Source organism: Aegilops tauschii, chromosome 7 (assembly GCF_002575655.3).
Source record: "Aegilops tauschii subsp. strangulata cultivar AL8/78 chromosome 7, Aet v6.0, whole genome shotgun sequence".
NCBI classification, from domain to species: Eukaryota; Viridiplantae; Streptophyta; class Magnoliopsida; order Poales; family Poaceae; genus Aegilops; species Aegilops tauschii.
Genome location: NC_053041.3, coordinates 544,496,488 through 544,568,576, shown reverse-complemented (window position 1 = coordinate 544,568,576; position 72,089 = coordinate 544,496,488). Strand labels below are relative to the sequence as shown.

General features: G+C 46.1%; 2 protein-coding genes across 2 annotated transcripts; one reads left to right on the top strand and one right to left on the bottom strand.

Moving 5' to 3' along the window:
- Window positions 1-31,641: 31,641 nt before the first annotated feature.
- LOC141027365 (uncharacterized) lies at window positions 31,642-41,604 on the bottom strand. Its single transcript, XM_073504371.1, has 5 exons — window positions 40,600-41,604; window positions 40,448-40,518; window positions 35,735-35,950; window positions 35,266-35,626; window positions 31,642-31,677 (listed from the first exon to the last, which is right to left on the bottom strand). Exons 1-5 carry the CDS (start codon window positions 41,425-41,427, stop codon window positions 31,642-31,644), a joined length of 1,512 nt encoding a protein of 503 aa, XP_073360472.1. The 5' UTR covers window positions 41,428-41,604.
- Window positions 41,605-64,455: 22,851 nt separating this feature from the next.
- On the top strand, window positions 64,456-67,603 carry LOC141027753 (uncharacterized). Its single transcript, XM_073505114.1, has 2 exons — window positions 64,456-65,983; window positions 67,241-67,603. Exon 1 carries the CDS (start codon window positions 64,542-64,544, stop codon window positions 65,199-65,201), a length of 660 nt encoding a protein of 219 aa, XP_073361215.1. The 5' UTR covers window positions 64,456-64,541; the 3' UTR covers window positions 65,202-65,983; window positions 67,241-67,603.
- Window positions 67,604-72,089: the final 4,486 nt, after the last annotated feature.

The window sequence follows — 72,089 nt, the reverse complement described above, 5'->3', positions numbered from 1 at the left end:
CAGACGAGTTTTGGATTTACTAGAATTTAAAAACCAGGTATCTCAATGTTTGCGGCCGAGTGACGGTGGCATGGTGTTTGAAATTCATTACCATTTCTTGCATGGGACCTAAGCATGCAACCAAGGACACATATTTGATTTTTCAATAAGTTTATATGCACTGGAGCATGTGCATGTAGTTCAAATTTGAATTATGCGCATAAAATGCCTGGAAAACCCAGTTAATGTATAAAAATGTACAAACGAACCTTGAATAATTCCAATGTTTTGGCGACACCTATAGTTGCATGTTCACTGCAGATAAAAGTTCTAACAATTCAAACACCATCCTTTGTAGTTGTGACCCCATTACGTAATTCAAATGATCAAGACGATAAATCAAGTAGATCGCACATAGTTTATTATCACCAACTATGTGAGATGCAGCACAAAATATCTTGGAGCACCGTCGGTGTATAGTACGCCCATGGCTTACGAGAGAAGGTGTGTCGGCTATAGTCCACAGCCGGCGTGTCAAGCACACTAGCTCACTCCCCAAATATCATTTCACTGTTCATTCGTCGCCGATGAAAGATGGGGACGTGGACCCACGTCGTGAGGGCAACTTCGGCGGCCCACTCCGGCGAGAGCGCGGCCGCAGCCACCAGGCGCGTGCTAACAAGCTTCGTGAGGGCGACCACAGTCTACGTCCGGGCGGCCAAGGCAGCCCAAACGATCGTTATTGCTTCTCAGGCGACGGCAACAGCATCTTTCTCGGGGATAGCAACTGGCGAGAGCGGCACAACAGCTGTTCGTTCCGCGGCGGCGGCTTTAGCCCTGCTGGAGGCCGCGCACTACCTTGTCGAGGCCGTCCACACCCAGCTCGTGGCAGTCACCGCACAAATCGAACGAAGCTTCTCCGACTACGGTCACCAACCCACAGCCGAAGAGCTGGCAATCGCCGAGAGAGTTCGAGCAGCCGTCCGTTCCTGCGCGACACACCTTGCCACCACAGAGCCCGCCAGAGCCTAGATCGCAACCGCCCATGCCCAGCTCATGGCGGCCTATTCCAAAGATATGGCGGACGCAGATGGCGAGATGCTTGCCGAGTATGGTGAAATTGATGCCATGGAGCCCCTTCCCCAGGAGACCGTCGGGCGCGAGCTAGACATGGAGGCGGCGGCGGAGATCGACGAGCACCGGCCATAGTAGTACTCTTTGTTTTGTTTAATTAAGAGCGTCGGTCTTTAATTTGTTAGAGTAATGTTTAGGTCAGCTAGCTCTGTTTAATTGCTGAACTTGCTCGATTAAGAAGTTAGTCTCCTTTGTGTACCCAAATTATGCAATGACGTGGATGACCACTGTAACCAGGGAAATTCGAACCAAAATTTTTGACGTTCAAACTCAACACACACGGGTTAAGCTATCTGAATCGTTTGTGATGTTCACATATCGTACACAGTTCTGAATAAGGGACCGTGTCTGATGACACTTTGCGCGCCAGTTTTTTGCCTGAAGCGATTCCAAATTTTTGGCTTCCGCGGAAATATCTACCTCCCCGCCCCCTTACCAAAAGCCACATTTCCCCTCTTTCCGCCTTCCTTTCCAAGTTGAAACCTTCACTCCTTGCTTGCAGCGTTGCCGCCTCCTCGTCGATGACCCTCCTTCACGCTCCTCGGCCTTGCCTATCCAGGCAGGTAATCCACACCCGACCCCCATCCTCCTCCTCCTTCCACATCCCACATGCCCCTACCACAGGCGCGAGCGCGACACCTTCCACCCAAATCACCGACCCCTCCACCAAATAAGCGCCGGCCTAAGCCATGGTGCATGCAGTATAGCCAGGACCTCAAGGAGCATTTGGCAGCGGACAAGCAAATCGCGGCCGCACGCTGATGTCTACTACACAACCTTCTTCTTGTAGACGTTGTTGGGCCTCCAAGTGCAGAGGTTTGTAGGACAGTAGCAAATTTCCTTCAAGTGGATGACCTAAGGTTTATCAATCCGTGGGAGGTGTAGGTTGAAGATGGTCTCTCTCAAGCAACCCTGCAACCAAATAACAACGAGTCTCTTGTGTCCCCAACACACCCAATACAATGGTAAATTGTATAGGTGCACTAGTTCGGCGAAGAGATGGTGATACAAGTGCAATATGGATGGTAGATATAGGTTTTTGTAATCTGAAAATATAAAAACAGCAAGGTAACTAACGATAAAAGTGAGCGCAAACGGTATTGCAATGCTAGGAAACAAGGCCTAGGGTTCATACTTTCACTAGTGCAAGTTCTCTCAACAATAATAATATAATTGGATCATATAACTATCCCTCAACATGCAACAAAGAGTCACTCCAAAGTCACTAATAGCGGAGAACAAACGAAGAGATTATGGTAGGGTATGAAACCACCTCAAAGTTATTCTTTCCAATCAATCCATTGGGCTATTCCTAAAAGTTCCACAAACAGCCCTAGAGTTCGTACTAGAATAACACCTTAAGACACAAATCAACCAAAACCCTAATGTCACCTAGATACTCCAATGTCACCTCAAGTATCCATGGGTATGATTATATGATATGCATCACAAAATCTCAAATTCATCTATTCAACCAACACATAGAACCTCAAAGAGTGCCCCAAAGTTTCTACCGGAGAATCAAGACGAAAACGTGTGCCAACCCCTATGCATAGGTTCATGGGCGGACCCCGCAAGTTGATCACCAAAACATACATCAAGTGAGTCACGTGATATCCCATTGTCACCACAGATACGCACGGCAAGACATACATCAAGCGTTCTCAAATCATTAAAGACTCAATCCTATAAGAGTACTTCAAAGGGAAAACTCAATCCATTACAAGAGAGTAGAGGGGGAGAAGCAACATAAGATACAACTATAATAGCAAAGCTCGCAATACATCAAGATCGTGCCAAATCAAGAACACGAGAGAGAGAGAGAGAGAGAGAGAGATCAAACACATAGCTACTGGTACATACCCTCAGCCCCGAGGGTGAACTACTCCCTCCTCGTCATGGAGAGCGCCGGGATGATGAAGATGGCCACCGGTGAGGGATCCCCCCTCCGGCAGGGTGCCGGAACAGGGTCCCGATTGACTTTTGGTGGCTACAGAGGCTTGCGGCGATGAAACTCACAATCTATTCTGTTCCCTGAAGTTTTTAGGGTATATGGATATATATAGGCGGAAGAAGTACGTCGGTGGACCTCCGGGCTGTCCACGAGGTAGGGGGGCGCACCCTAGGGGGGTGGGCGCGCCCCCCACCCTCGTGGGCAGCCCGAGACTCCCCTGGTGTAACTCCGGTACTCCGTGGGCTTCTTCTGGTCCAAAAATAAGTTCCGTGGAGTTTCAGGTCAATTGGACTCCGTTTGATATTCCTTATCTTCGAAACATTGAAATAGGCAAAAAATAGCAATTCTGGGTTGGGCCTCCGGTTAATAGGTTAGTCCCAAAAATAATATAAAAGTGGGTAATAAAGCCCAAAATTGTCCAAAACAGTAGATAATATAGCATGGAGCAATCAAAAATTATAGATACGTTGGAGACGTATCAAGCATCCCCAAGCTTAATTCCTGCTCGTCCTCGAGTAGGTAAATGATAAAAGAAAGAATTTTTGATGCGGAGTGCTACTTGGCATAATTTCAATGTAATTCTTCTTAATTGTGGCATGAATATTCAGATCTGAAAGATTCAAGATAAAAGTTCATATTGACATAAAAGTGATAATACTTCAAGCATACTAACAAAGCAATCATGTCTTCTCAAAATAACATGGCCAAAGAAAGTTATCCCTACAAAATCATATAGTCTGGCTATGCTCTATCTTCACCACACAAAGTATTTAAATCATGCACAGCCCCGATGACAAGCCAAGCAATTGTTTTATACTTTTGACATTCTCAAACTTTTTCAATCTTCACGCAATACATGAGCGTGAACCATGGACATAGCACTATATATGGAATAGAATGGTGGTTGTGGAGAAGGCAAAAGGAGAAGATAGTCTCACATCAACTAGGTGTATCAACGGGCTATGGAGATGCCCATCAATAGATATCAATGTGAGTGAGTAGGGATTGCCATGCAACGGATGCACTAGAGCTATAAGTATATGAAAGCTCAACAAAAGAAACTAAGTGGGCGTGCATCCAACTCGCTTGCTCACGAAGACCTAGGGCATTTTGAGGAAGCCCATCATTGGAATATACAAGCCAAGTTCTATAATGAAAAATTCCCACTAGTATATGAAAGTGATATCATAGGAGACTCTCTATCATGAAGATCATGGTGCTACTTTGAAGCACAAGTGTGGTAAAAGGATAGTAACATTGTCCCTTCTCTCTTTTTCTCTCATTTTTTTTATTTGGGCCTTTTTTTCTCTTTTTTTATGGCCTCTTTTTTTCGTCCGGAGTCTCATCCCGACTTGTGGGGGAAGCATAGTCTCCCTCATCCTTTCCTCACTGGGACAATTCTCTAATAATGATGATCATCACACTTTTATTTACTTACAACTCAAGAATTACAACTCAATACTTAGAACAAGATATGACTCTATATGAATGCCTCCGGCGGTGTACCGGGATGTGCAATGACTCATGAGCGACATGTATGAAAGAATTATGAATGGTGGCTTTGCCACAAATACAATGTCAACTACATGATCATGCAAAGCAATATGACAATGATGGACCGTGTCATAGGAAATGGAACGGTGGAAAGTTGCATGGCAATATATCTCGGAATGGCTACGAAAATGCCATAATAGGTAGGTATGGTGGCTGTTTTGAGGAAGGTATATGGGGGTGTATGATACCGGCGAAAAGTGCGCGGTATTAGAGAGGCTAGCAATGGTGGAAAGGTGAGAGTGCGTATAATCCATGGACTCAACATTAGTCATAAAGAACTCATATACTTATTGCAAAAATCTACAAGTTATCAAAGCAAAGTATTATGTGCATGCTCCTAGGGGGATAGATTGGTAGGAAAATACCATCGCTCGTCCCCGACCGCCACTCATAAGGAAGACAATCAATAAATAAATCATGCTCTGACTTCATCACATAACGGTTCACCATACGTGCATGCTACGGGAATCACAAACTTTAACACAAGTATTTATCAAATTCAAAACTACTCAACTAGCATGATTCTAATATCACCATCTTCATATCTCAACACAATTATCAAGCATCATACTTCTCATAGTATTCAACACACTCATAAGAATTTTTCCTTCCTTTTTTTTCTTTACTAATCTCGAATGCCTATTATTGTTAAAGCAAACTACAATGCTGTTTTGTAGGACTCTCAAAATAATCTAAGTGAAGCATGAGAGTTCATATATTTCTTCAAAATAAATCCACCGCCGTGCTCTAAAAGATATAAGTGAAGCACTAGAGCAAACAACAAACTACTCCGAAAAATATAAGTGAAGATCAATGAGTAGTTAAATAATTATTTAGCTATGTGAAGACTCTCCCATTTAATAATTTCAGATCTTGGTATTTTATTCAAACAGCAAGCAAAACAAAACGACATTTCAAGGATAGCAAACATCACGTGAAGAAGCAAAAACTTAGGATCAACCGAAACTAACCGATAGTTGTTGAAGAAGAAAGGTGGGATGCCAACCGGGGCATCCCCAAGCTTAGACGCTTGAGACTTCTTGAAATATTATCTTGGGATGCCTTGGGCATCCCCAAGCTTGAGCTTTTTTTGTCTCCTTAATTCCTCTCATATCACGGTCTCCCTAAATCTCAAAAGCTTCATCGACACAAAACTCAACAAGGACTCGTGAGATAAGTTAGTATAAACCAATGCAAAAACCTTAACATACTCTACTGTAGCAAATCACTAAAATTATTATTAAACATTGCATACTAAATGCCTCTGCATATTTAATACTCCTGTCCTCAAATAGAATCATTAAACAAGCAAACATATGCAAACAATGCAAACATGACAGCAATCTGCCAAAACAGTACAGTCTGTAAAGAATGCAAGATTTATCATAATTCCCTAACTCCAAAAATTATGAAACAAAATTCCCACTGTAGTAAATTTATCAGATCTTATTATGCAAGAGGTTTCAACATTTTATCACATTCTGACTTTTCTAGGGAATTTTTGCAACAGCGGTAAACTTTCTGTTTTGAAACAGCAACATGTATACTTGCAAAATAAGCATGGTAAAAGCTATCCTTGACATTTTTATTGAAAATAAATATGCAAAACATTATTATAAATAACAGAAAGCAAATACTAACAAAATAAAATGACGCTCCAAGCAAAACACATATCATGTGGTGAATAAAAATATAGCTCCAAGTAAAGTTACCGATGAACGAAGACGAAAGAGGGGATGCCATCCGGGGCATCCCCAAGCTTAGGCTCTTGGTTGTCCTTGAATATTACCTTGGGGTGCCTTGGTCATCCCCAAGATTAGGCTCTTGCCACTTCTTATTCCATAGTCCATCGAATCTTTACCCAAAACTTCAAAACTTCACAACACAAAACTTAATAGAAAACTCATCAGCTCCGTTAGCCAAAGGAAACAAAACACCACTCTAAGGTACTGTAATGAACTCATTATTTATTTATATTTGTGTTAAACCTACTTTATTACAACTTCTCTATGGTTTATAAACTATTTTACTAGCCATAGATTCATCAAAATAAGCGAGCAACACAATGAAAAAAGAATCTGTCAAAAACAGAACAGTCTTTAGTAATCTGTATCAAACGTATACTTCTGTAACTAAAAAAATTCTAAAATAAATTGGTGGACCTGAGGAATTTGGCTAGTAATCATCTGCAAAAAGAATCAATTAAATAGCACTTTCCAGTAAAAAGTTGAAGCGAATATCGTGAGCGCTAAAGTTTCTGTTTTTTACAGCATGATCATAAAGACTTCACCCAAGTCTTCCCAAAGGTTCTACTTGCCACAAACACTAATTAAAACACAAAACCACATCTAACAAGAGGCTAGATGGATTATTTATTACTAAACAGAACCAAAAAGCAATAAACTAAAATAAAATTGGGTTGCCTCCCAACAAGCGCTAACGTTTAACGCCCCTAGCTAGGCATGATGATTTCAATGATGCTCACATAAAAGATAAGAATTGAAACATAAAGAGAGCATCATGAAGAATATGAATAGCACAGTTAAGTATAACCCACTTCCTATGCATAGGGATTTTGTGAGCAAATAACTTATGGGAACATGAAACAACTAGCATAGGAAAGCAAAACAAGCATAGCTTCAAGATTTTCAACACATACAGAGGAAACTTGATATTATTGCAATATGTAGAAGAAAATGATCCTCTCTCATAATAATTTTCAGTAGCATCATGAATGATTCAACAATATACCCAGCACATAAAGCATTCTTTTCATGATGCACAAGCATAGAAATTTTATTACTCTCCACATAAGCAAAATTCTTCTCATGAATAGTAGTGGGAGCAAACTCAACAAAATAACTACCATGTGAAGCATAATCCAATTGAAAATTAAAATCATGATGACAAGTTTCATGGTTATCTTTATTCTTTATAGCATATGTGTCATCACAATAATCATCATAAATAGGAGTCATGCTTTCATCATAATAAATTTGCTCATCAAAACTTGGGGTACTAAACATATCATCTTCATCAAACATAGCATCCCCAAGCTTGTGGCTTTGCATATCATTAGCATCATGGGTATTCAAAGAATTCATACTAACAACATTGCAATCATGCTCATCATTCAAATATTTAGTGCCAAACATTCTAATGCATTCTTCTTCTAGCACTTGAGCACAATTATCGGAATCCTTATTTTCATGAAAGACATTAAAAAGATGAAGCATATGAGGCAACCTTAATTCCATTTTTTTGTAGTTTTCTTTTATAGACTAAACTAGTGATAAAACAAGAAACTAAAAGATTCAATTGCAAGATCTAAAGATATACCTTCAAGCACTCACCTCCCCGACAACGGCGCCAGAAAAGAGCTTAGTTGACGGGGTGTGAGTGCCGCTTACCTAGCCTCCCCGGCAACGGCGCCAGAAAAGAGCTTGATGCCTACTACACAACCTTCTTCTTGTAGACGTTGTTGGGCCTCCAAGTGCAGAGGTTTGTAGGACAGTAGCAAATTTCCCTCAAGTGGATGACCTAAGGTTTATCAATCTGTGGGAGGCGTAGGTTGAAGATGGTCTCTCTCAAGCAACCCTGCAACCAAATAACAAAGAGTCTCTTGTGTCCCTAACACACCCAATACAATGGTAAATTGTATAGGTGCACTAGTTCGGCGAAGAGATGGTGATACAAGTGCAATATGGATGGTAGATATAGGTTTTTGTAATCTGAAAATATAAAAACAGCAAGGTAACTAATGATAAAAGTGAGCGTAAACGGTATTGCAATGCTAGGAAACAAGGCCTAGGGTTCATACTTTCACTAGTGCAAGTTCTCTCAACAATAATAATATAATTGGATCATATAACTATCCCTCAACATGCAACAAAGAGTCACTCCAAACTCACTAATAGCGGAGAACAAACGAAGAGATTATGGTAGGGTACGAAACCACCTCAAAGTTATTCTTTCCAATCAATCCATTGGGCTATTCCTATAAGTGTCACAAACAGCCCTAGAGTTTGTACTAGAATAACACCTTAAGACACAAATCAACCAAAACCCTAATGTCACCTAGATACTCCAATGTCACCTCAAGTATCCGTGGGTATGATTATACGATATGCATCAAAATCTCAAATTCATCTATTCAACCAACGCATAGAACCTCAAAGAGTGCCCCAAAGTTTCTACCGGAGAATAACGACGAAAACGTGTGCCAACCCCTATGCATAGGTTCATGGGCGGAACCCGCAAGTTGATCACCAAAACATACATCAACTGAGTCACGTGATATCCCATTGTCACCACAGATACGCATGGCAAGACATACATCAAGTGTTCTCGAATCATTAAAGACTCAATCCGATAAGATTACTTCAAAGGGAAAACTCAATCCATTACAAGAGAGTAGAGTGGGAGAAGCAACATAAGATCCAACTATAATAGCAAAGCTCGCGATACATCAAGATCGTGCCAAATCAAGAACACGAGAGAGAGAGATATCAAACACATAGCTACTGGTACATACCCTCAGCCCCGAGGGTGAACTACTCCCTCCTCGTCATGGAGAGCGTCGGGATGATGAAGATGGCCACCGGTGAGGGATCCCCCCTCCGGCAGGGTGCCGGAACAGGGTCTCGATTGACTTTTGGTGGCTACAGAGCCTTGCGGCGGCGGAACTCTCGATCTATTCTGTTCCCCGAAGTTTTTAGGGTATATATATATATATATATATATATATATATATATATATATGCGGAAGAAGTACGTCGGTGGACCTCCGAGCTGTCCACGAGGTAGGGGGCGCGCGCGCCCCCCACCCTTGTGGGCAGCCCGGGACTCCCCTGGTGTAACTCCGGTACTCCGTGGGCTTCTTCTGGTGCAAAAATAAGTTCCGTGGAGTTTCAGGTCAATTGGACTCCGTTTGATATTCCTTTTCTTCGAAACACTGAAATAGGCAAAAAACAGCAATTCTGGGCTGGGCCTCCGGTTAATAGGTTAGTCCCAAAAATAATATAAAAGTGGATAATAAAGCCCAAAATTGTCCAAAACAGTAGATAATATAGCATGGAGCAATCAAAAATTATAGATACGTTGGAGACGTATCACACACGCGGATGAGGTCGCAATGGCTGCCATTCGTGCCGACCCCCAGATCTTGAAGGAGCACCTTGCCATTTGCTAGCTACGCCGGTTAAGCATGCTCGGTTTACCCGTTGCTTGTGCTGCTCCTGCCTTTCCTTTACAAATTCTAGTGAATTGTGCTATCTAATTTTACCATGCAATCTGTTGCTCTAGTGTATATGTTCTATATGTCGTGCAGTGTGGTGCTCACTTATTAACTGTTTTGTTAATTAGTTGTCGTCTTCAAATAACTGTTTGGTTCAATTCTGCAAATGTGATGTTCAATTCTTCAGGCTGCAATTTTGTATTGTCTTCCACGTGAGAAATAAATCGAATTTATCTTTACAAAATTGTGGGTGCATTCCGTTATTGTATACCATATGAGGAATAAATTGAATTTGGCTGTAGTAAAAAAATGAGAAACAAATACAATTGCTACAATTGGTTGTAGTTAAATGTTTGATTAACTGTCTGATCTTCTATTAGGAGTATGTTATATTGTGCAATGTGGTGCTCAATTAATGTTTGGTTCATTTGTTGTGGTGTCTAGTTAACTGCTTGGTTCAATTCTGCAATGCGATGTCCAATTGTCGTGGGTAGAATTTTGTATTGTTGTGCTTGTGAGAATAAATCAAATTTGGTTGCACTTAATACATGAGAAACATATACAAGTGCTATATTTCCTAGTTCTTAATCATGCTTGGTTTGGATAAATGGGTTTCCCGTGTGGCTTGAATTAATCTGATGAATCTGCAATGTGATTATTTTTCATCAACATATTTTACTGATAGCATGCGGACCCTTACTTAACCTGATGACTAACTACCTTATATGTGTTGCAGGGAAACAATGGGAAGCACTGAGGTTTACAATCGAGGTTAGCACGTGCATGGTCCATTGTCTAATAGCACATTATTGTGCAATTGCAGGAACCATTCTAATATTTAGGTTTTTAACAATATGGTCTTGCACATGTAGGTCCTGCTGTCAGAGGTTTTGACCCACTGTTCGACCCTTTTTGCATATGGGGAAATGAGTTGTCCATGAATATCAGTCAAGTCAAGAAACTCAGAAAGATTGTTAGGATAAAGAAATTAGTGACAAAAACAACAAGATGTTTGTCTGCACAATGAAGAAGACATCAGTTCACTACAGGATGGTACTAACTATTATACCTTGCCTTTTTTATTCATTTGCCCCATTTCCAATATAGAGAAGATATTTATGCACATCCTTGTTTTCAGGCCTTTCCAAAGCAGTTCACTGATTATTACCTCTCAAACCACCTGTATGGTCAGGAGGTGAGGAAGGTATTCATACAACACCCACGGTTCAATATTGAAGTGTTCCTGAAGAGGACGAAGGATGGACGGTCAATCATCCACAGGCACTGGCCTAAAGTTACAAAGACCTTCAACATCAATGAAGGCTCAATATTCGCCTTCTGCTTCAGCAGTTTTCCAGATGAGATACATCTGTCTATGTACCATCCATGATGTTAATTTTAAAGGTTATAGATGTTGCATGTGAAACTTGGTCCTGGTGTAGTTGTGTAATGGGGTAGCTGAGTGCTGAAGCTATATGATGTTGTACTCTAGTGTATTTCAATTATGAAAATGAAATATATTGTGTGCTTAATATGAACTGTCAATTAGATTAATAAATGGATTATGAATAATCGGATAATTAGCCTGCTAGTGGCGAATTAGCCTGCTAATTGGGTTTTGCTATTGCAAACGGTCGTTGAAAAAATACCGTGGACGATGACCTCAGGCAACGCACACCGTTTCTAGGAATAAACCGTGTTGGATCAATGAACAATCACACACGACTTTCTCTTGAAAACTGTTTGCGTTAGGCCACCTTGGCCAAACGTTTACCACATGAAAACTATGTGTGATGGACAGCCTTTGCCACACAGTTTCTTCCACGGACCGTGTGTGATATATTCAATAACACAAGCGATTTAATGGGAAAAATTGTGTGTGATGTGCCTGTGAACGGAAACGTTTTCCTTGGAGCGACTGTGTGGGATGTACATACAAACGGAAACTTTTAGCGGGAACTAACTGTGTGGGATGTACTTGCGACCGGAAACAATTACGCCGTATAATTGTATTTTTTAGCTCTACTATACGTATTTCCATATTTGAGCGCTCGCCGGTCGCACACGACCTCATTTTGCCGAACGTGTGTGCCAGGAGGGCATATCCCCGACAGTTTTTGGGTGTGTGGGAAGGACCCCCTATCGCCCACACTCACTTGGCGATGGTTCCAAATGTCGTCGCGGAAAGGGGTTAAAAACCGTTTGTTTAGGAGCTTGCTGTACTAGTGAAGATGATGATTAACCCGGCCAAGTGCGTCTTTGGTGTACCAGCAGGCAAGCTCTTGGGCTTTCTGGTTTCTGAACGGGGTATTGAAGCTAACCCAGAGAAAATAAAGGCTATCACTTACTTGGCTAAACCAGCCTATATTAATGATGTTCAGCGTCTGGCGGGTCGTATTGCGGCTTAAGCCAGTTCACAAGCCGGCTGGGTGAAAAGGCTATCCCTTTATACCAGATGATGAAGAAGACAGATCACTTTGTTTGGAGTGATGCTGCTGATCAGGCTTTTGCAGCATTGAAGAAACAGTTAGCTGAACCGTCGGTTCTTGCTGCTCCCATTGATAAAGAGCCCTTGTTGTTGTATGTGGCTGCCAACAGTCGAGCTGTTAGTATGGCAATTGTTGTAGAAAGGAAGGAATTAGGCAAGGAGCATCCGGTTTAGAGGCCGCTTTATTACATTAGTGAGGTGCTCATTGAGTCTGAGCAGAGGTATCCGCATTGGCAGAAGCTTGTATATGGGGTGTTCATGGCTAGTCGAAAGCTCAAGCAATATTTTCTGGGTCATCCCATCACTGTGGTTAGTTCTGCTCCTTTAGGGGACATTATTCAAAACAGAGAAGCCACAGGCCGGGTAGCTAAGTGGGCCATTGAGCATGGACCCAATGGTTTGAAGTATATGTAGGAAATATGCCCTAGAGTCTGAGCAGAGGTTTGTAGGACAGTAGAAAATATCCCTCAAGTGGATGACCTAAGGTTTATCAATCCGTGGGAGGCGTAGGATGAAGATGGTCTCTCTCAAACAACCCTGCAACCAAATAACAAAGAGTCTCTTGTGTCCCCAACACACCCAATACAATGGTAAATTGTATAGGTGCACTAGTTCGGCGAAGAGATGGTGATACAAGTGCAATATGGATGATAGATATAGGTTTTTGTAATCTGAAAATATAAAAACAGCAAGGTAACAAGTGGTAAAAGTGAGCGTAAACTGTATTGCAATGCTAGGAAACAAGGCCTAGGGTTCATACTTTCACTAGTGCAAGTTCTCTCAACAATAATAACATCGTTGGATCATATAACTATCCCTCAACATGCAACAAAGAGTCACTCCAAAGTCACTAATAACGGAGAACAAACGAAGAGATTATGGTAGGGTACGAAACCACCTCAAAGTTATTCTTTCCAATCAATCCACTGGGCTATTCCTATAAGTGTCACAAACAGCCCTAGAGTTCGTACTAGAATAACACCTTAAGATACAAATCAACCAAAACCCTAATGTCACCTAGATACTCCAATGTCACCTCAAGTATCCGTGGGTATGATTATACGATATGCATCACACAATCTCAGATTCATCTATTCAACCAACACATAGAACCTCAACGAGTGCCCCAAAGTTTCTACCGGAGAATCAAGACGAAAACGTGTGCCAAACCCTATGCATAGGTTCATGGGCGGAACCCGCAAGTTGATCACCAAAACATACATCAAGTGAATCACGTGATATCCCATTGTCACCACAGATACGCACGGCAAGACATATATCAAGTGTTCTCAAATCTTTAAAGACTCAATCTGATAAGATAACTTGAAAGGGAAAACTCGATCCATTACAAGAGAGTAGAGGGGGAAAAGCAACATAAGATCCAACTATAATAGCAAAGCTCGCGATACATCAAGATCGAATCACCTCAAGAACACGAGAGAGAGAGAGAGAGATCAAACACATAGCTACTGGTACATACCCTCAGCCCCGAGGGTGAACTACTCCCTCCTCGTCATGGAGATCGCCGGGATGATGAAGATGGCCACCGGTGAGGGATCCCTCCTCTGGCAGGGTGCCGGAACAGGGTCCCAATTGGTTTTTGGTGGCTACAAAGGCTTGCGACGGCGGAACTCCAGATCTATTCTGTTCCCCGAAGTTTTTAGGGTATATGGATATATATAGGCGGAAGAAGTACGTCAGGGGAGCCACGAGGGGCCCACGAGGGTGGAGGGCGCGCCCCCCTACCTCGTGCCTTCCTCATTGCTTTCTTGACGTGGACTCCAAGTCTCCCGGGTTGCTTTCTTTCCAATAATAACTTCTCCAGAAGGTTTCATTCCGTTTCGACTCCGTTTGATATTCCTTTTCTTCGAAACACTGAAACAAGGGAAAAAACAGGAACTGGCACTGGGCTCTGGGTCAATAGGTTAGTCCCAAAAGTAATATAAAAGTGCATAGTAAAGCACATAAAACATCCTAGATGGATAATATAATAGCATGAATACTTCATAAATTATAGATACGTTGGAGACGTATCAGCATCCCCAAGCTTAATTCCTGCTCGTCCTCGAGTAGGTAAATGATAAAAGAAATAATTTATGAAGTGTGAATGTTAGCAGGTGCAGAAGTTTGATCAATGATAATTTCAATCACCTTTTCTAGCATCAATATATGTCATAGCAGTAGCTCATATCATAAAACTTTGCATGATCAAGTAACAAACTATTCACATGTTAAAGTATAGATCATAAACTTTCTTGAAAACTAACAAACTATGTTCTCAGTCATAAAACAATTGCAATTCATCTTATTTTCAGGAAGAGTCTATGTCAGAGCTTTGATTCAGCAAACTTCACATACTCAAGTATCATATAGTCTACCATGATTGCTACCACTCAAAGCATATTTTTAGAACAAATAGTATTCATCGAACACAGAGAAAGATAGGGGCTTAATGTTTCGCCTCCCAACCTTTTACCTCAAGGGTAATGTCAACAATAATAATTCATGCTCAAATATATTTGAATGGCCATATATGCTTAGATCTTTCCATCACATGATGCTTGCCAACTAAAGAGTGGGTTGGAATGAGAAGGAATACTACTGACTCTTGCATAAAAGTAAAAGATAGGCCCTTCGCAGAGGGAAGCAGGGATTTGCAGAGGTGCCAGAGCTCGAAGCAAAAACAGAGATAAAAATAATTTTGAGAGGTATGCTTTCATTCTCAACATAACGACCAAGAGTTTCCAATATCTTCCATACTACATACATTATAGGCGGTTCCCAAACAGAAAGGTAAAGATTTTTTACTCCCCCTCCACCAACAGTCATCAATCCATGGCTTGCCCGAAACAACGGGTGCCTCCAACTAACATCAATCCTGGGGGAGTTTTGTTTGCAATTATTTTTGATTTGATTTCGATCTTTTGATCATGGGAGTGGGCATCCCAGTTACCAGCCATTTTCTCGTGAATGATGAGCGGAGTCCACTCATCGTGAGAATAACCCACCTAGCATGGAAGATACTACTAACCCGTAGTCGCTACATGAGCAATTCGGGCATACAAAACAGATTATTATTTTAAGGTTTAGAGTTTGGCACATGCAAATTTACTTGGAACAGCAGGTAAATACCGCATATAGGTAGATATGGTGGACACTCATGGAAGAAACTTGGTTCAAGGAATTTGGATGCACAAGCAGTATTCCCGCTTAGTACAGATATTTTGGCTAGCAAAGGATTCTAAATAGCAAGCACCACATGTTAGAGGATCCAAGACAATATAATTTATACAAATATACCCAAGCATAACTCATTATGTTGTCTTCCTTGTCCTACTTCAACTAATTTGCTCATGTTGAAAATAATTAATGGGGCTCAAAATCATAGAAGATGTCCAAGATAGTATTATATTTGAAATCTCTCTTCCTTCAATATTCTTTCATGAATTGTTCAAGTGACCAATACAATGTTTGCTAACCTTCAATAAATTTACCACCTCTACTTCTTATATGTGAAGGCATTACTCCCCATGGGAAAGGCATATGAAACATATATAATTTAAGATTTATGACATTCAAATCATTCAACCATTTACTCATAGGATATAAGTGAAGCACACGACTAAATGACAAACTACTCCAAAAAGATATAAGTGAAGATCAATGAGTAGTTAAATAATTATGTAGCTATGTGAAGACTCTCTCTCATTTAAGAATTTCAGATCTAATGTATTTTATTCAAGCAGAAAACAAAACAAAATAAAATGACATTTCAAGGATAGCACACATCATGTGAAGAAGCAAAAACTTAGGATCAACCGATACTAACCGATAGTCGTCGAAGAAGAAAGGTGGGATGCCAATCGGGGCATCCCCAAGCTTAGACGCTTGAGACTTCTTGAAATATTATCTTGGGATGCCTTGGGCATCCCCAAGCTTGAGCTTTTGTGTCTCCTTAATTCCTCTCATATCACGGTCTCCCTAAATCTCAAAAGCTTCATCCACACAAAACTCAACAAGGACTCGTGAGATAAGTTAGTATAAACCAATGCAAAAACCTTATCATACTCTACTGTAGCAAATCACTAAAATTGTTATTCAACATTGCATACTAAATGCCTCTGCGTATTTAATAGTCCTATCCTCAAATAGAATCATTAAAGAAGCAAACATATGCAAACAATGCAAACATAACAGCAATCTGCCTAAACGGGATAGTCTGTAAAGAATGCAGCAAGATCCATACTTCCCTAGCTCCAAAAATTATGAAAGAAAATTACTACTGTATTAAATTTATCAGATCTTATTATGCAAAAGGTTTCATCATTTTATCACATTCTGACTTCTCTGGGGAATTTTTGCAACAGCGGTAAACTTTCTGTTTTGAAACAGCAACATGTATACTTGCAAAATAAGCATGGTAAAGGCTATCCTTGACATTTTTATTGAAAATAAAGATGCAAAACATTATTATAAATAACAGCAAGCAAATACTAACAAAATAAATTGACGCTCCAAGCAAAACACATATCATGTGGTGAATAAAAATATAGCTCCAAGTAAAGTAACCGATGAACGAAGACGAAAGAGGGGATGCCTTCCGGGGCATCCCCAAGCTTAGGCTTTTGGTTATCCTTGAATATTACCTTGGGGTGCCTTGGGCATCCCCAAGCTTAGGCTCTTGCCACTTCTTATTCCATAGTCCATCGAATCTTTACCCAAAACTTGAAAACTTCACAACACAAAACTTAACAGAAAACTCGTAAGCTCCGTTAGTATAAGAAAATAAATCACCACTTAGGTACTGTTGTGAACTCATTCTAAATTCATATTGGTGTATTATCTACTGTATTCCAACTTGTCTATGGTTTATACCCTCCGATACTACTCATAGATTCATCAAAATAAGCAAACAACACATAGAAAACAGAATCTGTCAAAAACAGAACAGTCTGTAGTAATCTGTATCAAACGTATACTTCTGGAGCTCCAAAAATTCTAAAATAAATTTTTGGACCTGAGGAATTTGTCTAGTAATCATATGCAAAAAGAATCAACTAAATAGAACTCTCCAGTAAAAAGTTGAAGCTAATCTCGTGAGTGCTAAAGTTTCTGTTTTTTACAGCATGATCATAAAGACTTCACCCAAGTCTTCCCAAAGGTTCTACTTGGCACAAACACTAATTAAAACATAAAACCACATCTAAACAGAAGCTAGATGGATTATTTATTACTAAACAGAACCAAAAAGCAAGAAACTAAAATAAAATTGGGTTGCCTCCCAACAAGCGCTATCGTTTAACGCCCCTATGAAAGTGCGTTATATCGACTAGAGGGGGGGGTGAATAGGCGATTTTTATGAATTCTTCACTGAGGAATTTGCGGGTGAGGAAATTCCTAACTAAAGAACTACTTGCAGCGGAATAAGTACTCAGAAGCAATCATAACGGAGCATAAGCATGTTCATCATGATGAAATGAAAGTAAAACACGGAGTACGGAATGCGTAAACACAGGATACACAAGATGAAGACAAACAGACTGAAGAAATTGAACTGAGGAAATTGAGAAAGTCTTCAGTCAAAGTCTTCAAACACAGATATGACACATACACAGAACAGAGATGAGGAAATGAAAGAGTTGAGTAAATAGAACCAGTGGCTTGGTGAAGACAATGATTTGGTAGACCAGTTCCAACTGTTGTCTCAGTTGTACGTCTGGTTAGGGCGGCTGGGTATTGAAACCTGAGGACACACAGTCCCGGACACCCAGTCAAGGACACACAGTCCAAGACACTCAGTCCTCACCATATACCCCTTGAGCTAAGGTCACACAGACCTCGCCCAATCACTCGTGGTAAGTTTTTAGGTGACTTCCAAACCTTCACAAACTTGGTCACACGGCGATCCACAATTCCTCTTGGATGCTCAGACCATGACGCCTAACCGTCTGGAAGAAGCACAGTCTTCAAAGGTAAAAAGTGTCGGATCCACGCAGGATCAATCTCTTAAGTGATGCTCAATCACTTTGGGTTTGTAGGTGTTTGGGTTTGGGTTTTTCCTCACTTGATGATTTTCTCTCAAATTTCTCAAGAGGATGGGTTGCTCTCAATTGACAAGTGTCAGTTTCTTCCGGAGCAGCCAACCAGCTAGTGGTTGTAGGGGGGCGGCTATTTATAGCCTAGGGAGCAGCCCGACATGATAAGACATAAATGCCCATCAATGATATGACCTTTAGGTGGATAAGATATGTTGGGATAGCTGGCGCATAGCACAGCAACAGTCGGAAATTTGACTATCAAATTCCTCAGGGCTGTCATGTTCCTCACTGTGTAGGCAATCCGCACTGGCGAATTCCTAACTCCTCAGTCAGAACAAATTCCTCAGAGACCAGAAGAACTTCGTCTCTGTCACTGAAGAATATGACTGAACTGTATGAGATTTCCAATGGCTTCACTCGAAGGGATTGGTAGGTGTAGAATTTTGAGTTGAGCATCACTTGGAAATTTTCCTTGGTATTTCCTCGACCCCCTTTAACAGTACGGTGTTTCCTATGACTCAAGAAAAAGAAAAAGAAAACTATGAAAACAAAAGTCTTCAAGCTTCATAATCCTCACATGAATATCAAGTCTTCACGGTCACACCAATTTCTTCACTTTCAAAGTCTTCAGGAATACCAAAATCTTCAGTCAAAGATATTCATTTTTAGGGGCCGACATTTCCTGTAAATATCTCATTCCTCATAGACTTATAGATCTGTGTACACTCACAAACGCATTAGTCCCTTAACCTATAAGTCTTCAATACACCAAAATCACTAAGGGGCACTAGATGCACTTACAATCTCCCCCTTTTTGGTGATTGATGACAATATAGGTTAAGTTTTCAACAGGGATAAACATATGAAGTGTAAATACTGAAGTTGAGGAATTTGATTGCAAGATATAGAAGAACTCCCCCTGAAGATGTGCATAGTGAGGAATTTGCTTTTGAAGCAATGCACACTTGAAGAGTTGAATCATGGAGATCTCCCCCTATATCTTTTAATTCATACACGCATTTGACATAATATATGAAGAATTTGAAATGCATGATGATGAAATATGGTGATTGATGTAATTCAGCATGCATGCATTAATATTGATGAGGAATAAGCATGCAGAAGAAAACATCGCAAAGTATCAAGTCACCATAGGGTTTAAGTTTACAACTCGATCAATAAAAGTCTTCAGAAGAACGAGAGTTGTAACTTATCAAAAAAAACGTTCATACGCCCATATAAGATCGACCCGTTTGAAGACTAACTCTCAAATTTCTCCCCCTTTATCATCAAATGACAAAAAGGATCGAAACTGAGGACTAATGCCCCTGAAGAATTTCATGTTGATGAAGGAGCGCCAGCGTTGTTGGGGTCGTTTGTCGTTGTAGTAGGGCCCGCCGCAGTGTCATCCAAATCTTCATGCTTGTCGGTGTCGCGCGATGAAGAATAGGAGCTGGCCACCAAGGAAGGACATTTGACCTTCTTGAATTTCTTCGGTGGAGGTGCAGACCAGTCAAATTCCTCCTTGAGACCCATTTTCTTCAGTTCTTCTTCGCTGTAGACATGAGACAGAACAGCCCAGGTGCGGTTGAGGGTTTCATGAAGGTAGTAGTGGTTTTTGTTCACTGTATTATGGGTAGCAGTCAGGTTTTGAAGAATTGCACCAAACTGACACTTGACCTATTTCTGATTGCGATCAACCTTCTGATGAAGACTGAGGAGTAGCTCACGATCAGTCATCACCCTGGGTGCTGTGCCATGAGGATTTTGCTTGTTGGTGTTTACGGCAGAGTCATGTGTGGCAGAGTCGTCATTGGTAGAATAGGATGCAGCCTTGCGAAATTGCCCATCCAATGGACGAATGCCTTCATCGATTATTGCAACGGCCTTGCCCTTGTCTTCAGCTGAGGAAAATGTCCGTTTGAGGACTTCAAGCGGGGGCAAGTAGCTGCCATGGTTCAGTGTATCAGCCTTGTAGTTGAGTGAAGACCTTGTTCTGATGAATCTCATAATCCACGGTGCATAAGGCTTCAGCTCAAAAGGTGACATGGCAATATTGGCCAGAGTCCTCATGAAGAAATCATGGAAGTTGACGGGAACGCCATGTATGATATAGAAAAGCAGATTCTTCATGATGCCAATGACTTCTTCTTCATTTGAGTCGTGGCCCTTGATTGTACTCATAGTCTTCGACAGGATGCGATAGGCAGTCTGAGGCACATACAGCAATTCCTTCACCAGAAACTTTGTTCTTGGGGCTTGACCTGGCTTCAAAGGCTTCATCAGCACTTGCATGTAGTGATCAGACAGCTCAGGCTCATTATAGACACAACGTGCAGCTTCAAGGGGAGGACTAATTGGTAAGGCACGAAGCAATTCAATAGCTGGTGCCTTGAAGTGAGAGTTCTTAGTCATCCAATCCAGCACCCAAGAAGTCACATCCTCAGAATTTCCAGTGATGTGTAATGTTGCATAGAATTGAAGAATAAGTTCTTCATTCCAATCACATATGTCAGTGCTGAAATTCAAAAGTCCAGCATCGTGAAGAACACTGAGTACTGGTGTGAAGCACGACAGAGATTCCATATCTATATGAGGAATATGCTGATGATCGAAGACTTTGTCCTTGTTGTAAAGCACTGAGGAATAGAAATTGGCTTGGCTTGCAGTCCAGAAACGCCTCTTCCTTATGCGAGCAGAGTCATCTGGGTTGTATTCAGTGAAGAACACCCGCTCGCCGAAGAAATCATCAGCCTTGAATTTTTGCTTCCTTGAGAATGGATCCTTTGGCTTGGGCATAGGAGTGTCAGTGAGTTGCAGCACAACCTCAGGAATCGCAATCTCAGGTTCTTCAGGCTGAGGAATTTCTAGTTCCTCTTCAGTGGCAGTCTGTGTCTTTAGATGATCAACAGCAGCAGCAGTTTCTTCAGCGCTAGTGGCTGGAATTTCTTCATGTACAGATGCAGTGCCATGAATTTCTTCAGAACCCATTTGAACAGTCTGTGCAGGGGACTGAGGAATTTGTTGTAAGGGAGTGAAGAGTGGAGAATTGGGGTGCTGACTTTCCCAAAAGTCATCATTCATCACTGGTGTGGTACATCCAATGTCCACATCTTCATCTTCCAATTCTTCAACGCCGGCCTCTTCAGCAGTGAACTGAGGCATTGGCGAGGAAGCAGCTTGATTTGAAGGGACTTCTTCCACTTAAATTTCTTCATCCATCTACTTAGTTGAAGCAGCAGGGGGATTTTTTTCATCAGATCCGCTAGGGATCACATATTCTTCATCAAAAGGAACGATTTCCTTTGATGGCCTGGTTGAGATGGGAACAGCATCAATGGGATTTTCAAATGAGCTTGTCATTGGCTTCATTTTCTTCGGAGCTGAAGAATCTGAAGGAGCTGATGCTTTCCTTTTCTTCAACGCAGCACGCTCTGCAGCCTTTGTTTTCTTCACATCTGATGCAGATGGAAGGATTGGAGTTGGGGTAGGTGCAGACGGAGCAGAAGAATTTGGTTCGTTTTCTTCAGGTGCAGCTGAAGCAGCTTCCCTGACTTCTTCATTTTCTTCAGGCGCACCACTAGTGGATGCCCTGGCAATTTCATCAGCGGCTGGAATGCAGTCATCAGCCCTGGAACTTACATTTTCTTCAGCAGCCTAAAAGTCATCAGCGGTGTTGGCATGTTCTTCAGTTGGCTGGGCAGATGCCTCAGCCTGAGGAATTTCCTGTTGCGATGGAGCTGCAACATTGGAGGTGAGCTTTTCAGTCAGTTTTACAAACCTGACTTTGGCTCCTTGCCAATCAGCATAGTAAGCATTGAAATCATCGCTGAGGCCTTTGATTTCAGACTAGATGTTCACAAGATCATCAGCAGTCATAGAAACAATGTTGTTCTTCAGAAACTTTTCTTTCTTGTACTGTGCCTTCTTGATTCGCCTGGCCTTCTCATACTTCCATTTTTCCTCTTGGATGAAATGGGTCAGTACGTGATCTTGGCCAGGAGTCAATTTGAAATCGGGCATTGGAATGCTTGGGTCCTTGTGCCATACATCAATATAATCCAAGATCAGTCTTGAATCCAAAAGCAGTGGCACATTTGTGCCTTTGGCTTTAGCGGCCCTTTCTTGTCTATTTCTGATGATTTCAGCAAGTTCTTCATCATCAGCTTCGTCTTCATCAGACGGCACTTGGAATGCGACTTGCTTCTTTTGAGGACTTGGGCGAGTACCTCGTCCAGCAATGACTTTAGTCTTCAGCAGAGAGGGTCCAGTTGAAGAACTTGGTGCAGCTGAGGAACTAGATGAGACACCTGAGGCAATGGAGATGCCTGTGGTCCGTTGGCACGTGGCAAGATGCACAGGTGCTGAGGACTTGGACGGAGCAGATGAGGACTTTGGAGGTGCAGGAGCAGCATGAGGAACTAGCCGTGAGGGCTTTGAAGAATCTGGCCGTGAGGGCACAGCTGAGGAGCTTGGCCTTGAAGACATTGAGGAAGAAGCACTTGGCTTGTGCGCAGGCTTCTTTGCCATCGATTTCTTCGGCTTGACAGAAACCTCAGCAGCAGCAGCAGCAACAGAGTCTTCATTGAATTTCCTCACTGCTTCTTTGGCCTACCTAGCCAGCTTGGCCTGGCGCTTGGCCCATTCATCAGGAAAGTCCTCACCACACTTGATGCTGGTGGGATCAGCTATTTGGCCAGGTGCCAATGCAGGTCTTGGGCATGGAGGTTTAAGTGCGAATTTCTTCATATACTTTGGAGTTACATATCTGTACTCCCTCCATTCCTTTGCCCATCTCCTTTCAATCCTCTGTATATGCACCTTGCGCGCATTCTTGTCCTCCTTTCCGTACTTGGCCTCATCAGGCATACAGTAATCCTGATATAAGTCATCAGGGATCTCAAAAGCAGTGTCAACTTCGGGCCTTTTTCCTCCTTTCTGCGGCCTCTTCCCGTCAGCCATTTTCTTCAGCTGGGGAATTTGAACAATTGAACTTTTTGAAGAGGTATGCAACTTTTCTTCAAGGAACGCTGCAAATGAGTTAAGTTGATGAGAACCTAGTGATTCAGCAGCGGACATGAGTACCTGTGAACAGAGTATAGTTGCGAGGAATTTGGAGAGGTCATATGCGTTCTCAGAAGGATTTTCAAAAAGAACTAGTTTGAGGAATTTGACCAGACGAGTCTTCAAGAATTTCACTAAGTGTTCTTTGTCTTAGGTTCCAGAGTTGTATAGATCAGAAATCCACACAATTGAGGAATCTTGAAGAAAAATGCAACTTAGAGAAATGAATCAAGAACAGATGACTTGTGAGGTGTTTAGTGTGTGAGAGTTTGAAGAAAAACACCTTTCAAGATTTTGTAGAAAACATTTGAATCAAAGAGGGCAGTAAAAGTAACTTTTAATTACCCTGAACGAAGAACACGACGAACTGTGAAGTGGGGAAGAGAAGTTCATCAGTTCAGATCTTCCACACCCTAACTTGGCAAAGGAAGACGGCTACGGCGGCGGCGGAGTGAAGATTTCCGCGGCCGGCGCGAGTACGACGGCGACGAGGTTGAGGCAGTGAAGCTCTTCCTCACCGGCGACGATGAAGTAGCGGCAGTGCTAGGGTTTGAGAAGCTGGAGCTGGGGAGTGAACGAGCGGAGTAAAAGAGGTGAGGAAGGGGAAGGGGGTATTTATAGTCACGGTGAAAAACAGCTCGCCCGAAGATTTTGGACGAACGTGCCCCTGACCCTTCTCATTCGCTCGACATGTGTCACCCACGTACTGAAAAGTGGAGATCATGTTAGATCGTGGGTGAATAGATAAGTCTATCGTGGGAAGCGGAACGGTTTGAGCGGCAAATCCGAAAATTTTGGATAAGATAAGTTTTAACGTTCCGTTCACAATTTCTTCAGCTGTCAAAAACACAGTGAAGACTTTGAACTTGTTTCAAATAGAATGCACATGAAGAATTTGTGAATAGACTGGGTTGAGTATAGCATATAGGGGAAGGGTCCGATCACATTCACTTAGCAGAAAGAGTAACTTGAAGAAATAACAATAAGTGAATGTTGTATAGGACATAAACTCATATATATATATAGTCAATGAGGAAAAACAATGGAAACAGTGAAGATTTTGCAAAGTTGAAGAATTTGAACAACTGAGGAATTTCAAAATTGAGGAAAAACTCAAATTGAAGATTTTCAACTTTTGGTGCTGGCGTGACCCACCGTATAAGAATGATGATTTCAGACATCGCGTACAATTGTCGTAGGGCTCTGAGAATCAAATTCTTCGTTAATTTCTTCACACTTAGAGTGTTATTCTTCATTGATTGAAGAAAAACGTTTCTTCATGTGTTGCACATCTAAGTCATCAATTTTGCATAAGTGTTAGGATGAGTGTCCTTTTCAAAGTACATTCGAAGATTCTAAGATATTTAGCACACACCGCAACTTGCTAAATCTCTTCTCATCCAAGGGCTTTGTGAAGATATCGGCTAGTTGTTCTTCAGTCTTCACATGCTCAATAGAAATATCGCCCTTCAACACATGATCACGAAGAAAATGATGACGAATTTGAATGTGCTTTGTCTTCGAGTGCTGAACTGGGTTGTGAGCAATCTTTATGGCACTCTCATTGTCACAGAAGAGTGGCACATTCTTCACGTTGACGCCATAGTCCTTGAGAGTTTGCTTCATCCACAGCAGTTGAGCACAGCAAGAACCAGCAGCAATGTACTCAGCTTCAGCAGTAGACATTGATACGCAGTTCTGTTTGTTCGAGGACCAACAGACCAAGGATCGTCCGAGGAAATGACATGCACCAGATGTTGACTTGCGGTCCACACGATCACCAGCATAGTCAGAGTCAGAATATCCAATGAGATCAAAAGTTGAGCCCTTGGGGTACCATAATCCTAGTGTTGGTGTGTGAGCTAGATATCGAAGAATACGCTTCACAGCCTTATGGTGTGATTCCTTCGGTGCAGCTTGAAATCGGGCACACATGCAAACACTAAGCATTATATCTGGCCTAGATGCACACAAGTACAATAAAGAACCAATAATGGAGCGGTATACTTATGATCGAAGTCAATACCATTTTCATCAGTGCATAGATGGCCATTTGTGGGCATAGGAATTTTGACGCCTTTGCAATCTTGCATGTCGAATTTCTTCAGAACATCCTTGAGGTATTTCTCCTAAGATATGAATATGCCATTGCGCTGTTGACGAATTTGAAGACCTAAGAAGAATTTCAACTCTCCCATCATAGACATTTGATATTCTTCACTCATCATATAGGCAAACTCATCACTATAACGTTGGTCAGTACAGCCAAAGATAATATCATCAACATATATTTGGCACACAAACAGTTCACCATCATAAGATTTAGTAAACAGAGTAGGATCGAGTGAACTGGGTGTGAAGCCATTCTTCGTGAGGAATTCCTTCAAAGTATCATACCACGCCCGAGGGGCTTGCTTGAGGCCATAGAGGGCCTTATTGAGTCTGAAGACTTTGTCAGGATGCTTTGGATCTTCAAAACCTGGGGGTTGAGCAACATATACTTCTTCCTCAAGCTTACCATTGAGGAATTGTCGGGGGTTGGGTGCGACATATGCTAACGGGTGGCTTATCATGGTGGGAGCGAGTAGAACGTCGCCGGTGCCTGGAAGCGGGATAAGGCGCAAGCAAGAATGCCGTCAGACTTTACCCAGGTTCGGGGCTCTCCTAGGAGATAACACCCCTAGTCCTGCTCTGCCGGGTCTCCGCATAATCACTAAGGCGTAGTGGCTACAAAGGTGCTCCTGGAGCTGTTGGCTAGAGGTAGGAGAAGGCAAGGCTAGCTCTCCTCCCTTCTCTACGTGTGTGGCTAATCGTGATGGGTTCGAACCCTTTGCATGGGTGCCCCGGGGGGCTTATATAGGCCTACCCCCCGGGGGTACAACGGTAATCTGTCCGGGCGTGGGTCCCGTCTGTCCGTGTCTCTGGGCGCCGGCTTCTCTGCCGACTACTGGGGCCCGCCGGCTTGGCGGGCCCCGCCGCCTGGTAGGGCACAGGGCCGACAGGCCGTACCCGCAAATCACGGGTCCTGCCGGCTCCTGGTTACTGTTGTCATGATGTTGATGATGTGAGCTTGGTCGTGGGAGCGTGGCTACAGTCCCGCCGGCTAGTGGGAGATCACTGTAGCCACGTCGCGTCTCCTCTGGTCAATGGCGCACGGAGCCCTAGGGGAAGGCCAGCCGACCTCCGGAGGCCGACTCCCCTTGGGTCCGACTGGTCCAGCCCCAGCCGTCTTCTGGGTTGTCGCTGGCCAGCAGGACCCGCCGCCTGCGGGCCGTGCTGATAGGCCGTCATGGGAACAGGGGCCATGACGTCAGGGGCGGAGTGGTAACAGCGCAGCACCGTCGGAGATCTCCGCGGTGCACTGTGGCCACGCCTGGTCTTGGATTCGGGGGGGGATGGGCAGCTCTGCAGCCTCTCCCCGTCTTGTCATCTTAATGGAGGCGCCGGTCCGCCGGGCGCCGTGAGCCGGCTGCGTGGGAGCCGGCCTCCTGAGGAGTCGCCGGCAGGGAGTCGGACCGAACGGGGCGCCGGCTCCCGTGGCGAGCCGGCTTCCAGCAGTCGGCCAGTCGGCCAGGCGGCGCTTCGTCCTGGCGTCTCGAGGGGCGCAGCCTGCCCCGATCTTTTGGAAGGTCTTGGGGCACGGGTTAGGCTACCCGTGACCCAATACTCCGACAGTAGTCCCCGAAGCTGGTGAGGCGCCGTGGTGAAAGAGCCAAGGAGCCTCAACAGTTTCCTCCGGGTGCTCTAAATAAAAACTCCGTCCGTCTTCTAGCAGGCCGCCAGGTAGGAGTCGGCCCGGACCAGCTGGGTAGGCCAGGGGAGTTCGAATGTCGTGGCGGGAATCAGGTGGCGCTCGGGCTAAGCTTCCTAGCCCGCCGTCTGGCACGAGTCCGCCACATGTCGTCGCCCCGCCAGGCCAGCCTGCCAGCCCACGCGTGTGATGGGACATGACAGCGGGCCGGGCCCACCACTATCGGGCCTCGGCACGCGGGCGGATCCGCTGCGGGCGATTGGGCTCCCTCGCGGAGTTACTGCTCATAGTAACTCGCGCGAGAAAAGCGGGGGTCGTGGGCACAGTTAATCCCACGATCCCCACGATCGCCCCCTCGGCCTTGTAGCCCGCAGGCTATAAGTAGGGGGAGGAGGGGGAGCGACGAGGCACGCGCGTGTCCTTCTGCCCCTCCGCCCTTCTTTGCTCTTGCTTTCGCACCCTTCTTCTTCCTCTCGCCGCCGCGCACCCGAACCAATCCCAGCGCCGCCGCAGCCTTCCCCGATGAGCTCTTCATCCGCTCCTCAGGTGCGCTCCGGGGAATGGGATGGCTCGGTCATCCACAACGACCACATCGACTTCCTCCGCGACACGCGGCGGCTGCCGACCAAGGACCTTGTGAGGGTTCGTCTCGCGCGGGCGGGGGAGATCTCGCCGGCGCCGGAGGAGGGCGAGCGGGTCGTCTTCCGCTCGCACTGCCTCCGCAGCCTGGGCCTGCCGGCGAGCCATTTCTTCCGCTCCTTCTTGGAGTTTTACCAGCTGCAGCCACACCACCTTACCCCTAACACCATGGTGCTGCTGTCCGCCTTCGTCACGCTGTGCGAAGGCTACCTCGGCGTCCTCCCCACCCTCGAGTTGTAAGGAGAGTTCTTCTACAGCAAGGCCAGCACCCACTCGGCGGGCGTTCCGGCCAAGTGCGGCGCGTTCGTCGCCGTGCGGAGGCCGTCGGGCGACAACCCCTTCCCCGCCATCTCGCTGATCAAGTCGGTGAAGATGTGGCAGCAGTCCTATTTCTACGTGAAGGACATCTCTCCGACCGGCGACCAAGTCAACTTTCCGGAGTATGCAGCCGGGCCCATCGAGAGGGGACCCAACTGGTCCTATCGGGCCAAGACTCTGTCGGCCTCCGGAGTCGCCGCCGTCGCCCGGCTTCGAGTCCTGACGCAGTCGGGAGGCCTGACTGGTCCGGATCTGCTGACTGCCTTCGTGGCGCGCCGAGTGCTCCCGCTCCAGCGCCGGCCTCATCTGATCTGTCAGATGAGCGGGCACCGGGATCCGAGTCGGCTTAGCACCAAAGAGATGCCGCCTGGGGAGGTGGCCGACACGGTGAACCTCATGGCCAACTGCGAGCTCACATCATAGTGGCAGTTTGGCAAGGAGCCTTACTCGCGTGCCAATCCTCCACCCATGGTAAGTTGTTTTCTCTTCTTTCCTTTGCTGCTGGGCTTAATCACATCCGCCTCTGACCGGCCGGCCTTAGGGTTCTCTTCTTCAGCCGTCAGCCGGCACCAGGGGGCCAGAACGCGAGTTCGACCCCGACCGGGCGGAGAGCGACATCAACGACCCCGACGGGGGGCTAGCGGCCCTGGAGGCCGACGCCGAAGAAGGACGCGGGGGGGGCGTCTCAGGGCTCGGAGCCACCCTCGAGGACTGGCCCGACGACGACGTGTGGGAGCAGGCTCCGAACCGCCCGTCGGGCTCCCACCGCCCAGGCTCGTCCACCGTGCCGGCTGGCGAAGGCGGCTCCGAGAAACGCTGGGCCGCGCTGGGCTTGTACAGGAGCCGGCCTAAGAAGCCCAGGGGCGGGGCGGCCGTGGCGACCAAGCGGGAGGAGGCGGCCGCGAGGGCAGCCCGCTTCCGCAAGGCGGTGAAGACGCCTCAGCTCGTCTCTGCGTAAGTTTTGATCTTGCTATAATTCCTTCTTTGTTTGCTGATTCTTTCCTGATCTCTCTGTCTTGTTTCCCTTACTTCAGCGCTCCACTCACCCTCGAGAGGGTGGATGCCGCCTCCATCGTGGAGTCGGCAGAGGTGCGGGTGGCCACCCGGCGAGTTGATCCGGCCGCCGACCTCCGCGAGGCGACGGAGCGGAACATGCGAGAGGCCCGCGCGGAGCAAGAGGCGGCTCGCATGGTGAAGGAGGCGGAGGAGAAGGCAGCGGTGGCCGCTGAGGCGAAATTGGCTGCGGCCGAGGCTGTAGCCAAGGCAACGGAGTAGGCGCTGGCCGAGGAAGCGGCGCGCCGCCAGGCGCCGCTGTTCGTCGTCCCCCTGAGTTCCGCACCGCCACCACCCAGCTTTGTGGCGCCGACCGGGGGAGCCGGCGAACCGCACCCGGCTGCAGAGGCGAGCAGCGACGCTCCCCAGCCGGACATAATCATTCTTCCGTCGATGCCCGTGAAGGAGTCGCGGGACAAACAGCCGGCGGACCCGCCGGCGCCAACAGCCGGACGCGCGGTAGCGGCTCCGGCTCCCAAAGTCTGAGCGTCGTCACACCGCCGTACAACGAAGGTGGCCTCGACGCCTCGCCCGCCTGGAGTCAGCACGGCGAGCTCCTCGATCCCGGACGCGCAGGCGTCCAGCGCCGCGCCAGTCGGCTGGGCGCGAGGAGGCGGGTCAGGCCCGCTTAATACGGCGATCCTGGACGTCCAGGCCAAGCTCCAGGTGGAGGCCGAGGCCCTCAAGCGCTGCAACACCGCCTTCCTGGAGTCGCGCGCAGCCGTCCGGGTATTTTTTCTTGACTTTGACTTGTCTTTCTTTGTGGGGGCGCGCCAGCGCTCCCACTGGGTGTAGTCCCCGAGTTCCGGGCCGGCTGCTGAGCAGGCGGCGCGGAACTCTAACTTGTCAGCTTCGAGTGCCTAACTAGTCCGATTCCTTCAATGTAGGAGTATCATAACCTCCGTGCGCACGCCTTCAATTCCAAGGTGCAGGAGCTGGCGCAGCGGAATGCCGACTTGGCGGAAAGCCGGGGTAAGTTTCCCTTTCTTCTTCGCGGGGGCGCGCTGGCGCACCCGCGGGCTGTAGTCCCCGAGATTCGGGCCGACTGCTGAGCAGTCGGGCCGGATCTCCCGGCGACTATTACCTTGCTCTTGTCCATTTTTTGATTTTTTTTCCTTCTTCGCGGGGGCGCGCTGGCGCGTCCACGGGCTGTAGTCCCCGAGATGCGGGCCGACTGCTGGGCTGTCGGGCCGGATTTCCCTGGCGACTTGTTCTTCTTCTGTATTGGACACTGACGCTTTTTTCCTCTTCCCTTCCTTCTGCAGAGGCCAACGCCGCCTTGCAACGGCAGCTGGGGGAGGCTCGCACCGCGTTGTGCACCAAGGAGGCGGAGTGCGGCACGCTGGTGGAGGAGCGCGACCGGCTGTCCGCGCAGCTGGCGGAGCAGACGGCGCTCGCCAAGAAGGCCAAGTAGGAGGCGGAGGACAAAGAGGCCGGACTCCTCGCCAAGTTCGCGGTGCAGCGCCCCGCCTGGTCCGACAGGGAGTCGGAGCTGACCTACGGCTTCCACGAGATCGAAGACGTCGTCGACGGTAAGTTCCTTTCCTATTCTTGCCCAGGCTGCTGGCTGTCGATCTGGCCTGCTTCTTACTTCCTACTTCTTATCTCGTTTGCACAGATTTCTTCCCGGCCACTCCCATGCCACCAACCTGGCCATCGAAGCCAGCCGTCAGAAGCGGAGGGCGGAAGGCGCCGTCATTGCCCCGGACATGCCCCGGACTCTGAACGAGCAGATCCTTAGCATCCGGGCGCGGATCCAACCGGGCTTCCAGATGCTGCGCCGTCTTCAACGTGCCGAAGCCACAGCGATCGCCGCTCTGTGGCCAGACCTGCCGGTCCCACGCACGCCCAGTCGGACTGCCGACTGGCTGGAGGTGGCGGCCGGCCGGCTGGAGGGGTGGAAGGGCTCCTCGGCCCGGGTGGGAGCTCGCCGGGCCTTGGAGTTCGTCAAGGCATGGTACCCTGGCCTAAGCCTGGACCAGCTGGCGACGCTTCGGGCGGAGGCCCAGGGGGAGCTGGCGACTGCGGAGGCCCAGGACGCCCTCGCCAAGCGCGCAGCCGCCATCGCCGAGTACACCGACACCAGCGTTCTCATCCCGGAGCGGACTGAGAACGGTGCCGTGGTGCCGGTGGAGTGGTTCGGGCTGAACCCAGAAGACGGCGAGGACTCTGCGGAAATGATCGGCTTCAGCAGTGAGGATGAGGACGAGGAGGGGATGGAAGGCGAAGGAGAGGTGCCGGCGGCAGGAGCAGACGGCCAGCCTCAACTCGACTGTGCCTCCAGTAACAAGCCGCGCTCAGACGAGCCGGCTGCCACCGGAGTCGATCAGGCCGTACTCGACCAGCCGGCTGCTCGCCTCGCCGGCACTGCTGACGCCTCCGACCCGCCGAACCCGTCCGCCGCGCCTTAGGCCTTGTCGGCTTGTATTAGCTCTATCTGCTCATGATCTCGATGAACTTTTGCTTAGTCTGCACAATTCAACCCCTGAGGTGTATCTTTTAAATTTGTCGAACTCTGGCCTATGGCCTTTGATGTATATAAGTTTGTTGGGTTCTATCCTTCCCTGCGTTTGCTCCTTTTGGCTTTTTCCCTTTGCCGCCTTCCCAAGTGCCTTCTTGCCAGCCCAACCAGCCGCTCTGCGTGCTGTGGCTAGGTCAAGTATTTAGCCACTTGGGGAGGCAAGTACTCAGCCGTCTGGAGTTTTAGCAGGTTGGGTAGAGGCCGGCCGGCCGGCTTGCTAAGCAGTCGGCCGGCAAGGCAGGAAGCCGGCTTGAGCTACACGGATGCCCTGGGTCCTTAGCCATTTTTCATGCGGGCACCCTTTCTTGCTTTGGGCTCCCACCCACCAAACAGTCGCTCTGCGAACTGTGGCTTTGGTAGGAGCGAGCTTAGGCACCACACATTACTTGTCCGGCTTCAGGGGGCACCCGCATAGCGCAAGGAGGCGAGTCCCCGGGCCGATCAGACGGACCCGGTGCCGGACAGATGCATAGACGATATCGAAAGATAGGCGCAATACTTATCATACAGACGGAAAAAGGGGCAGTCCCCGAGATCTCCTCGGGGGTCCCGGAGTCTTAGTACGTTAGTTACAAAAGGTTTCATGGTACATACTGCATTCAGCTGTAAAATCTTCCTAGGAGGTTCGCGTTCCAAGGTCGCTCCGTCTCTTTGCCGGAGTCGTCTCTCTTGCGTGCTCGAGGCTTCTGAGCGTCGATGAGGTAGTAGGAGTAGTTACCCAGCACTCTGCTGATGATGAAGGGTCCTTCCCAAGGTGTCGTGAGCTTGTGTTGACCGGCTGTTCTCTGGATCAGCCGGAGCACAAGGTCGCCCTCTTGGAAGGATCTTGGCTTGACCTTCCGGTTGTAGTAGCGGTGTAGGATCTGCTGGTAGATGGCGGACCGGCTGAGTGCTAACAGTCGGCCCTCTTCCAGCAGATCGACGCCGTCTTCTCGTGCTTCTCTTGCCTCCTCTTTGGTGTACATGGTGACTCTTGGGGAGTCGTACTCGATATCCGTCGGGATGATGGCTTCAGCACCGTAGATGAGGAAGAAAGGAGTGAAACCAGTAGACTTGTTTGGGGTTGTGCGCAGACTCCAGAGGACGGCTGGCAGCTCGTCGAGCCAACAGCAGGCCGATCGCTCCAGCGGCTCGACCAGTCGGGGCTTGATGCCGGACAGGACGAGGCCGTTAGCTCGCTCGACTTGGCCGTTTGACTGCGGATGGGCAACGGACGCTAAGTCCAGTCGGATGCCCTGCGTCGCGCACAAACGGGCCAAGGCGCCCTTGGCAAAGTTTGTGCCGTTGTCGATGATGATGCTGTGCGGTATGCCGTACCGAATTGTGAGGTCGGAGATGAAGGTCACGGCAGTCGGCCCATTCAACTTCTTGATTGGCTTCGCTTCTATCCATTTGGTGAACTTGTCCACTGCGACTAGCAGATGGGCCAACCCCCCGCGTGCTGTCTTGAATGGGCCTACCATATCCAAGCCCCAGACGGCAAAGGGCCAGGCGATTGGGATGGTCTTGAGCGCAGAGGCCGGCTGGTGAGGCTTGGAATGAAACATCTGACATCCCTTGCATTTCTGAACTAGCTCCTTGGCGTCTTCAAGGGCAGTCGGCCAGAAGAAACCGTGGCGGAAGGCTTTGGCTACGAGTGCTCTCGAGGCCGCATGGTGGCCACACTCGCCCTGATGAATATCCTTGAGGATTGCCTGGCCTTTCTCCGACTCGACGCAGCGTTGGTACACGCCAGTGACGCTGCGCCTCACGAGCTCTCTGTTGACTATGGTGTATGCTGCTGCTCGGCGTTGAATCTGCCGAGCCAAGGTCTTGTCGGTCGGCAGCTCCTTGGAGATCAGAAAGCTGAGGATGGGCTGTGCCCATGATGGTGCTGCGACCTCTTCAATAGTCAAAACTGCTACTTGTACGAGGGTGGTTGGGCTGGGAGGTGGCGGGTTGGACTTGGCTGCTGTTTGCTGAGCTGAAGGAGTCCCCGGGCTGACTGCTGCAGTCCCCGGGCCGAGTGCGACTGCTGCAGTCCCCGGGCCGCCTGCCGACTTCTCTGTGTTGTTGCTGTCTGCTGCGCCGATCGTCGGTCACACTGGTGAACACGACGTAGGCTCCCTGCTCCTCAGGCTACTCGTCTTGTATCGCGCCGACTGGCCGATCCGCCGGCTTCTGAGGAGGCGGCGGTGGTGGCGGGCCGGCTGGTGGAGGGGCCTGGAGGCCGTCTCCCTTGGCGATTCTGGTCAGCCAGTGACACTATCGGGTCGTGTGGTTGGACGGCTTCGCGCCGCTGTGGAACTTGCAGGGGGCGTCGAGGGTTTGCTCGTAGGAGAAGGCGGGCAGCCAGTTTGGCTTGCCGCCCTTCTGACGCTTTGGCTGGGGCCGCCCCTCCGGCTGTTCGTCTTCGACTGCTGCCACCTGCCGGCTTGTGAAAGCGGGTTGTGTGGCCTTGCGCTTGTTGTCGTTGGCCTGCTGGCGCCGACTGGAGTCGCCAGCCGGGGTTCATGGAGCCGGAGGTGCCATCTTGCCGGACGCGTCGACTCGGATCTCGGCCTTCATGGAGGAATCGGCGGTGGCATACTTGTCTGCTATAACCAGCAGCTCGTCAAGGGAAGTCGGCTCGTCGCAGAGGAGTCGGTGCTTGAGGAGGGTGCCCTCTCGGCACCCGGCGGTGAAGTATTCGATGGCCTGGACCTCGTGCACGCCCTCGCAGGAGTTGCGCAACTCGGCCCAGCGCGTGAGGTAGTCGCGAGTCGACTCGTTGGGGCCTTGGACGCACAGGGATAGCTGGCGTGGCTTGAGCGGCCGCTTGTATGTGCTGGTGAAGTTGCGGACGAAGGCGTCGGTGAAGTCTACCCAGCTGTTGATGCTGCGGGGTCTTAGACTGTTCAGCCATGTCCGGGCCGTGCCCTGGAGCATGAGCGGGACATATTTCACGGCAACATGCTTGTTGCCGTTGGTGATGTTGACGGTCGTCGAGTAGTCGACCAACCAGTCCTCCGGCTTCATGGAGCCGGTGTACTTGGGGCTGTCTCTGGGAGCGTGAACCCTTGGGGGAAGGGCTCGTCTCTGATGCGGGGGCCAAAACAGGGCGGCCCCAGCTCGTCTTCTTCTTCTAACGCCTGGGATCGGTTGAGGCGGTCGATCCGGTGGCGGGCGTCGCTTTCTCCAATCCCCTCTCGGCGGCCGAGTCGGTCGCCGAGCGATGGGTGATCGACAGGCGGCGGGGAGACGCGCCTCTCCCTGTGGGGCGGAGGAGGCGGGCAGTCGTCCCGTATCGTCTGACGGCTCTTGGGCGACCGTCTGGGTCGCGCTCGATGGTGATATGGGTCCGGCTGCTCGTCTCACCTACCATGGACTCCGCCAGTCGGCGTCCGGGAGGTCGCGCCTTGGTCTCGGCGGGGAGGCGGGTCGTCGTTCCGCCGGCGGGGTGCGTCTTCACGGCAGCCGGCCTCCTGCTGCACGGCGACCGCGTCTAGGAGCTGCTGGACGCGCTCCGTCATGTGGCGACGCTCGTCGCCCTCGAGCCGGTCCAGCTCGTCTGCTGCCGCTTGAGCGGCCCGCAGGTTCTCCACAGCCGTGGCGTAGACGGGGCGATCTACCCCGAACATGCTGGCGACGATCGCGCCATGCTGTCGGACTTGGCCCGCGCGGCTGGGCCCGCCGGGAGTCGGCGTGCCGCCGACCGCCCGGTCCATCTCTTGCTGGTAAGCCTCCGTGAGGCGTCTCATGCCGGCCAGCCGGTTGGCGCTTTCGAGGAGTTGGAGGCGGCGTGCCTCCAGGGTCTCGGCGTCGGCGTCTTCCGGGATCGGCACGGTCAGGTCGTGCAGAGCCGCATGCAGCGGGTCCTGGCTGCCGCCACAAGAGTGCTCGCCAACGACGAGCACCTCAGTCATGGTGCTTCTGCCGCTGCGCTCGTGGGGGAGCGGTTTGTCGTAGACCACCACGTTGGTGGGGAACGCGTCGAGCGACGCGGTGTCTGAGTCGACCAGCATCGGGTCGGTGGAGCCAACCGACTCCACATCGGCGGCAAGCTCGTCAGCGATGTGGAGTTGGTCGAGGAGGCCGACGAGGCGATCCTCGGAGTCGCCGTTGCCAGCATCGGACGCTGGCTCGTCGGAGAGGCTGATCTCGCCCACAAGATCGGTGAGGCAGCTCGCTGCGCAGGTGATCTCCGCGCCGCGCAGCGCATCAGCGCAAACGCCGTCGGGCGTGCCAGGCTGGCTACGCTCGCTGGGAAGGAACAAGGTTCCCCTCCAGAGCAGGTCTCCGGGAGACGGTGCACCTCGCCCCATGGTGGGCGCCAAATGTTGGGGGTTGGGTGCGACATATGCTAACGGGTGGCTTATCATGGTGGGAGCGAGTAGAACGTCCCCGGTGCCTGGAAGTGGGATAAGGCGCAAGCAAGAACACCGTCGGACTTTACCCAGGTTCGGGGCTCTCCTAGGAGATAACACCCCTAGTCCTGCTCTGTGGGGTCTCCGCATAATCACTAAGGCGTAGTGGCTACAAAGGTGCTCCTGGAGCTGTTGGCTAGAGGTAGGAGAAGGCAAGGCTAGCTCTCCTCCCTTCTCTACGTGTGTGGCTAATCATGATGGGTTCGAACCCTTTGCATGGGTGCCCCGGGGGGCTTATATAGGCCTACCCCTCGGGGGTACAACGGTAATATGTCCGGGCGCGGGTCCCGTCTGTCCGTGTCTCTGGGCGCCGGCTTCTCTGCCGACTGTTGGGGCCCGCCGGCTTGGCGGGCCCGCCGCCTGGTAGGGCACAGGGCTGACAGGCCGTACCCGCAAATCACGGGTCCTGCCAGCTCCTGGTTACTGTTGTCAGGATGTTGATGATGTGAGCTTGGTCGTGGGAGCGTGGCTACAGTCCCGCCGGCTGGTGGCAGATCACTGTAGCCACGCCGCGTCTCCTCTGGTCAATGGCGCACAGAGCCCTAGGGGAAGGCCAGCCGACCTCCAGAGGCCGACTCCCCTTGGGTCCGACTGGTCCAGCCCCAGCCGTCTTCTGGGCTGTCGCTGACCAGCAGGGCCCGCCGCCTGCAGGCCGTGCTGACAGGCCGTCGTGGGAACAGGGGCCATGACGTCAGGGGCGGAGTGGTAACAGTGCAGCGCCGTCGGAGATCTCCGCGGTGCACTGTGGCCACGCCTGGTCTTGGATTCGGGGGGGAGGATGGGCAGCTCTGCAGCCTCTCCCCGTCTTGTCATCTTAATGGAGGCGCCGGTCCGTCGGGCGCCGTGAGCCGGCTGCGTGGGAGCCGGCCTCCTGAGGAGTCACCAGCAGGGAGTCGGACCGAACGGGGCGCCGGCTCCCGTGGCGAGCCGGCTTCCAGCAGTCGGCCAGTCGGCCAGTCGGCCAATCGGCCAGTCGGCCCGTCGGCCGGTCGGCCCGTCGGCCAGTCGGCGCTTCGTCCTGACGTCTCGAGGGCCGCAGCCTGCCCTGATCTTTTGGAAGATCTTGGGGCACGGGTTAGGCTACCCATGACCCAATACTCCGACAGGAGTGCACTTTTCACATCCATTTGATATAAGATGTTATCATGATGGTTAGCATAAGCAAGTAATATGCGAATAGCCTCAAGTCTAGCAACAGGTGCAAAAGTTTCATCGAAATCAATTCCTTCAACCTGTGTGTAGCCTTGAGCTACAAGCCATGCCTTATTCCTCACCACAAGGCCATTTTCATCTTGCTTGTTGCGGTATATCCACTTTGTGCCAATGATATTATGCTTGCGAGGATCTGGACGTTTAACCAGTTCCCATACGTTGTTGAGCTCGAACTGATGTAATTCTTCTTGCATGGCCTGAATCCATTCAGGCTCCAGAAATGCTTCATCTACCTTAGTGGGCTCTGTGATAGAGACAAAAGCATAGTGCCCACAAAAGTTAGACAAATGTGAAGCTTTTGAGCGTGTGAGAGGACCTGGTGCTTTGATGTCATCGATGATCTTTTCAACTTGCACTTCTTTTGCAACGCGAGGATGAGCTGGTTGTCGTCGAGGAATTTGATCAGCATTTTCCTCAGCACCATTTTCTTCACCACCATTTTCTTCAGGTGCATTAGCTTGACGTTCTTCACGTTCTGGAATGAATTCTTTAGCAGATTCTTCGGTTGGAACGACATCCTCAGTAGCCTTGAACTTGATAGATTCCTCAGGTGTTGGTTCATCTATCACAGAAGGTAGGTGCTTTCTTTGCGAGCCATTAGTTTCGTCGAACCGCACATCTACAGTTTCAACAACCTTGTGAAGAACGTTGTTGAAGACTTTGTAGGTGTGCGAGTCCTGTCCGTAACCAAGCATAAAATTCTCATGTGCTTTCGGTGCAAATTTAGAGTGGTGATGAGGATCTCTAATCCAGCATTTAGCACCGAAGACTTTGAAGTAACTCACATTGGGTTTCTTGTCAGTGAGGAGTTCATAGGCAGTCTTCTTGAAGAATTTGTGAAGATATACTCTGTTGATGATGTGGCATGCAGTATCAATTGCCTCAATCCAAAAACGAGGAGGCGTTTTATATTCATCAAGCATAGTGCATGCCATCTCAACGAGAGTCCTATTCTTGCGCTCCACGACGCCATTCTGCTGAGGAGTATAAGGTGCAGAAAGCTCATGAGTAATACCAAGTTCATCAAGATAGTCATCAAGACCAGAATTCTTGAACTCAGTTCCATTGTCACTTCTGATGTGCTTGATCTTCACACCAAAGTTGGTTGAAGCCCTCGAGGAAAATCGTTTGAAGACTTCCTGCACTTCATGTTTGTAAGTAACAATGTGTACCCATGTATAGCGAGAGTAATCATCAACAATGACAAAGCCATATAGAGATGCTTCATTAGTTAGTGCTGAATAATGATTTGGACCAAAGAGATCCATGTGAAGCAATTCAAATGGACGAGATGTGGTCATGATAGTCTTCGCGGGATGCTTGGCCTTGGTCATCTTTCCAGCTTCACAGGCACCACACAAGCGATCCTTGAGGAATTTGACATTCTCAATGCCAATGACATGCTTCTTCTTCGCTAGCGTGTGCAAGTTCCTCATGCCTGCATGACCAAGTCGTCGATGCCATAGCCAACCTTCTGAAGCTTTTGCAAGTAAGCACACGGCTGGTTGTGGTCCTGTAGAGAAATCAACAATATACAAGTCTCCTCTCCTAAAGCCTTCGAAGACTTTGGAATGGTCAGCTTCCATAATCACAACACAATGATACTTGCCAAAGATAACAACCATATCAAGATCACAAAGCATTGAGACAGACATGAGATTAAATCCTAAGGACTCGACAAGCATGACTTTGTCCATGTGTCAATCCTTTGAGATAGCAACCTTACCTAGGCCCAATACCTTGCTTTTGCCTTTATCAGCATAGGTGATATGCTTCAGATGCGATGGAGATAGGGGAGCATCCATCAGTAGATTCTTGTCACCAGTCATGTGATTTGTACATCCACTATCGAGTACCCACTCATGTACTTTGGGGTGATCATCCTGCAGATGAATTAGTACGACTTACGATCTCATATAATTCATCAGTGAAGAATATGACATCAATTCATCAGATCAATTTCATCAGCACATAACATATAAAGCAGTATGAGGATGTGAGAAATGAAGATTCATTTCTTCATGATTAGCATGCGTCCTATCAGGCATGTTTCAGGTCTCCAGCAACTTCTTCAGACGTTTTAGCATGTTTGGAGACCTGATCCTGCATAAGAGATTAGTTCTTTTTCTTCACCACCCACATCTGTAGGGGTGGCAAAGAGTTCATCACTCTGCGAGCTCCATAAGAGAAAGGTGGCATAGAAGCCAGTCCATTTCGTTTCACATATGATGAGTTAGGGTAAGCATATGAATAAGCAGAGAAATTCTTCGAGGACTTATGAACATAATGGTTAGAAGAATAATGCTCATATTCATAGCCCTTTGCTCTTCCCTGCGAAACAGAGTTGTTAGCACGATGATGTTCATATGAGGACTTGGATCCATATGAAGAATTTGGTCCATATGAAGAATTTGATCTGGGGTTCCTTTTCTTCACAGGTGGTGTCATGATGACATTCACCTGAAGACTTTCAAGGCACCTTCTGGGAACCCAGATTTTCTTCATAGGGGAACCATTCCTGCAGTTAGTGCCAACATATCTAGCAAATACTTCAGCATTCTGATTTTTGAACAGTTTATAGTTGGAGTCAAATGACTCATCAGAAGAATGAGGAGATTCACATGTATAGCCAGATAAATTAGATGGATCAACTGGAGGTCCCTTTGCAGCAACCCATGAGGTTTTGGGGTACTGCTCAGGCTTCCAATATGTACCATCAGCATTCAGTTTCCTCTCAAAGGCAATACCCTCTTTCCTAGGGTTCCTGTTGAGGATCTGCTTTTTAAGCACATCACGAAGAGTCTGATGCCCTTTGAGGCTTTTGTACATGCCTGTCATGTACAATTCCTTCAGCCCTGCATCGTCAGTGATACTAGCAATGTCCTCAGATGAGGAATTAGTGATAGCAGAGACAGATGAAGAATTTGTAACAGTTGAAGCATTTGAACATTCAGGTGAAGAATTAGCAGATTCTCGTTCAATGCACTTCAAACATGGAGGAATAGATTCTTCATGAGCAGCGCTGATTTGTTGAGCAAGTAATGAATCGCGCTCCTTCTGAAGATCTTCATAACTCTCTCTTAGCTTCCCAAGATCTTGCTTTCTTCGAAGAAATTCATACGAAAGCTTCTCATGATCAGTTAAGAGAGTGTTATGATGACTATGAAGATTATCAAACTTGGACTGAAGTCTCTGAAGATTTTCAGTCAAGGTTTGAGTGCGATCCATTTCTTCACCCAACATATCATCACTTTTGTCTAGCATGTTTTGAACCTTTTCAAGAGCCCTTTGTTGTTTCACGGCAATTTTAGCAAGTTTAGAATAGCTGGGCTTAAGGTTTTCGTCAGATTCATCCTCACTTGATTCAGAAGAGGGATATTTGAGTACCTTGGCACCCTTTGCCATGAAGCAATAGGTGGGAGCATAGTCATCATTGTCTTCATCAGCCTTGTTGGTGAAACCATTTTCTTCAGAGTTGAAGATAGACTTGCTGACGAAAGCAGTGGCGAGAGCTAGGCTAGCCACACCAGATTCAGATTCTTCAGAGACCTCTTCCTCTTCATTTTCCTCAGATTCAGCTTCAGAGTCCATTTCCTTGCCAATGAATGCCCGAGCCTTCTTGGAGCTACTCTTCTTGTGAGATGAAGATTTTGATGATGAAGATTTTGAGGATTTCTTCTTTTTCTTCACATCATCAGAACTGTAATCCTTGTATTTCTTCTTCTTTGATTCCTTTTCCCACTGAGGACAATCTTGAATGTAGTGTCCAGGTTTCTTGCATTTGTGACAAAGCCTCTTCTTGTAGTCACTGGATGAGGAATCATTGCTCCTTGAAGATTTTCCAAAGCGACGTCTAGAGAGCTTCTGGAATTTCCTCACAAGCATTGCAAGCTCATGGCTCAGTTCTTCAGGATCACCAATGCTACTGTCAGAGTCTTCGTCTTCAGATTCAGAGACAGCCTTAGCCTTTAGTGCACGTGATCTGCCATAGCTTGAGCCATAGAGATCTCTCTTTTTAGCAAGCTGGAACTCATGAGTATTTAGCCTCTCGAGGATATCAGCTGGATCAAGTGCCTTGTAATCAGCTCGCTCTTGTATCATCAAAGCCAGAGTATCAAATGAGGAATCAAGCGATCTCAACAATTTCTTCACCACCTCATGGTCGGTGATGTCAGTGGCACCAAGCGCTTGAAGTTCATTTGAGATGTCAGTGAGGCGATCGAAGGTTTGTTGAACATTTTCATTGTCGAGTATTTTGAAGCGGTTGAAGAGATTGCGAAGAACATCAACTCGAGAGTCACGCTGCATAGAGACTCCTTCGTTGACTTTGGACAGCCTATCCCAGATAATTTTAGCAGTTTCCAAAGCACTCACTCTTCCATACTGTCCTTTGCTCAGATGGCCACATATGATATTCTTCGCTTGAGAATCGAGTTGCTTGAATCTCTTCACATCGGCAGCGTTCAGTGAGGGTGAGACAGATGGAACACCATTTTCCACAACATACCAGAGATCATTGTCAATTGCCTCAAGATGCATTCGCATCTTATTCTTCCAGTAGGGATAGTCCGACCCATCGAAGGTAGGACACCCAGCAGAGACCTTGATCATACCTGTGGTCAACATAACTAAAACTCCAGGCGGTTAAACCAAAATCACACAGAACAAGGGAGTACCTTGCTCTGATACCAATTGAAAGTGCGTTATATCGACTAGAGGGGGGGTGAATAGGCGATTTTTATGAATTCTTCACTGAGGAATTTGCGGGTGAGGAAATTCCTAACTGAAGAACTACTTGCAGCGGAATAAGTACTCAGAAGCAATCATAACAGAGCATAAGCATGTTCATCATGATGAAATGAAAGTAAACGGAGTACGGAATGCGTACACACAGGATACACAAGATGAAGACAAACAGACTGAAGAAATTGAACTGAGGAAATTGAGAAAGTCTTCAGTCAAAGTCTTCAAACACAGATATGACACATACACAGAACAGAGATGAGGAAATGAAAGAGTTGAGGAAATAGAACCAGTGGCTTGGTGAAGACAATGATTTGGTAGACCAGTTCCAACTGTTGTCTCAGTTGTATGTCTGGTTAGGGCGGCTAGGTATTGAAACCTGAGGACACACAGTCCCGGACACCCAGTCAAGGACACACAGTCCAAGACACTCAGTCCTCACCTTATTCCCCTTGAGCTAAGGTCACACAGACCTCGCCCAATCACTCGTGGTAAGTCTTCAGGTGACTTCCAAACCTTCACAAACTTGGTCACACGACGATCCACAATTCCTCTTGGATGCTCAGACCATGACGCCTAACCGTCTGGAAGAAGCACAGTCTTCAAAGGTAAAAAGCGTCGGATCCACGCAGGATCAATCTCTTCAGTGATGCTCCATCACTTTGGGTTTGTAGGTGTTTGGGTTTGGGTTTTTCCTCACTTGATGATTTTCTCTCAAATTTCTCAAGAGGATGGGTTGCTCTCAATTGACAAGTGTCAGTTTCTTCCGGAGCAGCCAACCAGCTAGTGGTTGTAGGGGGCGGCTATTTATAGCCTAGGGAGCAGCCTGACATGATAAGACATAAATGCCCATCAATGATATGACCGTTAGGTGGATAAGATATTTTGGGATAGCTGGCGCATAGCACAGCAATGGTCGGAAATTTGACTATCAAATTCCTCAGGACTATCATGTTCCTCACTGTGTAGGCAATCCGCAATGGCGAATTCCTAACTCCTCAGTTAGAACAAATTCCTCAGAGACCAGAAGAACTTCGTCTCTGTCACTGAAGAATATGACTGAACTGTATGAGATTTCCAATGGCTTCACTCGAAGGGATTGGTAGGTGTAGAATTTTGAGTTGAGCATCACTTGGAAATTTTCCTTAGTATTTCCTCGACCCCCTTTAACAGTACGGTGTTTCCTATGACTCAAGAAAAAGAAAAACAAAACTATGAAAACAAAAGTCTTCAAGCTTCATAATCCTCACATGAATATCAAGTCTTCACGGTCACACCAATTTCTTCACTTTCAAAGTCTTCATGAAAGTCTTCAGGAATACCAAAATCTTCAGTCGAAGATATTCATTTTTAGGGGTCGACATTTCCTGTAAATATCTCATTCCTCATAGACTTATAGATCTGTGTACACTCACAAACGCATTAGTCCCTTAACCTATAAGTCTTCAATACACCAAAATCACTAAGGGGCACTAGATGCACTTACACCCTAGCTAGGCATGATGATTTCAATGATGCTCACATAAAAGATAAGAATTGAAACATAAAGGGAGCATCATGAAGAATATGACTAGCACATTTAAGTCTAACCCACTTCCTATGCATAGGGATTTTGTGAGCAAACAACTTATGGGAACAATAATCAACTAGCATAGGAAGGCAAAACAGGCATAACTTCAAAACTTTAAGCACATAGAGAGGAAACTTGATATTATTGCAATTCCTACAAGCATACATTCCTCCCTCATAATAATTTTCAGCAGCATCATGAATGAATTCAACAATATAACCAGCACCTAAAGCATTCTTTTCATGATCTACTTGCATAGAAATTTTACTACTCTCCACATAAGCAAAGTTCTTCTCATGAATAGTAGTGGGAGCAAACTCAATAAAATAACTATCATGTGATTGAAAATTAAGATCAAGATGACAAGTTTCATGGTTATCATTATTCTTTATAGCATACGTGTCATCGCAATAATCATCATAGATAGGAGACATGCTTTTATCATAGTAAATTTTCTCATCAAAACTTGGGGGACAAAAAATATCATCTTCATCAAACATAGCATCCCCAAGCTTGTGGCTTTGCATATCATTAGCATCATGGGTATTCAAAGAATTCATACTAACAACATTGCAATCATGCTCATCATTCACATATTTTATGCCCAGCATTCTATGTAATTCTTCTTCTAGTACTTGAGCACAATTTTCCTTCCCATCATTTTCATGAAAGACATTAAAAAGATGAAGCGTATGAGGCAAACTCAATTCCATTTTTTGTAGTTTTATTTTATAAACTAAACTAGTGATAAAACAAGAAACAAAAAGATTCGATTGCAAGATCTAAAGATATACCTTCAAGCACTCACCTCCCCGGCAACGGTGCCAGAATAGAGCTTAGTTGACGGGGTGTGAGTGCCGCTTACCTAGCCTCCCCGGCAACGGCGCCAGAAAAGAGCTTAGTTGACGGGGTGTGAGTGCCGCGTACCTAGCCTCCCCGGCAACGGCGCCAGAAAAGAGCTTGATGTCTACTACGCAACCTTCTCCTTGTAGACGTTGTTGGGCCTCCAAGTGCAGAGATTTGTAGGACAGTAGCAAATTTCCCTCAAGTGGATGACCTAAGGTTTATCAATCCGTGGGAGGCGTAGGATGAAGATGGTCTCTCTCAAACAACCCTGCAACCAAATAACAAAGAGTCTCTTGTGTCCCCAACACACCCAATACAATGGTAAATTGTATAGGTGCACTAGTTCGGCGAAGAGATGGTGATACAAGTGCAATATGGATGGTAGATATAGGTTTTTGTAATCTGAAAATATAAAAATAGCAAGGTAACAATTGGTAAAAGTGAGCGTAAACGGTATTGCAATGCTAGGAAACAAGGCCTAGGGTTCATACTTTCACTAGTGCAAGTTCTCTCAACAATAATAACATAGTTGGATCATATAACTATCCCTCAACATGCAACAAAGAGTCACTCCAAAGTCACTAATAGCGGAGAACAAACGAAGAGATTATGGTAGGGTACGAAACCACCTCAAAGTTATTCTTTACAATCAATCCATTGGGCTATTCCTATAAGTGTCACAAACAGCCCTAGAGTTCGTACTAGAATAACACCTTAAGATACAAATCAACCAAAACCCTAATGTCACCTAGATACTCCAATGTCACCTCAAGTATCCGTGGGTATGATTATACGATATGCATCACACAATCTAAGATTCATCTATTCAACCAACACATAGAACCTTAATGAGTGCCCCAAAGTTTCTACCGGAGAATCAAGATGAAAACGTGTGCCAAACCCTATGCATAGGTTCATGGGCGTAACCCACAAGTTGATCACCAAAACATACATCAAGTGAATCACGTGATATCCCATTGTCACCACAGATACGCACGGCAAGACATACATCAAGTGTTCTCAAATCTTTAAAGACTCAATCCGATAAGATAACTTCAAAGGGAAAACTCAATCCATTACAAGAGACTAGAGGGGGAAAAGCAACATAAGATCCAACTATAATAGCAAAGCTCGCGATACATCAAGATCGAATCACCTCAAGAACACGAGAGAGAGATCAAACACATAGCTACTGGTACATACCCTCAGCCCCGAGGGTGAACTACTCCCTCCTCGTCATGGAGATCGCCGGGATGATGAAGATGGCCACCGGTGAGGCATCCCTCCTCCGGCAGGGTGCCGGAACAGGGTCCCGATTGGTTTTTGGTGGCTACAGAGGCTTGCGGCGGCGGAACTCCAGATCTATTCTGTTCCCCGAAGTTTTGAGGGTATATGGATATATATAGGCGGAAGAAGTACGTCAGGGGAGCCATGAGGGGCCCACGAGGGTGGAGGGCGCGCCCAGGGGGTGGGCGCGCTCCCCTACATCGTGCCTTCCTCGTTGCTTTCTTGACGTGGACTCCAAGTCTCCCGGGTTGCTTTCTTTCCAAAAATAACTTCTCCAGAAGGTTTCATTCCGTTTCGACTCCGTTTGATATTCCTTTTCTTCGAAACACTGAAACAAGGGAAAAAACAGGAATTGGCACTGGGCTGTGGGTCAATAGGTTAGTCCCAAAAGTAATATAAAAGTGCATAGTAAAGCCCATAAAACATCCAAGATGGATAATATAATAGCATGAATACTTCATAAATTATAGATACGTTGGAGACGTATCATTGGACGAGGAGCGTGACCTAGCGGCGGCTTGTTCGGCGATTTACCAGCAAGATTTGCGCCGTTATCATAGCCGCCGGGTTAAAACTAGGACCTTTTAAGAAGGTGATTTGGTGCTCCGGCTTATCCAGGATCAAACTGACATGCACAAGCTATCCCCACCTTGGGAAGGACCCATTGTGGTCAGCAAAAATCTGAACAACGGGTCATACTACCTTATCGATGTTCGAGACCACAAGGACTCACGCACGTCGGAGGAGGAGACCCGCCGTCCGTGGAATATTGCTCATCTTCGGCCTTATTACACCTGAGCCACTGGCTCTTGTGATGTACATATTTTGATGATGTATATATTATGATGAATATAATAAAGCCAGCATCCCCGATAATTCAGGGCCTCTATCGTTTCATTTCTGAGAATAATGAGTCTTTATTGTCACTTCATATGATCACTTGGGGGCTTCCTGCTCATTGAGCATAGCTATGACTACCCTCTTGATCCAGCTTGTATGCCATGATTAAGACATACTTGGGGGCTTCCTGCTCATGGAGCATAGTTATGACTATCCTATTGATCCGGCTTATATGCCTGGAATAAAACATTACTTGGGGGATCTTTGTTAATGGACAAGAGCTTTGATGACCCTTGTAATAGGCTTGGACACCAGGTGTATTCACCAAACAATCCGGGTTATCCTGCCTTTGTAAGTTGGCCACTCTGCCCAGGTAATCCTGTAATGACTCGCCGTACTCTTGACAGTCAATCTTATAAAGACCCTGAACTTGTCAAAGTTAAAACAGCGATTGGTCATGTGAGGTCCAGCTTACAAGGTTTGAATAAAGGTTTAACTCAGCGGCTTTGCAGCCCTTGAACAACATTTGACTTTGAGGCCTGGCGGCCTATGAAAGCCTTATTTTTTATTTATATTCAATTTGAACATTTTTTGATATTTATCTCTTGTGACATGTTAATACATGGTTGAAAACCGATGAGGGCTATGTTGCCTTATGGTTCATATATAAATCTATTCGGTGTTTATTAACCCGGTCTGGCTTTGGACTTTAAGTCGCCAGCATGTGATGATCTTGTGCCTAGAGTACTGGCTCTAAACTTTGGGATGTTACCCCTCGCTGCATATGGCGTTATGACCGGCGGTATGAATCAATTGAACAGGGCGTTGTGCTCTCAATTTTTGGGTTGTAACTCTTACTGCACAGGTATGATAAGCCGGCAGTGTGAGCAAATATCATAGGTATGATATTTTGTTATGATTATATAAGGTTGTAATTAAACCGGCCCTGGTTATGGACTTATCGTCACTAATGGTTTTTATATGGGGTATTGTGACCCGCCCTGGGGTAAACTGCCAGGGCACTTGTGATCTGTTTGTGTGTAGGAAAACTGATAAATCTGATGTGCATACTTGATGATATCATGAGCATAAGTGGCAGACCTTCAACTGACGGATCAGCAGTGTTATGCAAACAAATCGTGCACGATGGCACGACAGATCAGAGTTTAAACTAGCCTATTACAAGGCATCCGATGGCCCAAAGAGGATAAGTGTTTCGGAGACGTAAACATCAAAGTGCTATGATTAATAAAATGGCTCATGACTCTGGGCGGGTTGAAGCCTCCGGATCATCCTGCGCCTCTACTTCCTCTTCAACTCCTTGATTATCCATCAGCTGGAAGTCAGGCATAGCCCGGTTGATACCGGTCAATGCTCTAAACACAGCTTCATCATCAATAAGGTTGGATGGATCAATGTTAGGAGCTGATAACCCACAAGTATAGGGGATTGCAACAGTTTTTGAGGGTAGAGTATGAAGGAAATATGCCCTAGAGGCAATAATAAAGTTATTATTTATTTCCTTATATCATGATAAATGTTTATTATTCATGCTAGAATTGTATTAACTGGAAACGTAATACTTGTGTGAATACATAGACAAATAGTATGTCACTAGTATGCCTCTACTTGACTAGCTCGTTGATCAAAGATGGTTATGTTTCCTAGCCATAGACATGAGTTGTCATTTGATTAACGGGATCATATCATTAGTAGAATGATGTGATTGACTTGACCCATTCCGATAGCTTAGCACACGATCGTTTAGTATTCTGCTATTGCTTTCTTCATGACTTATACATGTTCCTATGACTATGAGATTATGCAACTCCCGTTTACCGGAGGAACACTTTGTGTGCTACCAAATGTCACAACGTAAATGGGTGATTATAAAGGTGCTCTACAGGTGTCTCCAAAGGTACTTGTTGGGTTGGCGTATTTCGAGATTAGGATTTGTCACTCCGATTGTCGGAGAGGTATCTCTGGGCCCTCTCGATAATGCACATCACTATAAGCCTTGCAAGCATTGCAGCTAATGAGTTAGTTGCGGGATGATGTATTACGGAACGAGTAAAGAGACTTGCCGGTAACGAGATTGAACTAGGTATTGAGATACCGATGATCGAATCTCGGGCAAGTAACATACCGATGACAAAGGGAACAACGTATGTTGTTATGCGGTTTGACCGATAAAGATCTTCGTAGAATATGTGGGAGCCAATATGAACATCCAGGTTCCACTATTGGTTATTGACTGGAGAAGTGTCTCGGTCATGTCTACATAGTTCTCGAACCTGTAGGGTCCGCACGCTTAAGGTTTCGATGACGGTTATATTATGAGTTTATGAGTTTGATGTAACGAAGGTTGTTCGGAGTCCCGGATGTGATCACGGACATGATGAGGAGTCTCTAAATGGTCGAGACATAAAGATTGGTATATTGGAAGCCTATGTTTGGATATCAGAAGTGTTCCAGGTGAAATCGGGATTTTACCGGAGTACCGGGAGGTTACCGGAACCCCCCGGGAGGCTGTTGGGCCTTAGTGGGCCTTAGTGGGAAGAGAGGGAAGCAAGGGTGCGCCCCCCCTAGCCCAAACTGAATTGGTTTAGGGGCAAAGGGGGTCGGCCCCTTCCTTCTCTCTTTCCCCCCCTCCAATCCTAATCCAACTAGGAGAGGGGGGAGTCCTACTCCCGGTGGGAGTAGAACTCCTCCTGGCTCCTCCCCCTTGGGCCGGCCACCTCCCCCTTGGCTCCTTTATATACAGAGGCAGGGGGCGCCACACATACGATTGATTTGATCTCTTGGCCGTGTGCGGCGCCCCCCTACACCAAATTACACCTCGATAATACTGTAGCGGTGCTTAGGCGAAGCCCTGCGTCGGTAGAACGTCAACATCGTCACCACGCCGTTGTGCTGACGAAACTCTCCCTCAACACTCGGCTGGATCGGAGTTCGAGGGACGTCATCGAGCTGAACGTGTGCTGAACTCGGAGGTGCCGTACGTTCGGTGCTTGATCGGTCGGATCGTGAAGACGTACAACTACATCAACTGTTGATCAGTCGGATCGTCAAGTACGACTACATCGACCGCGTTGTCATAACGCTTTCGCTTTCGGTCTACGAGGGTACGTGGACACACTCTCCCTCTCGTTGCTGTACATCACCATGATCCTGTGTGAGCGTAGGAAATTTTTTGAAATTACTACGAAACCCAACAGTGGTAAGAGCACGGTTTTATGCGTTGATGTTATGCACGAGTAGAACACAAGTGAGTTGTGGGCGATATAAGTCATACTGCTTACCAGCATGTCATACTTTGGTTTGGCGGTATTGTGAGATGAAGCGGCCCGGACCAACATTACGCGTACGCTTACGCGAGACCGGTTTCACCGCTGCGAGCACTCGTTGCTTAAAGGTGACTGGCGGGTGTCTGTCTCTCTCACTTTAGTTGAATCGAGTGTGGCTACGCCCGGTCCTTGCGAATGTTAAAACAGCACCAACTTGACAAACTATCATTGTGGTTTTGATGCGTAGGTAAGAACGGTTCTTGCGAAGCCCGTAGCAGCCACGTAAAACTTGCAACAACAAAGTAGAGGACGTCTAACTTGTTTTTGCAGGGCATGTTGTGATGTGATATGGTCAAGGCATGATGTGATATAATTTGTTGTATGAGATGATCATGTTTTGTAACCGAGTTATCGGCAACTGGCAGGAGCCATATGGTTGTCGCTTTATTGTATGCAATGAAATCGCGATGTAATGCTTTAATTTATCACTAAGCGGTAGCGATAGTCGTGAAAGCATAAGTTTGGCGAAACAACAACGATGCTACGATGGAGATCAAGGTGTCGCGCCGATGACGATGGTGATCATGACGGTGCAACGATGCTACAATGGAGATCAAGGTGTCGCGCCGGTGACGATGGTGATCGTGAAGGTGCTTCGGGGATGGATATCACAAGCACAAGATGATGATGGCCATATCATATCACTTATATTGATTGCATGTGATGTTTATCTTTTATGCATCTTATTCTGCTTAGAACGACGGTAGCATTATAAGATGATCTCTCACTAAATTATCAAGTAAAAGGTGTTCTCCCTGAGTATGCACCGTTGCAAAAGTTCTTCGTGCTGAGACACCACGTGATGATCGGGTGTGATAGGCTCTACGTTCAAATACAACGGGTGCAAAACAGTTGCGCACGCGGAATACTTAGGTTAAACTTGACGAGCCTAGCATATAACAGATATGGCCTCGGAACACGGAGACCGAAAGGTCGAGCGTGAATCATATAGTAGATATGATCAACATAGTGATGTTCACCATTGAAACTACTCCGTCTCACGTGATGAACGGACACGGTTTAGTTGGTTTGGATCACGTGATCACTTAGAGGATTAGAGAGATGTCTATCTAAGTGGGAGTTCTTAAGTAATATGATTAAATTGAACTTAAATTTATCATGAACTTAGTACCTGATAGTATCTTGCTTGTCTATGTTGTTGTAGATAGATGGCCCGTGCTGTTGTTCCATTAAATTTTAATGCGTTCCTTGAGAAAGCAAAGTTGAAAGATGATGGTAGCAATTACACGGACTGGGTCCGTAACTTGAGGATTATCCTCATTGCTGCACAGAAGAATTACGTCCTGGAAGCACCGCTGGGCACCAGGCCTGCTGCAGGAGCAGCACCTGATGTTATGAACGTCTGGCAAAGCAAAGCTGATGACTACTCGATAGTTCAGTGTGCCATGCTTTACGGCTTAGAACCGGGTCTTCAACGACGTTTTGAACGTCATGGAGCATATGAGATGTTTCAGGAGTTGAAGGTAATATTTCAAGCAAATGCCCGGATTGAGAGATATGAAGTCTCCAATAAGTTCTATAGCTGCAAGATGGAGGAGAATAGTTCTGTCAGTGAGCATATACTCAAGATGTCTGGGTATCATAATCACATGATTCAGCTGGGAGTTAATCTTCCGGATGATAGCGTCATTGACAGAATTCTTCAATCACTGCCACCAAGCTACAAGAGCTTCGTGATGAACTATAATATGCAAGGGATGGAAAAGACTATTCCCGAGCTCTTCGCGATGCTAAAGGCTGCGGAGGTAGAAATCAAAAAGGAGCATCAAGTGTTGATGGTTAACAAAACCACCAGTTTCAAGAAAAAGGGCAAAGGGATGAAGAAGGGGAACTTCAAGAAGAACAACAAGTTGCTGCTCAGGAGAAGAAACCCAAGTCTGGACCTAAGCCTGAGACTGAGTGCTTCTACTGCAAACAAACTGGCCACTGGAAGCGGAACTGCCCCAAGTATTTGGCGGATAAGAAGGATGGCAAGGTGAACAAAGGTATATATGATATACATGTTATTCATGTGTACCTTACTAGTACTCGCAGTAGCACCTGGGTATTTGATACTGGTTCTGTTGCTAATATTTGCAACTCGAAACAGGGGCTACGGATTGAGCGAAGATTGGCTAAGGACAAGGTGACGATGCGCGTGGGAAACGGTTCCAAAGTCGATGTGATCGCAGTCGGCACGCTACATCTACATCTACCTTCGGGATTAGTTTTAGACCTAAATAAATGTTATTTGGTGACAGCGTTGAGCATGAACATTATATATGGATCTTGTTTGATTCGAGACGGTTATTCATTTAAATCAGAGAATAATGGTTGTTCTATTTATATGAATAATATCTTTTATGGTCATGCACCCTTGAAGAACGGTCTATTTTTGTTGAATCTCGATAGTAGTAATACACATATTCATAATATTGAATCCAAAAGATGCAGAGTTGATAAAGATAATGCCACTTATTTGTGGCACTGCCGTTCAGGTCATATCGGTGTAAAGCGCATGAAGAAACTCCATACTGATGGACTTTTGGAACCTCTTGATTATGAATCACTTGGTACTTGCGAACCGTGCCTCATGGGCAAGATGACTAAACGCCGTTCTCCGGAACTATGGAGCGAGCAACTGATTTGTTGGAAATCATACATACTGATGTATGTGGTCCAATGAATGTTGAGGCTCGCGGCGGGTATCGTTATTTTCTCACCTTCACAGATGATTTAAGCAGATATGGGTATATCTACTTAATGAAGCATAAGTCTAAAACGTTTGAAAAGTTCAAGGAATTTCAGAGTGAAGTGGAAAATCACCGTAACAAGAAAATAAAGTTTCTACGATCTGATCGTGGAGGAGAATATTTGAGTTACGAGTTTGGTATTCATTTGAAACAATGCGGAATAGTTTCGCAACTCACGCCACCCGGAACACCACAGCGTAATGGTGTGTCCGAACGTCGTAATCGTACTTTACTAGATATGGTGCGATCTATGATGTCTCTTACTGATCTACCGCTATCGTTTTGGGGCTATGCTCTAGAGACTGTTGCATTCACGTTAAATAGGGCACCATCTAAATCCATTGAGACGACGCCTTATGAACTGTGGTTTGGCAAGAAACCAAAGTTGTCGTTCCTTAAAGTTTGGGGATGCGATGCTTATGTGAAAAAGCTTCAACCTGATAAGCTCGAACCCAAATCAGAGAAATGTGTCTTCATAGGCCAAAAGAGACTGTTGGGTACACCTTCTATCACAGATCCGAAGGCAAGACTTTTGTTGCTAAGTTTGGATCCTTTCTAGAGAAGAGTTTCTCTCGAAAGAAGTGAGTGGGAGGAAAGTAGAACTTGATGAGATAACTGTATCTCCTCCATTGTTGGAAGGTAGTTCATCACAGAAATCTGTTCCTGTGACTCCTACACCAATTAGTGAGGAAGTTAATGATGATGATCATGAAACTTCAGATCAAGTAACTACTGAACCTCGTAGATCAACCAGAGTGAGATCCGCACCAGAGTGGTACGGTAATCCAGTTTTGGAAGTTATGTTACTAGACCATGACGAACCTACGAACTATGAAGAAGCGATGGTGAGCCCAGATTCCGCAAAATGGCTTGAGGCCATGAAATCAGAGATGGGATCCTTGTATGAGAACAAAGTGTGAACTTTGGTTGACTTTCCCGGTGATCGGCAAGCAATTGAGAATAAATGGATCTTTAAGAAGAAGACTGACGCTGACGGTAATGTTACTGTCTACAAAGCTCGACTTGTTGCGAAAGGGTTTCGACAAGTTCAAGGGATTGACTACGATGAGACTTTCTCACCCGTAGCGATGCTTAAGTCTGTCCGAATCATGTTAGCAATTGCCGCATTTTATGATTATGAAATTTGGCAAATGGATGTAAAAACTGCATTCCTGAATGGGTTTCTGGAAGAGGAGTTGTATATGATGCAACCGGAAGGTTTTATCGATCCAAAGGGAGCTAACAAAGTGTGCAAGCTCCAGCGATCCATTTATGGACTGGTGCAAGCCTCTCGGAGTTGGAATAAATGTTTTGATAGTGTGATCAAAGCATATGGGTTTGTACAGACTTTTAAAGAAGCCTGTATTTACAAGAAAGTGAGTGGGAGCTCTGTAGCATTTCTGATATTATATGTGGATGACATATTGTTGATCGGAAATAATATAGAATTTCTGGATAGCATAAAGGGATATTTGAATAAGAGTTTTTCAATGAAAGACCTCGGTGAAGCTGCTTATATATTGGGCATTAAGATCTATAGAGATAGATCAAGACGCTTGATTGGACTTTCACAAAGCACATACCTGGACAAAGTTTTGAAGAAGTTCAAAATGGATCAGGCGAAGAAAGGGTTCTTGCCTGTGTTGCAGAGTGTGAAGTTGAGTAAGACTCAATGCCCGACCACTGCAGAAGATAGAGAGAAGATGAAATATGTTCCCTATGCTTCAGCCATAGGCACTATCATGTATGCAATGCTGTGTACCAGACCTGATGTGTGCCTTGCTATTAGTTTAGCAGGGAGGTACCAAAGTAATCCAGGAGTGGATCACTGGACAGCGGTCAGGAACATCCTAAAATACCTGAAAAGGACTAAGGATATGTTTCTCATTTATGGAGGTGACAAAGAACTCGTCGTAAGCGGTTACGTCGATGCAAGCTTTGACACTGATCCGGACGATTCTAAATCGCAGACCGGATACGTGTTTATATTGAACGGTGGAGCTGTCAGTTGGACGAGTTCTAAACAAAGCGTCGTGGCGGGATCTACATGTGAAGCGGAGTACATAGCTGCTTCGGAAGCAGCAAATGAAGGAGTCTGGATGAAGGAGTTCATATCCGATCTAGGTGTCATACCTAGTGCATCGGGTCCAATGAAAATCTTTTGTGACAATACTGGTGCAATTGCCTTGGCGAAGGAATCCAGATTTCACAAAAGGACCAAACACATAAAGAGACGCTTCAACTCCATCAGGGACCAAGTCCAGGTGGGAGACATAGAAATTTGCAAGATGCATACGGATCTGAATGTTGCAGACCCGTTGACTAAGCCTCTTCCACGAGCAAAACATGATCAGCACCAAGGCTCCATGGGTGTTAGAATCATTACAGTGTAATCCAGATTATTGACTCTAGTGCAAGTGGGAGACTGAAGGAAATATGCCCTAGAGGCAATAATAAAGTTATTATTTATTTCCTTATATCATGATAAATGTTTATTATTCATGCTAGAATTGTATTAACTGGAAACGTAATACTTGTGTGAATACATAGACAAACAGTATGTCACTAGTATGCCTCTACTTGACTAGCTCATTGATCAAAGATGGTTATGTTTCCTAGCCATAGACATGAGTTGTCATTTGATTAACGGGATCATATCATTAGTAGAATGATGTGATTGACTTGACCCATTCCGATAGCTTAGCACACGATCGTTTAGTATTCTGCTATTGCTTTATTCATGACTTATACATGTTCCTATGACTATGAGATTATGCAACTCCCGTTTACCGGAGGAACACTTTGTGTGCTACCAAACGTCACAACGTAAATGGGTGATTATAAAGGTGCTCTACAGGTGTCTCCAAAGGTACTTGTTGGGTTGGCGTATTTCGAGATTAGGATTTGTCACTCCGATTGTCGGAGAGGTATCTCTGGGCCCTCTCGGTAATGCACATCACTATAAGCCTTGCAAGCATTGTAGCTAATGAGTTAGTTGCGGGATGATGTATTACGGAACGAGTAAAGAGACTTGCCGGTAACGAGATTGAACTAGGTATTGAGATATCGACGATCGAATCTCGGGCAAGTAACATACCGATGACAAAGGGAACAACGCATGTTGTTATGCGGTTTGACCGATAAAGATCTTCGTAGAATATGTGGGAGCCAATATGAACATCCAGGTTCCACTATTGGTTATTGACTGGAGAAGTGTCTCGGTCATGTCTACATAGTTCTCAAACCCGTAGGGTCCGCACGCTTAAGGTTTCGATGACGGTTATATTATGAGTTTATGAGTTTGATATACCGAAGGTTGTTCGGAGTCCCGGATGTGATCACGGACATGACGAGGAGTCTCGAAATGGTCGAGACATAAAGATTGATATATTGGAAGCCTATGTTTGGATATCGGAAGTGTTCCGGGTGAAATCGGGATTTTACCGGAGTACCGGGAGGTTACCGGAACCCCCCGGGAGGCTGTTGGGCCTTAGTGGGCCTTAGTGGGAAGAGAGGGGAGCAAGGGTGCGCCCCCCCCTAGCCCAAACCGAATTGGTTTAGGGGAAAAGGGGGCCGACCCCTTCCTTCTCTCTTCCCCCCCCTCCAATCCTAATCCAACTAGGAGAGGGGGGGAGTCCTACTCCCGGTGGGAGTAGGACTCCTCCTGGCGCCTCCCCCTTGGGCCGGCCACCTCCCCCTTGGCTCCTTTATATACAGAGGCAGGGGGGCGCCACACATACGATTGATTTGATCTCTTAGCCGTGTGCGGCGCCCCCCTACACCAAATTACACCTCGATAATACTGTAACGGTGCTTAGGCGAAGCCCTGCGTCGGTAGAACGTCAACTTCGTCACCACGTCGTTGTGCTGACAAAACTCTCCCTCAACACTCGGCTGGATCGGAGTTCGAGGGACGTCATCGAGCTGAACGTGTGCTGAACTCGGAGGTGCCGTACGTTCGGTGCTTGATCGGTCGGATCGTGAAGACGTACAACTACATCAACTGTTGATCGGTCGGATCGTCAAGTACGACTACATCGACCGCGTTGTCATAACGCTTTCGCTTTCGGTCTACGAGGGTACGTGGACACACTCTCCCTCTCGTTGCTATACATCACCATGATCCTGTGTGAGCGTAGGAAATTTTTTGAAATTACTACGAAACCCAACAGAGTATTCAACCCAAATTTATTATTTCGACACAAGGGGAGGCAAAGAATATTCTCAAGTATTATCAGTTGAGTTGTCAATTCAACCACACCTGGATAAGTTAATATCTACAGCAAAGTATTTAGTAGCAAAGTAGTATGGAAGTAACGGTAACAGTGGCAAAAGTAACAGTAGCAGTTTTGTAGTAATCGTAACAGTAGCAATGGCAAAGTAACTAAGCAAAGAGCAATATGTGAAAAGCTCGTAGGCATTGGATCAGTGATGGATAATTATGTCGGATGCGATTCCTCATGCAATAGTTATAACATAGGGTGACACATAACTAGCTCATGTTCATCAATGTAATGTAGGCATGTATTCCGAATATAGTCATATGTGCTTATGGAAAAGAACTTGCATGACATCTTCTATCCTACCCTCCCGTGGCAGCGGGGTCCTATTGGAAACTAAGGGATATTAAGGCCTCCTTTTAATAGAGTACCTGACCAAAGCATTAACACATAGTGAATACATGAACTCCTCAAACTACGGTCATCACCGAGAGTGGTCCCGATTATTGTCACTTCGGGGTTGTCGGATCATAACACATAGTAGGTGACTAATGACTTGCAAGATAAGATCAAGAACTCACATATATTCATGAAAACATAATAGGTTCAGATCTGAATTCATGGCACTCAGGCCCTAGTGACAAGCATTAAGCATAGCAAAGTCATAGCAACATCAATCTCAGAACACTAATGACTTGCAAGATAAGATCAAGAACTCACATATATTCATGAAAACATAATAGGTTCAGATCTGAATTCATGGCACTCAGGCCCTAGTGACAAGCATTAAGCATAGCAAAGTCATAGCAACATCAATCTCAGAACATAATGGATACTAGGGATCAAACCCTAACAAAACTAACTCGATTACATGATAAATCTCATCCAACTCATCACCGTCCAGCAAGCCTACACTAGTGCAAAACCGGGCTTTAGCACCGGTTCGTAAGGCCCTTTAGTGCCGGTTCTGCAACCGGCATTAAAGTGTGGAGACTAAAGCCCCCCAACCCTTTAGTACCGGTTCAACACGAACCGTCACTAAAGGGCCACCACGTGGCACGAGGAGCGCAGTGGTCTAGGGGACCTTTAGTCCCGGTTGGTAACACCAACTGGGACTAAAGGATTTGTTGTTTTGATTTTTTTTTTGAAATAAAGCAAAAACAGCCCACATATTGGGCCGGCACGGCCTGCATACGCCTAGAAACCCAACCTCTAGTTGGGCCAGGATGCAGGCCCGTACGGCCCAGTAGGCCCCACAGGGCAGAAGACTTGCAATAGGCCCACAAAGGCCTGCTTAGAGAGGAGCTCGACACGGTAGCCGCGGCGGGGCTTATAAACCGGTGCGAGCTCCTCTCAACTAGCGAGGTGGGACTAAACATTGTGCACTGCGGGTGGCAGCGCACCCCTTTAGTACCGGTTGGTGGCACAAACCCGTACTAAAGAGGGGGGTCTTTAGTACCGGTTGGAGCCACCAACCCGTACTAAAGGCCACTAGCTCTTTAGTACCGGTTCGTGGCACGAACCGGTACTAAAGGTTCGCCACGAACCGGTACTAATGAGCGCCGCCCGCCTAGCCGTTTGAACCGGCACTAATGGTCACATTAGTGCCGGTTCAATTACAAACCGGGATTAATGAGCTTCACATTAGGCTATTTTTCTACTAGTGCTACGATGGAATTACTCACGCACGGCGGTGAGCATCATGAAATTGGTGATGGAGGAAGGTTGATGATGACGACGGCGATGGATTCCCCTCTCCGAAGCCCCAAACGGACTCCAGATCAGCCCTCCTAAGAGAGATTAGGGCTTGGCGGCGGCTCCGTATCGTAAAACGTGATGAATCCTTCTCTCTGATTTTTTTCTCCCCGAACGTGAATATATAGAGTTGGAGTTGAGGTCGGTGGAGCACCAGGGGGCCCACAAGGCAGGGGGCGCGCCCCCACCCTCGTGGACAAGGTGTGGGCCCCCTGGTCTTGATTCTTTCACCAGTATTTTTTATAAATTCCAAAAATATTCTCCGTGAAGTTTCAGGTCATTCCGAGAACTGTTATTTCTGCACAAAAATAACACCATGGCAATTCTGCTGAAAACAGCGTCAGTTCGGGTTAGTTCCATTCAAATCATACAAGTTAGAGTCCAAAACAAGGGAAAAAGTGTTTGGAAAAGTAAATACGATGGAGACGTATCAGGAGCGAAGGTATGCTTACGAATCGGCGGGATGAGATCCGTCTCCTGATGAACCGGCGCCTTCACTTTCTTGTTCTCAGCATCATAAGCCGCCTGGTATGTGGATAGATTGGTTTCTTCAGCCAACTTACTTGCTAATGGGCGCACTGCTCTTGCTATTTCTGCAAAGTCATCAACACTGAAGGCAGATCCGTCCTCTTTGACACTTGTGCAACCATTGGCCAAATCTTCTGGATCCAGATCTGCTTGCCACGCCTTTGCCCGGCTTAAAGCAGTCAACACGCCGGCTCTGGCAGATGCTCGCTTTAACTCATCAATCCTTTGGGGCAGCACTGATAACCTCTCCAATGTATCTTTAATGAGAGTGGGTGGAGATTTCTTGTGCATAGCAGCAGCAATGGTACGTTGGGTGCCAGTATATAACTGTTCTACAAGAGTGTACACAGCTTTAAGCCTGATGCGCATATCTGAGCCCAACTTGGCGCTCTGAGAACCTGTATCAATAAATTTATTGATAAGCCGACAGATGTTTATAATATGTTTATTGAGATGCAAAGGAGTCATGTTTCCTACTTACCAAAGATGGCTGACAACATGTTATTGATCTGCTGCCTTAAGCCGGACAACTCGTCAGTCACCGGTTTAAGTGCGGCTTCAGCATCCTCTGCTCTCTTCAATAGAGCCGCCTTTTCGATCTCCCAGCCGTTTTTATCACTATTGAAGTTTTGCTTAAGCTGTTCAATGTTTCTAAAGCAGTCTTCAGTTCCGACTTGGTCTTGGATGTCTCAGATTGCTGAGTTTTAATGTTGGCCTTTAGATCATTGAGTTGCAAATCCTTCTCAATCAGTTCAGCCTGTGACATAAGCAGGCATGGAAGGTATTATGATCATGATTATTTTTGAAGTCCCAAGCATAATTCAAGTATTTTCCTTGGCACTTGGGGGCTAATGTCTATTGCTCTTCATAACTTTTCGAAGTCCCAAGCACAATACAACTATTTTCCTTGGCACTTGGGGGCTAATGCCTATTGCTCTTTTCAAAGATGAATTTATCCGATGAATCGGGTGCAATGATATGATCCGGTTTACCAAGGTTACATATTGAAGTGTTGATTTATCAATGTTGGTAAGTCCCGGTTTAACTATGTTAGTTAAATCGACCCTTGGGGGTTACGGATGCGCCGTTCATTACTGCTACTTAAAGTCCCGGCTTAATTTGATGGTTTAAGCCGGCCCTTGGGGGCTACTAGTGATGATGTTCAATTCTTTATGGCAATTGGAAAGTCTACAGCATAGTCAATCCTATCATATCCTATAGACTTGGCGGCAGATAGACATATAATTATGAAGAGAAATAGTGATTGGATTACCTCATAGCGTTCCTTCATCAAATTGACTAAGCCGGCTTCAAAATCACGGCTGGTGTATAGACGGTTCAAATAACCAGAGTGGATCTCTTGGGTACTGAACTGGGCGTAGCTCTCTAAGTCTACCTTCCACTTGCCTTTATCATCAGCAGAAATTTCTTCCTTGGCGCTGTGCTTGGATAAGACAGTGGGGTTACCCGGTGCTGTGTAACCAAACCCGGTGACGACGACGTCGTCAGTCTTCTCTTCAGCGAGCTTAACTGGGCTTGGCGGCTTAGAAATGGCCGGCTCAACATCCATATGGTCTATGGAGACTTCATGGTCTTCTGGTGGCGGGTCATTAATGGTGGCCTCAGCAATTGGATGAGAGGCTTCTGGTTGTTGTTTTTCCGGCTCAGAAGGGTTAGAGTCATCAGCCGGCTTGTTCAGTTTTTCCTTTTTGCTGGGCTTGGCCATACCACTGGAAAATAAAACACAAAGATGTTAGCATATCAATCAGGCATGAAGTTTTGAATGGTTAAATATATTCCTACCCAGGCACAGTCTTGAAGGCTGGGATTTGAGTTCCCATTGAGTCGCCGGAGGAGGAATGAGATGTTCCCTGATAATTTGAATCAGATGGATTAAGAGGTTGACGAAAAAGACCTGCCTTGGGATAATCTAAGTCAGAAATTTTTGAAACCTCCAGTCGACGTTTGCGAGGTGCTGGGGTGTTTGGTAAGCCGGAGGACAAGATTCCACCGCCGCTATGCCGAGTTGTGCGGCGAGCTTCATGTTGCTGCTTCTTCAAAAGAAAGTTGGGATCCAAGTAAGCTAAAGGGTGAGAAAATCTTACTTTCCGGCTTGCTTGTCGAGTTTTCTGTGTTGGCAGAGGTTCTGAGCCGGAGGAAAGGATAGTTACCTCGTCATCATCTGCACGGCTGGCTTCCGCATCATCCTGATAATGGTCATTGTCAATAAGATGTACAAAAAGCAAACCAAGGGAATCAAGTTCTACCTCCGACTCATCATCATCATCTTTGTCGTCCAAGTTAAATAACTCGACGGTGTTGGTTTTCTTCTTAGCAGGCTTCTTAGCCTTGCTCTTCGCCTCGGTTTTCTTTGGTTTCTCCTGAAGCTTCTTGGTCCAAAAGGGTGAATCGGCTTGTAAACGTTTCAGTGAGTATGAGCAAACAATATAAATCAAGATATGAGTTAAGTAAGAGCTTGATTCAAAACTTACAGTTGGCGGCTTATTCAGGGTACAGAAAGGACTCAGTTCGAATTGACTGCAATCTTCCAAGCTCTCATTCAATAGAGTCTTGGTCATGTTATTGATGTCTTCCTCAGTTATTTCGACCTGACAATGGTGCTAAGGATCTGTTAGCTCGCCGGTGTACTCACACATTAAACCGGGTCGGCGGCTTAGAGGCAAGACTCTCCAGGTGACCCAGCGTTGAACTAGATCAATTTCGGTTAGGCCGTTGGCCATAAAGGCCCGGATCTTTGCATAAACCGACACATATTTCTTCCGTTCTGTTGTACTGATATGATCCGAAAGATGATGTCTGCTGCTAAGCCGGCTGGCACGGTAACCCGGTAAGGGATTTTCTCCTTCTGGCGAAGTATCTTGGCAACAAAACCAAGTCTGGTTCCAGTCTTTGGGGCGACTGGGAAGAGTAGCAGCTAGGAAGGTGGCCTCTTTCCGGTGTTGTATGGATATGCCGCCTAGTTCGAGGCTAGGCCCGTTGATGAATTCATTCTGCCGGTTCGAGTAGTAGAACTCCCTGAATAGTTCTACGGTGGGCTCCTGTTGAAGGTACACCTCGCAGAACACTTGAAAGTTGGAGATGTTTGAGACGGTGTTTGGGCCGATATCTTGTGGATGAAGTTTGAAGAAATGCAGCACATCGCGGAAGAATTTTGAACCAGGAGGGCTGAAGCTCAGGTTTACATGATCAGTAAAAACAATGACTTCGCCGTCCTTGGGCTCAGGACGAGTCTCATTGCCTGGGACCCTCCAATGGATGACTTCTTTCTTGGCTAAGACGCCAGTCTGGACATATTCTTTTAGGTCTTCCTCTGTAACCCGGGAAACGACCCAGTTGCAGGCAATGACAGTCTTGACCATCTTGAAGAGCAAAGTCCTAAACGAAGGAAACATTACCGGCTTAAGGTCATGCTATTAAACCGGACCATTGATTCAAAGATAAAATGCTATGAACAGTTAATAGATTAAGCCGGGGGATGAACATTGAAGTATTGGCAGCTTAAATGGGGACTAATGGTACCTACCGGATTAAGGATTCTGTTGTTAAACCGGACAGAGCCTAAAAGTCAAGATATATTTTGCAAAATCAAGTTATCAGGAGGAAAGCATGGTTAAACCAGAGAAGCAGTGTTGGGTCATGAAAGTTATGAGGCGTATGGCGGATCACGGTTTACAGTATAAGTCACCGTGACAGTTATGGTACTTCAGATTTTGCTAAGTGATTGGATAAACAGACTTCGCAAACTGGAGCAATAGTTTTGGATCTACCACAGTTCAGAAAAGCAGTAAAATTCTAGCCTAAGGTGGCGGCAGTGGAAAAGTTTGGATACTCTGATGAGATCTTCTATGGAGAGATGTTGTTTTAATGATGGAAATGATGTTCAAACCACTTCCGCACAAGACCTATGGCCTATCCAGATTGAAAGCTATCGGAGTTGACGGAAACAACGCAAGAACGGCAAGAACACCGACGAACGGCCTGAACCCTAATACAGATCTGAGATAAAGGGGGGAGGTGCGATTACGGGTGATGAGGAGTAGCGGTGGCTCGCCGGAGTTCTCTGGTCCGATCAGGTTGATACGGCGGCCTGCGTTGATGTGGCGGTTGGAGGTCGTGGCGGCAGAGCTCGAGCACTGGTGCGGCCGTATGAAGGAGGAAGACGAAGGAGGAAACGAGGGGGAAAATGATAAAGACCCACTGCCCCTATTTATAAGGGGGTGGATACAAGGCATGCGCGGGAATCGAGGAGGCTAAAATCATCATATGGCTATATGGACGCCTCGGTTTTCGGGATGCTCATTAAGATAAGGATCGGTTAAAGATGTTCTAAGCCTCGTGTGAAATTAATGTAGAATGACGTCATGATGGTTTAAGAAAGTTCTGCGAGCTGACGTCATGGCGGTTTATAGCAAGGTTTATCAAACAAAGGCGATGCAAGATTTTGACAAGTCAGGTATTGAAGATTGATATGAACAAGTTCAAATCAACCTGGGGCCTAATGTTGGGGATATAACTATTGGGTACTGCCCAGGAGGGGCCGGGCCATACCACTGGCAACTTATCAATGAAGATGGCGGATCATGCAGGCCCGTTGACGGCCCAAGACCCAGAGGCGACTTGAGGCTCAAGGGGATGAACCGCTATATATGTATGACTTGTTTTGTAAGGTAAGCGTAGCTAGTCACCGAGCCGGACATGTTGTGTATGAGCCGGCCAGGACTCCGTGAGCCGCCGGGTGTCAACCTGTGTATATATATTATAAAATCAACACTAGTATACTTATCATACCAGGGAAGTTTCATACATTTTTGCCAAACATAAATAAACATACCGTCAAATAACATTTTCAGCCCATTTTTTGGTTTTGACGAAAAACTGTAAGTGTCCAAGTTTTTGAGGAAAATCAACAGTAATGTACTTGTATTATTAGTTCAATCAAAATATCTTTCTTTGTATGTTAATTCTCACATTTTCTTCGAGGGGTTGTTAATTCTCACATATGTTTGTAATGTTAGTCAAGACGTCAGCTTACTAGTGGTACTAGAAGTGGAAGATCGTCCCCGTAAAAAAAAGTTGAAGAAAAAAAATAACGTGAACGTGGATAGTCTGGCTGCCACGGCCCAGGCCCAGGCCCGGGAAGACGCAAGACGGAAGACTCTGCCCGCACGCCGCTGTCCCTACGAAAGTGAAAAATCGCTTGCCGTCCCCTCTCTATTGAGAGGTAACCCTGGTTCCCAAACACTCGCCGCCGCCCCCTTTGCTGAGAGGTAACCCTAGTTCCCAAATCCTTGTTGGATCCGCGGCCATGGAGGAATCCTTCACGGCCCCCTCCGTCGATCCCCCCTCCGTCGACCTCCCCGACGTCGATCCCGCCTCCGTCGACTCCCCCGCCGTCGATCCCGCCTCCGTCGACTCCCCCGCCGTCGATCCCGCCTCCTTCCACCCCCCTGCAGTCGATCCCGCCAGCGCCAACCCATCCCGCTACCCCTCCTGGGTCCTCCTCGACAGCAGAGCCTACTTCGCCCACCCCATCAACGCCACCACCGTGAAGGCCACGACGAGCACGGGCCACAACTTCGAGGTCACCTTTTGTCTCGCCCGGCCGCCTGCCGTCTCCTACTTCTGCGTCCACTTTCCCGGAATCAACGTACTAGAGTGTTGCATCACGGAGCCCCGCGTCATTTCCTCCGCCAATGACCTCGCGCTCCTATGCTTTCCCTTCAGAACTGGCACATCGAGCACCTACGACTACTTCGTCTACAGGGCTGCCTCCAGCAAGCCCACCATCAGATCGGTCCCGTGTCCTCCTCCAACCTACAGGCACTCATGGCATGCAGCCATCGTATCCCGCGAGGATGGCAGTTTTTTGGTCGCCGATCTTTCCCTGGGTCGGGACCTTGGGCACTACAACCTGCATATCTTCTCGTCGGTGACAGACAGTGGAGCACCCAACATGTGCAGCTGAAGGAGCATCCCGGTATCCTGCCAAAGCTAACTCACAAGGTGATCTCTCTTGGAGAAGGAACAGTGGGATGGGTCGACCTCTGGCGCGGCATTGTTGTCTGTGATGTGCTTCAGAAGGATCCTGTTCTCCGCTTCATCCCGCTGCCCAGGCCGCTGCCCAAGGCTGATTATGACGAGCCCCCGGAAAGCCAAGCATTGGCCGATTATGACGCGCGGTCAGTGCGGGACGTCACCGGCTTCCCCAATGGTTTCATCGACTTCATCGAGATCGAACATTGTTTCAAATGGTCTAAGTTTATCAACATGAGGAGTTTCAAGACGACGGCCTATCTTGATTTCCTAGATACCATCAGTGATAATGACCTCCTTAGGTATCATGAAGAGGACATTATGGAGGATAAAATTAAGTGTGCACCTGATGGCTGGAAGATCCGAACAGGCTTTAGGAGCATTTCTTGGAACCATTGGAGAAAAGGGTACAATTTCCATGTTGATGACATATCAGCCGAACCACAACTTGCTCTGCAGCTACTTCACCTGTGGGATAGTAGAACTGAGAAATGCAGAGTGAGAAACCTGAAGACTACACCAGGCTTCCCGACCTTCACCATTTATGGTCGTGCTATTGTCCTCATGTCTAAGGTGGGTGTCGACCAAGTCACATGGATGCTTGGTGTAGATCTTTTGAAGAAGTCGCTGGAAGTCATCAAGCCATACCATGCCTCGAGAGTCGATTATTACAAACTGGGCAGCACACGTCGTCTTCAACTTCAACTCAATTAGGTAAAGACATTATCAATGCTTATATGGATCCCATGCTTATAATATGGTGCTGTTCTTTTATCGTAGTTCTTGACTCGCGATATTTAACTCTAAAATGTTAGAAATTTTGAACATTAACATTTGATATCATGATTCCAGAATAATGTGCGACTTGGGCCACCATGTTGCCTTTCTTGCAGTATATGACAACTGTAGTTAGGAAGCAAATATCCGTTGAATTTATGTTCTTGCATCTCTTTGTGAGGTTTTATATTTAACGGAACTGAACTGGATAATTAATTAATCATTATTTGTAATTCAGAGACCACAAGTTGCTCTCCTGTTGACAACTTGCAACATTATCAATAGGGATACTATTTGTAGCAAACTGCATCCTGTACTGAGGCTCAGTTCCTTTAGCGGCTTATGGCATAAGGCGCCCCCTTCCTAGCTTATTTAGAAACCGTTCCCCATATTCATTTTGAGTTAAGGATTAATCAGATTAGCAGCTTCAATGAATATTGGGGGCGGCTTCTAAAATAAGCTGGTGAGGGGCCAGCTCATTTCAGAAGCTGCCAAAAGAACTGGGCATTAATGTGCCAAATAAGTAAGTGAAACCGTTGCGTGAGCTAAGAAACATCTTTTAGGACTTGCAAAGTTTCATTCAACTTATAAGCAGAACTAATCAAAGTTTATGTCGGCCTTTCTCCCAAAAGGGAAAATTTTATCTTGAATTGGAGAATACAACCTTGCAACTGCAAATTAGCCAGTGCAGTAAAGTTGAGTGCAAACCTAGTTGTGGTCAGTGAGTAGGCTTACTAGCTGATGATTTTAAAATTCTACTCATGAAGATAATTATATGGGAGGTGATGATAGGAATCTTGGTTTCCTTGGGTGAGTGACTCGATTTGTGTGACATATGGAACTTTTGAGTATTCACTGTTTGTGGTGAAAGTTTCTTCCCCCTTGTATTTTGTATTAATAACAGGTGACTTTTGGGAGCCTAGCTTGTTTACTTAAATTAACTAGTTGATGATGTGACAGTAAGTTTTGTTGTGCTTGAGTTTCAGAATTCATATGCAATATTACGATAAATTTGCTGTTGGATGATCGGCGCAGAACAAAAAGATTGAAGTGAAAATGTTTACAACAATTTTTCCAGCATGTGGAATCATTTCCATTTGTTCTGTGTTCTTCTCTTGATGAAACCACTCCGTGCATTAAATAAATAACATGATTTTAGTTTTTATATATTAATATAACTTATGTATTCCTCAGTGCCATCAAGTGAAATGTGCAAGCTGACGATGGTGCCCCCTTTGATGCCTCCAAGGCCAGTGCAGCTTGCACAACCCCTTCGCTCCAAGGTGACTGTTGATGAATGACTTTGACGGCTGTCCTCAACCATGGCAAACATCACCACATGAAGCCATTTTTTCATCTCGTGCACCTGGCGAGCTGGTGGAATATCATGGTTGATGACCTGGAATGTCAACAAAGTGTATGCTCTAGCATGCCGCTGATGTGCTGACATGTTCACAGACTCTACCACCATCTGTTATCATATCATGGACGATGCTTTAAAACATTTGAATACTTTAATGTGTCTATGGAGTTATGGACCTTATTAGCCTTTGTTGATGTTCGGTTGCCCCCACATCATGATGCCTGTTTTGTGTAGGGAAACTCTTAGATCCAGACGTCTGGATACTAACAAATCATCAGTCTAGTGCTTGTCCGTTGATTTATTTCCAATCCCATGGCTGAGAGGCTCCAACATATCCCATACCAACCACCCATTTATCCGCATAAATTAAGCACGCACATTATCTTCCCATAATCCCGCACCTTCCTCCCCCAGTTTGGTTTGTTTCCTCCCAAATTGCTACAGATCGATGTTCCATGCTCTGCTTGAGACCACGACTCCCTAACATTCTCCACCACTCCACCTCCAGGATCCTAAACGACATATCACCTTCTCCATCAACCATGATCCATGTACAGCACCGCCGTCGGTGAGGTAAGGCGGCCATGTGCTCTTCACTCGCAGGTAATAGGCACATTGACGAATTGCCCCTAGTACATACTCACCCGACTTAATGTTTTCAGTTCTCTTATGTTGATACAAATTTAATCTGAAGCATTTGAGTTGATCTGGGTTACTTCTGTTCATATCTTGGTTTAGTACCCAATGTGTATTTGATCACCATATAATCTATGGATTTTGGTTAAGTAGGTACGCATATCACAATAATACCAGTTTTCTGTACAATTTCAAATTTCCATGTTTCCATCTAAGACTAGTTTGATTCCCAAAGTACCATGTTCATGTTTCTTTGTTGTGTCGCATCTAAATTGCAATACATATGCTTCTGAACTCTATTAATTTCGCTTCCATAGGTTATAAAATTTTGATCCATTTGTATGTTCGCCACACATAATTTCCATCCTTTGTTACCCACAATATTAGTTTGCTTAAATTTTTGTTGTTTTGTGCTTCCACTGGAGCTCCTGTACATAACACACGTTCTATGTCACCTATAAATAGCTTATTGTCATGCATCTTGTAATTGGAGCTTCCTGTGTTACTCTTAATTTGCTTCTATGGTTGCTGATCCAAGCTACCTTGTTTGCTGCTACTTAATTATTTAATTTGCAGTACAACTTTGAATTTGTTGTAGGTGATTTGCTTCTGTACATCTTTGGAAAATGAATGTTGAGCCGTGCTTTCTCGATAATGTTTATATTTCTGATTATTCGCTCAATTCCCAGATTATATTTCTGATTATTTTTCAGTGGACCTGGGATAATGAAGCAGCCCAAAGCATGGTGGACATTGAACAGTCGTTATGCGGCTCTCACTTAAAAGATGGCCTCTTAAACCTGCTTGGAAGGATCCCGCTCGAGAGAAAGGCTGGGCTAATCTTTTGAATGTTGTTTGTTGTTGTCATGGATGCAGTGCTTCAGGGTTCCATGTATTGAGTTTACTAGTTTATCTAAAAAATGTATATATATATATATATATATATATATATATATATATATATATATATATATATATATATATATATATATATATATATGCTTCATTTGGTTTAGACTACATACGTGCTTCGATATCATATGCGACATGTATCCTATGTATGTACAATATGTTTCCAAGTACATACATGCCCATGGCAATGCTTCGATACTATTTTGTACATACTTCAACAATTAGCAACTATGTTCTGATGGCTCACAATAGACATAAGATGCATTAATTGGAAGCAACATATATTCCTGCTTCAACAATTATCTCCATTTGTTTGGAAGCAAAATATATTTCTTTCGAAGAAAAATATTTTTTTTGGAAGCAAATTATATTCTCTCTTTCAAGCATTGTTGATAGAAGGGGAAAACATTGGAAGCATAATTCCATGTTAAACGAAAACACGGCTTGACCGTTCAAAGCACGTTTTTCCATGTTGGAAAACAAAAATACTAATCAAAATAATCTTGAGCTGGAAGCAATCTCGTTATGACATGGTAACAAATATTCTTCGTAGGAAGCATGATTAATTTGCGCTGGGAATAAATTCACCAAATTGGAAACAAACTTCTTGGTATGGAAGCAAATTTTGTTCGTAGGAAGCATGATTAATTTGCGCTGGGAATAAATTCACCCAATTGGAAACAAACATCCTGGATGGAAGCAAATTGCACGACGCTAGAAGTTAGGCCTAAAGATATTTACGAGAATGGTTTATTACCAAATAAATTGCCATTCATAGGTCGTTGCATGGAAACAAAATAGGCACCTTTTTCTGGCCCATTGCACGTTCCAGATGAATCCAATCATACGGTGGAACACTAGTCTGATGGGAAGCTAAGAATCAGTAGTCTGATTCCTAGCGGTTCCCTTTTGTGTATCATTTCCGATTAAGGCCGACGGATTTGTGAAGTCAGTCATTGACCGTCGACCTAGACACGTTAACTTTGTTCTGTTAGTACATTAAGGGCGAATGCCTCAAACTCTATGGCCATATTTCACCTCTATGGGTAAACCAGAGATAATTAGTTTACAACCAATAAATTAAAAACCATTATGGTTGTTGTTGTTGTAATGAACTAGCAAAATCAATTGCTAAATGACACCTTGAAGATAATCTCCACACAGCACTAGAGAGTATAATCTGATGAAATCAGTAGATACTCATTCGTAATGCCTTATGCCATGACTTAGTAAAATGTGTGGGATGGCACTTTGTAAAGCAATTTTAATGTCAAAATGACAAAATATGGGCTTTAATAGTAGTCATTGATAATGTGCGAAGGCAGTAGATCTATATGACTACTTTGTGATCCCAATACATCAATTTGAAGAAATCACTTTGAATTTTGCATTCTTATTTGCAAGAAAAAAAATCTTAATTGCAAATAGACATATTGATCTCGACATGTAGCGAACATGGAGATACATACATTCTGGAATACATCATACTCAACAGAAATACGCCACTATTATAATAAATAATAATGATGTTGCAAACTTGATGTTCAAGTGAAAAACTTGAATTGTATGGACCTCAAATTAAATTAGGTGATCTTGTATCAAGTTGCAAGATAATTCAACAGGGTGAATTAATATTTTGCGAGAGAAAATTAATCTCAATCACTATGAGATTGCTTTGCGAGAGAAGAAAATTCTCAATCGCAAATCAATACTCAAGAGGTACTGAATTTATCTTTGCAAGAGATAAAAGAAATATCTCAATTGCAAATATTAGATGTAATTATTCTCAACATGTAAGAAACATGGAGATATATTACATCAACATATTATATGGAACACATAGTACTCAACATATTTACAGTACTGAAATTTTAGTACTGTAATTAGCAGTGTCTAAAAAACAGGAATGAAATCACTGCTAGAACTACTGCTAGGTGGCTTATCTGCTAATATGCTAAATTAAAGGGGCAAATAAGCAAAGATAGCAATGGTTGCTGGTCGCCTAAATTTCCAGCGGCATGCAAATTAGCCACGCAAGGCAGCCCAGCCTGGTCTAGCTGAGCAGATAAGGCAGAGCGACCAGAAAAATGGAAACACTAACGCCCACATGTGTGGGCATTTGCATCTCGCCACACGCGTGGATCCGCGTCCGTTTATGGGTGCACGAATCTTGGCATGTTTGTGGTGCCATGTAGGACTGGACTGGTGTGTGGGCATTCACCCGGTCGCCCACACATCCGTTTCACCACACGGAGGGGCCAGTGTGTGGGCGTTTATCAGTTCGCCCACACGCCAGTTTTCACTCACGCACAGGGGCTGGTGTGTGCGCATTTGTCATCTCGCCCACATGCCCGTCTCCTCTTCCACACCCAAGCTGCCAGTTGCCATGTGTTTTGCAGTGTACATGGCAACTGCCCTAGTGTGCTTGTAAAAATATGGCAACTCTCTTTTTTTTTACCCGAGCATGTCAGTTGCCATGTGTTTTGCAGGGTACACGGCAACTGACCTAGTGTGCTTGTAAACATATGACAACTCTCTCTTTTATCCGAACATGTTGTTTTGCCATGTCTTTTTGTAGCGCTACACAACAACTGCCTAGTGCTAGTAGGTGGCAACTCCTAAGGTTTTCAAATCATGGCAACTGTAGTAAACCAGACCATACATGGCAACTGCTTAGTGTTAGTAGATGGCAGCCTCTAAAGTTTTCAAATCATGGCAACTATAGTAAATCAGACCATACATGGCAACAGCAGTAGTTGTCCAAAATGGCATCTGGCACTTGACCTGAGATGGCAACTCCAGTTGAGCAACCATGGCAACCGTAGTTGTCCGACATGGCAACTGTAGTTCAGCGACATGGCAACTGCAGTTAAACGGACATTGAAGAGGGTCCGGACCATGGCAACTGCAGTGACGCATGGTGACTGTCACGCGGGGCGTGCGGGACCGTGAGGTGGGTGGCTGAGAGAGGTTATGTGGGCGTTATGCATTTTGCCCACACGTAGGCGTGTGAGAGGGACCGCAAGGAAAAAAAGAGGCGTGTGGGCGCTAGTTGTTTTGCCCACACATAGGCGTGTGGGCTGGTCTTCTTAGACACCACACAAAACGTGTGGGCAGACCTCTTAACACCCA

Bases quoted from the DNA above. Each gene is read 5' to 3' on its own strand.
- LOC141027365 (XM_073504371.1), bottom strand. From the start codon at position 41,427: ATGATACAAGAGCGAGCTGATTACAAGGCACTTGATCCAGCTGATATC. The intron at 40,519-40,599 runs GTTCAAAACATG...GAAAATCTTCAG, and splicing joins AACAAAGGGCTCTTGAAAAG to AGACTTCAGTCCAAGTTTGA. The intron at 35,951-40,447 runs GTATGAATTTCT...GTTCCTTCCCAG, and splicing joins ACTGATCATGAGAAGCTTTC to CGAGCGTAGCCAGCCTGGCA.
- LOC141027753 (XM_073505114.1), top strand. From the start codon at position 64,542: ATGGAGGAATCCTTCACGGCCCCCTCCGTCGATCCCCCCTCCGTCGAC.